Source organism: Camellia sinensis, chromosome 14 (genome assembly GCF_055761805.1).
Source record: "Camellia sinensis isolate YWXY chromosome 14, ASM5576180v1, whole genome shotgun sequence".
Classification (NCBI taxonomy): domain Eukaryota; kingdom Viridiplantae; phylum Streptophyta; class Magnoliopsida; order Ericales; family Theaceae; genus Camellia; species Camellia sinensis.
This window is the reverse complement of record NC_138974.1, coordinates 62457286-62529374: the sequence shown is the minus strand read 5'-3', so window position 1 is coordinate 62529374 and position 72089 is coordinate 62457286. Positions and strand designations below refer to the sequence as shown.

The 72089-nt window shown below is 36.3% G+C and overlaps 4 protein-coding genes and 1 long non-coding RNA gene across 12 annotated transcripts; 3 read left to right on the top strand and 2 right to left on the bottom strand.

Moving 5' to 3' along the window:
- The first annotated feature begins 1221 nt into the window (after nt 1-1221).
- Nucleotides 1222-2768, top strand: LOC145807472 (uncharacterized). Its single transcript, XM_082905759.1, has 2 exons — nt 1222-1879; nt 1960-2768. Exons 1-2 carry the CDS (start codon nt 1445-1447, stop codon nt 2695-2697), a joined length of 1173 nt encoding a protein of 390 aa, XP_082761885.1. The 5' UTR covers nt 1222-1444; the 3' UTR covers nt 2698-2768.
- Nucleotides 2769-15581: 12813 nt separating this feature from the next.
- LOC114287215 (kinesin-like protein KIN-7L) lies at nt 15582-25733 on the top strand. Of its 8 annotated transcripts, none has more exons than XM_082905820.1 (10): nt 15582-16287; nt 16562-16722; nt 16980-17037; nt 17132-17211; nt 17347-17367; nt 17954-18056; nt 18166-18246; nt 19205-19358; nt 20481-21432; nt 21815-25733. In XM_082905820.1, the coding sequence occupies exons 4-8, from the start codon at nt 17195-17197 to the stop codon at nt 19283-19285; spliced, it is 303 nt and encodes a 100-aa protein (XP_082761946.1). In that variant the 5' UTR covers nt 15582-16287; nt 16562-16722; nt 16980-17037; nt 17132-17194; the 3' UTR covers nt 19286-19358; nt 20481-21432; nt 21815-25733. The 8 variants fall into 8 exon arrangements, with proteins under 8 accessions (XP_082761946.1, XP_028086299.2, XP_028086296.2 ...); XM_028230498.2 differs by having other exon boundaries at nt 17326-17367; nt 20487-21432; XM_028230495.2 differs by having other exon boundaries at nt 15584-16287; nt 17326-17367; nt 20481-20578.
- An 8358-nt stretch (nt 25734-34091) lies between these two features.
- Nucleotides 34092-35086, bottom strand: LOC145807989 (uncharacterized). Its single transcript, XR_014351448.1, has 3 exons — nt 34946-35086; nt 34418-34527; nt 34092-34161 (listed from the first exon to the last, which is right to left on the bottom strand). It is a non-coding gene; the product is annotated as an uncharacterized LOC145807989 (long non-coding RNA).
- Nucleotides 35087-54567: 19481 nt separating this feature from the next.
- LOC114287214 (U-box domain-containing protein 44) lies at nt 54568-62098 on the bottom strand. Its single transcript, XM_028230494.2, has 5 exons — nt 61165-62098; nt 60272-61060; nt 57444-57750; nt 56096-56560; nt 54568-55880 (listed from the first exon to the last, which is right to left on the bottom strand). Exons 1-5 carry the CDS (start codon nt 61600-61602, stop codon nt 54763-54765), a joined length of 3117 nt encoding a protein of 1038 aa, XP_028086295.1. The 5' UTR covers nt 61603-62098; the 3' UTR covers nt 54568-54762.
- A 4474-nt stretch (nt 62099-66572) lies between these two features.
- Nucleotides 66573-67196, top strand: LOC145807029 (uncharacterized). The gene is made up of 2 exons (XM_082904932.1): nt 66573-66779; nt 66870-67196. The coding sequence occupies exons 1-2, from the start codon at nt 66573-66575 to the stop codon at nt 67194-67196; spliced, it is 534 nt and encodes a 177-aa protein (XP_082761058.1).
- The last annotated feature ends 4893 nt before the right edge of the window (nt 67197-72089 follow it).

Below are 72089 nucleotides of genomic sequence, written 5' to 3'. Positions count from 1 at the left end.
CTTAGATCCAAAATCACCTAGCAACCGGACTAGGATACTGTTTGTGTTATGTATGTAGATAGATTCAGAAAATAACCGAACTAGAACTTGTAGGAATATCAGTAGTTTTTTTTGTTTTGAACCACTCTGGCCGAGATAAGATCACCGAACAAGCTTGCACATACCGAACTAGGTACTTCGGTGTATAATCCGAGCTAAGCTTTTGGGGCCCAGTCGGTTTTCTGCGTTCTTAAACCGAACTCGGAAAGCCGCCCCTAGAGGCTTAACCGAAGTAATTCTTATTCACACTACAACCGATTTAGGCCTTGGGGCTAAACCAGCTTTCTTTGTTTTTTAGACCGAACTCGGAAAGCTGCCCCTAGACGATAACCCGGTCTAATCTGCTCAACACCGAGCTAACAAACCTTCTGATGAACCGAGGTAGAACCAGCCCACTAAGCCGAAGTAGGATTTGCATATCTTGCTTATGATTTGTAGCGCGGTCCAACGATCTGTGCTTAACCCCTTTGTTTTCTACTTTGCAGACTTAGGTTGCCCAGGCACTCCTGCGTGTGCTCAACCGAGCTACTGAGCCTAGTTTTTGTACCGAAATAATTTATTCATAAATTATACAACAAATGGGTAAGTATAGATATTTAGTCGAAACCCCTGGTGGCATGGCCGAATTTAGGCAAGATTACCAGATTCCTGACGATGTCCATCTGGCGTTGGCCGAAAAAGATGCTACCCCCTGGAACAATGAAGGCTTCGTGCCTTTTACCCTTCAATCCATAATAGAAACCGGACTACGGTTTCCTGTCCAACCGCTAATCTGCGAATTTCTCAGACAGACTAGGTTATGTCCCACCCAACTATCCACCAATACATATCGTATTATAATGGGGATAGCCGCTTTAAACCACCAAACCGGACTGAATCTTGGTCTGGCCGAGATCTTTCATCAATACTCTATTGGCTCAAAGAATGCTGGGTGGGTCTACTACCTTAGAATTCGTCGCCGTCGAGAGAAGATAATTAAACACACTCCGGATAAAGATCTAAATGATGATGATTTCCTTTGGGTCTCTGGGAACTTTGAGGATTTTCAGGCTCAAATTCCTGGCCGACCTATAAATTGGAAAATGGGAGAGCCTGGTAATTTTACTTCGGTCTTCTGCTTTGTAAGTTATCTCGGTTGTTTAGTCTGTTAGCCGAACTAACACTTCCCTTTTTTGCAGATTTCGCCCATCTCCATTCCTTGTATAGCTATCCTAACCTCGGAGTCTTGCGAGCCGCATTTCGGGTTAAAGAAAGAGATTGGGCCAAGCTTCTAAATTTCGAACCGACCTACCGTTACAGCGGTCGACGGAAAGCAAAGGTAACCGATTTTCTTCTCGAGGAGGACCCAGAACCGGATCCAACTTTGCCCGAGATAAGACTTGTCCCGCTAACAGCTGAAGAAGAAATGGCAAAGAAAAGCAGAGTTAGGGCCCTCCTGACCGCAACAACCAGGGCCGAAGTAACACCAACTACTGAGGTTCAGCCCGCCGTCGTGGCCCTTCCTTCACAACGGCCTTCTTCATCTCGCCCTTCAAAACGCGCCCGATCTACGTCAGCCGAACAGCAACTCGTTGATGAAGTCGAATCCGTCCCCCAAAGTCCTCATCCTGCCTCTCAACCAGAGCAAACTGACCGAGCTCGATCTCCGAAGTGGGCTCCGCCTTTGATCTTCAATGACCGAAACATCAAAGCCACTGATTCGGTCGTGGCTGAAAAAGACCACCAACTGGCCTTTAACCTGGCCAAAAGTGTGTGCCTCCCCAAGGACATGGAGCACCACTTGAAGCAGCTGAACACCGAAATGAAATCAATTCGGTCTGCTTCCAAGTCCATGATCTTGGTAAGTAGCTCTGTCTGTTTTTTCCTGTCTAAATTTTTCCAACTTTTACTTCGGCTGAGATGAGATTTTTGTTTTGCCAGGCCTTGCAAAAGAACAATGTCACTTATAGGAAAGTCCAAGAACTCCGCAAAACCACAAGGCAGGCAATGGCGGAAGCCGAAGCAAAGTCGGCCGAACTACTACAAGCCGAAAAGAGAATGGCCGAGCTAGAAGCGGAGAACGGCCGTCTTGCCGATCTAGTTAATTCGGCGGAAGCGGAGAAGCAGAAAGCTGCCATCGTTATGAAGGACAAGTATTTGCGGGAGTTGTTGAAGCTTGAGAGGAGAAAGGACGCCGAAATAAGCGAACTGAAAAAGAACATGGAGGCGGTCGACAAGGGGGGGTACAAGCGAGGTTTCAAGGAGGCAGAGGAGGCCTACGTCAAGCAATGCGATGCCGCCAAGGAGCTTTTCTTCAAGTGCGGCTGGAGGGCGGCTGTGGAGAAGCTCGGTCATGATCAACAGACCGAGGTCTTCAACCCTCCAGAGTACTTTATACCGAAGTCCCTTGCGGGGTATGCGGATGCCATGCAGCAGCAATTCCTTGAAGGTTCAGATACTGACGAAGATTCTGCTTCTGAGGGTACTCCGGTTGAAAACGTGGATCAGATAGATCGGCCGGAGTCCAGAGTGGAAGATCTAACTATTGAACAGCCAAATGAAACTGTGGCTCCGATCGATGCCACTATTGTGACTGAAGGAGTGCTGCCACCAGAGACCGGTCTTCCAGTTGTCACTGATGCTGCCTTTGATGCTGAGATTGAAGATCTTTTCGCTTGACTTTGTATTCCCCTCTCTTTTTTTTTTTTCCCTTTGTAACCGAACTAAGCCCCCTTGTAATGACTTCTCTTGCAATGAAAATTTTACTTCTCTTATTCCGGTTATTGTGTGTATGCTTGCATTTGTAATGTCTTCTATTACTCCAAGTGTTATTTCGGTTTTTGGTTGGTTAAACTATACTTACCAGCCAACCACTCTTTAGCCGATATAATTACTTCGGCTGAGGAGTACTAAGTGTTGGTTTAATCCAGCCAACCACTCTTCAGCCTCACACTTACTTCGGCTGAAGAGTAACAAGAGTTGGTTTTTTCCAGCCAACCACTCCTTAGTCATGCACTTACTTCGGCTAAGGAGTACAAAGTGTTGGTTTATTCCAGCCAACCACTCTTCAGCCTCACACTTACTTCGGCTGAAGAGTAACAAGAGTTGGTTTATTCCAGCCAACCACTCTTCAGCCTCACACTTACTTCGGCTGAAGAGTAACAAGAGTTGGTTTATTCCAGCCAACCACTCTTCAGCCTTGCACTTACTTCGGCTGAAGAGTAACAAGTGTTGGTTTATTCCAGCCAACCACTCTTCAGCCTCACACTTACTTCGGCTGAAGAGTAACAAGAGTTGGTTTATTCCAGCCAACCACTCTTCAGCCTTGCACTTACTTCGGCTGAAGAGTAACAAGTGTTGGTTTATTCCAGCCAACCACTCTTCAGCCTCACACTTACTTCGGCTGAAGAGTAACAAGAGTTGGTTTATTCCAGCCAACCACTCTTCAGCCTTGCACTTACTTCGGCTGAAGAGTAACAAGTGTTGGTTTATTCCAGCCAACCACTCTTCAGCCTCACACTTACTTCGGCTGAAGAGTAACAAGAGTTGGTTTATTCCAGCCAACCACTCTTCAGCTTTACACTTACTTCAGCTGAAGAGTAACAAGAGTTGGTTTATTCCAGCCAACCACTCTTCAGCCTTACACTTACTTCGGCTGAAGAGTAACAAGTGTTGGTTTATTCCAGCCAACTATTGAAGTTAGTTTTTTCAGCTAACTTCTAGTATTTGGTTATTCCGACCAAATGTCCTGCAGCCTGGATCCTTATCCTGGGCTTAGGAAGGGTGTTGGTTTAATCCAGCCAACCTCTAAGTTTGTTTTTCCGGCTAACTTAGAATGGAATGCTTGTAATATACTTAGTCTTGAAAGCTAACTTTTACAAAGAGTAATCTGTGCTAAAAAGAATCTCATTTTATTGAAGGAAGAGAAAATTACATAATGTTCGAAAGAGAAAAGCTAAAAGTAAAATATCTTGAGATTGGCCGTATTCCATGGCCTAGGGATTGCCTTGCCATCCTTGTCTTCTAGGTGGTATGCCCCTTTGCCGGCTAACCCAACCACCTTATAAGGACCTTCCCAATTTGGGCCTAACTTGCCGTCTCCTGGGACCAAGGTGTTTCCCATTACTTTGCGCAATACCCAATCGCCAATTTTGAATTGTCTTGGATGAACCTTTTTGCTGTATTTTTTGATTAACTCTCGTTGGTATGCGGCGATGTGGACCAACGCTCTTTCTCTTCTTTCTTCTGCAAGGTTGAGTTCTAAGGCTATGGCTTCTCCATTTAAGTCTGGATCAAAATTTTCGCTTCGAATTGTGGGAAGGCCAACTTCTAGTGGGATCACTGCTTCCATGCCATAGGCTAAGGAAAATGGTGTTTCTCCAGTTGATCGCCGAGGTGTGGTGCGGTAAGCCCATAAAACATGAGGAAGTTCATCCGCCCACTTGCCTTTTGCTTTCTCTAGCCTTTTCTTTAGTCCATCCAAGACGACTTTATTTGATGTTTCAGCCTGCCCATTTGCTTGAGGATACGCCGGTGTGGAATTGTAGAACTCTATCTTGTATTCTTCACAAAAGTTTCTGAAGATTCTGCCGTCGAACTGAGTTCCATTGTCTGAGATCAGTGCTTTTGGTATGCCAAACCGAGTGATAATATTTTGCCAAACGAACTTCTTCACATCTTTTTCTTTGATTGATGTCAATGCTTCTGCTTCCACCCATTTTGTGAAGTAGTCTGTTGCTGCGAGAAAGAATTTTCTGCCTCCGGGTGCTGTTGGAAGTGGTCCTACTATGTCTAAGCCCCACATTGCGAAAGGCCATGGGCTAGTTAAAGGTAGGAGTTCTCTTGCTGGTTGATGTATTTGGTGCGCGAATTTCTGGCATTTTTCACACTTCTTCACATATTTCTCTGAGTCTGCTTGCATATATGGCCACCAATATCCTTGTGAAATAGCCCTGTAAGCGAGCGACCTTCCCCCTTGATGACTTCCACATACCCCTTCATGTATTTCGAACAGGAATGCTTCTACTTTGCTGGGATGAACGCACTTGAGGTAAGGCCCAGAGAACGACTTCTTATATAATGCCAAAGATGGAGATAGCCAAAACCGCTGCGATTTCGCCCTTATTCTGTTGGCTTCTTTTTTCTCTTCTGGTAGGATGCCGTCTTTTAGGAACAGGATGATGGGATCCATCCAAGAGGGCCCTAATTCTGTGCAATACACTTCTTCTGCTTCGGGGTCTTCTATGCTTGGTTTTGGTAAGAAGTCGACGAGTAATGGATGAGGGATTGATGTATCTGCCATTGAGGCAAGGCCTGCTAGCTCGTCCGCTCGGCTGTTTTCCTCCCTGCCAATTTGTTCTATCCTTACCACATCAAACTTCTTGATCTCCGTTCTGACTAGCTCTTGGTATTTGGCCATTCTGTCATCCTTTGCTTCGTATTCGCCAGAAATTTGGTTTACCACCAGCAGTGAGTCACTGTACACCATTAGTTCGGTTGCTTTCATGAAGTGTGCCGACTTGAGTCCTGCGAGAAGCGCCTCATACTCTGCTTCGTTGTTGGATGCTGGGAAGCCAAGGTTGATTGCTTGCTCTATAACCAGGCCGTCTGGAGAGATGAGGACTACGCCAAGCCCTGCACCATGTCGGTTGGATGCTCCATCCACAAAGAGCTTCCACATCTCTCCAACGAATAGTTTCCAGCAAGTGGAAGGATCAGATGATGTCGTGAAGTCAAGAAGGGTGTTTTCTTCAAAGTCCAGGTTGGCTGTCTGCCCTTCGTCCTCTGTTTGAACTGCTGGTGAGCCTTTGTTTGGCTCCTCCTTGTTGTCCTTAGTATGGTTTGCCTTTGTGCTTGATGGACTACCTTCCACTAGGGGTTGCGCTATTCCGGCGTCAACTTCCGTCCCTAGTTCGGTTGAGTCAGTCAGGTCGACTGGGCAGATATGATGACTTCCAGGAGTAAACTCTGCGACGAAGTCTGCCAAAGATTGAGCTTTTATTGCGGTCTTGGGTTGGAACTTGATGTCGAATTGTCCCAACTCTACTGCCCATTTTAAAATTCGCCCACTGAAGTTCGCCCTTTCAAACAGAGCTTTTAATGGAAAGGCTGTGAGGACGACTATGGTGTGGGCGTGAAAGTAATGCGCCAACTTTCTGGATGCCATCATTAACGCTAATGCTAGCTTCTCTAAGGGCAAGTACCTTGTTTCGGCTCCCAACAATGTCTTGCTTACATAAAAGATGGGCAGGTGTTGTATTCCTTCTGCACGAACCAACACTGCGCTAACTGCGTGCTGAGAAACTGCCAGGTATAAAAAGAGTTCTTCACCAGGAACTGGAGTTACAAGTAGTGGTGGGGAAGACATGTACTCCTTCAAGCTTTCTAGAGCTCGGTCGCATTCTTCATCCCACTCAAACTTGGCTTTTAAAGCTTGGAAGAATGGTCGTAGTCTGTCTGACGACCTGCTTATGAACCGGTTTAGCGCAGCCGCCATACCAGTGAGATGCTGTACTTCTTTGACTGAGTTTGGTCTCTCCAACTCCTGGATTGCTTTGATCTGAGAGGGGTCTGCTTCTATACCTCGGTTGGTCACCAGGAAGCCCAAGAATTTGCCAGATCCAACTCCGAATGCACATTTGGATGCGTTGAGGCGCAACTTGTGTTTCTTCAGGATCTGGAACATCTCGCCCAAATCTTTCAGATGGTCATTCTTATCCTTGCTTTTGACCACCATGTCGTCGATGTAAGCCTCCATTGTTCTGCCTAACAATGGTTCAAACATCTTGGTGACCATCCTTTGGAATGTCGCCCCTGCGTTCTTTAGGCCAAAGGGCATGACCTTGTAGCAATATAACCCCCTTGGTGTTGTGAAGGATGTGACCTCCTGGTCTGGTTCATGCATGGCGATCTGGTGGTAGCCTCTGTATGCATCCAGGAAGCTGAGACGGTTATGCCCTGCCGTTAGGTCCACCAGTTGATCTATCCTTGGTAGAGGGAAGCTATCTTTTGGGCACGCCTTGTTGACCGTTTTGTAGTCGACGCAGACACGCCATTTACCATTCTTTTTTGGCACTACGACGGTGTTGGAGATCCATCTTGGGTAGTGCACTTCCCTTATCGCTCCTGCCTCCAGCAGGTTGCCTACCTCTTCTGCCACTATTTCGGCGTGGTGGAGTGCCGATCTGCGTGTGCGTTGAATGACTGGTCTGGCGGATGGGTGGACATTGAGTTGGTGACTGATGAAGTTTGGATCAATGCCTGGCATGTTGTAAGGTGTCCAGGCAAACACTTCGATATTGGAGGTCAAGAATTCCAAGACCTCTAATCTCTCAGCGCTGGACAATGATGAGCCAAGCAAGAAGAACTTATCCGGGTTCTTTTCATCTATTTTTACCTCCACCAAGTCTTCCACCGCTTTCTGATCAGCCTCTTTGCCGACGTCCGCGAATAGTTCATTACTCTCGGGTTCTTCCACCGAATGAACGTATCCTTTGGCAGCTCGGCTTCCGTTTGCTGTGGCGAAGCATTGTTTTGACATGATCTGATCGCCATAGACTTCTTCAATTATACCGGCGTCATTGGGGAACCGCATTACCTGATGGTATGATGACGCTACTGAACGCATGGCATGCAGCCATGTTCTGCCCAGGATGATGTTGTAGGTGGAGGGGACCTTCAATACCCAGAACTCCACCTGTTTTGATACACTTCCCGCTCTGACTGGAAGGATTATTTTGCCGACAGGCCACTCTGGCATGGAGTTGAATCCAATCAGGGGAGAAACTGCGGGTGCCAAGTCTTTATCTTGCAGCTTTAGTTGTTTAAATGTGTCGTAATACATGATCTCACATGAACTACCCTGGTCAATCAGAATCCGCTTGACGTCAAAATCCTTGACTCGGAGAGTGACAACCAGGGCATCATTATGGGGGCAGTAAATTCGTTCCAAGTCCTTATCCGAAAAGGACATGACGTTTGTTGCCTCTGTCCTTCCCTTCTTGATGGCGGGTTGGGCACTTAATACTTCCCTAAAGTGTTCAGCCTTCTTGATCGAACCTCTAAGCTCGCATACGCGCTCAGGTTCAAAAACTCCATGAATTACATTGATAATGCCTTGTGGTGGTGCATCGTTTGGCATTCTGTTGGGTTGGTCATTATGATCTTGGGGAGCCGGTTGCGCTCCTCCTTCAATGTATTCGTCTAAGTGGCCTGCTGCCACCAATTCTTCTAAATGCTGTCTTAGTGGCGTGCAATTCTCAGTTCGGTGCCCCTTTTCTTTGTGGAAGGTGCACCGTGATCTGTCGTCGTAATTCTTCTGAGCTTCCCCAAGCTTGGCTGGCCACTTGACAAAAGGCTTGTCTTTGATTTCGCTCAGAATCCGATATATTGGTTTTTTGAACACCGTTGTTATGGCAGTGCGGATTCTCAACCATCTTTTGTCTGGGTCTTCTCCGTTATCTCGTCTGCCACGTCCGTTCTTGTTACTTCGGTCAACCGTGTTGACCTTGGCAGGGGTTTTCTTTTCCGGTGCTGCGGTCGTGCTTGATCTTGCTTTAGCACGCGCGCCATCCTCTTCTACCCTGATGTGCTGATGCACTCTTTCCATTAGGGCCTCCATGGTGAGGGGTGGCGTCATGGTAATTGAATCCCTTAGTCGGTTCCCTACTGGTAGGCCTCTTTTATATTGCGCAATGGCTAGATTGGTGGGGCAGTCTCCAATCTGGTTGAATGTCTCCCAGTAGCGACTGTTGTAAGATCTGAGGGTTTCTTTCTCACCCATGTCGATGGAGAGTAACTGGTCTATCTCCACCGGTGTTTTAGTATTTTTCCGAAACCTTGTTACGAACGCTTCTGCCAATTGGGCCCAGGAGGCTATGCTGCCCTCTGCGAGCTTTTCGAACCAAGTCAAGCCTAAGTCGCCCAGACTTGATGGGAAGAGTATGCACATTAGGGCCTCGTTTCGCCTGTACACAGCCATGACTTGGCGAAAGTGGCTCAGGTGAGAATACGGATCCGTCTTCCCTTCATATGTATTGAACTTCGGCTGAAGGAAGCCTGATGGTAGGGGTGCGTTTTCGATCGCTGGGACAAACGGCGAAGTCTGTAGTCTTGCCAATGCCTTGTCCGTTGGTTCGTAGGCCGGTCGCGGTATGGGCATTCCAACCTCGACGCTTCCGTGCGTCCGAGGAGCCAACCGTTGTAAGGCCGAAACTCGGTGTGGATCCCTTGCCCTGGCATCCTCCTTGCATCGTGCTTTTTCTTCTAGCACGGTTCGTAAGTCGGATGACCTGGGTAGCTCGGTTTGTCTGGATCTGGTTTGGTGTGAATGTGAAGGCCAATACGTGCTTCCTTCAGTGTATGATCTTTCGGGTCTCGTCCTCTCAGACCTAGAGTGACGAGTCCTTGAGGACAAGGAGTGAGTGTCGCCTGTCTTGAGGCTTCTGTTCTCTCCTTGGGAGGGCGTAGTATTCCTACTACGGTTCTCTGAGTGGCGAGGGGGCGTCTTGTGCTTGCGCCCTTCTCCTGTCGCCACATCTTTAGTCTTCATCTGGCGTTTTAAAGCCTCCATGTCCGCCGCCATCCTTCGAATTAGTTCATCTTGTTCCTTCACGCGATCTTCCAGGGCTTGAGGATCAATCCTCCTCCTTTGCCTGTCAGGACTCTGAGAGTGACGAGGGCTGCTATTCCGCCTTCCCCTGCCACCCCTCCTGGAGTTATGTTGTTGGGGCTCCAGATCCGCCATAGGAGGGACAGAGGGTAATCCTTCGCGCCTTGCGCCCCCCTCTGGAGTTAGTCCGTCGACGGCGGACTGCGGCAAGTCTTCAATGTGTGCCATTGAATGAGAAAAGGAGAAGCTTAGTCAAGAGGTTTTTGTTCTTGTCTGTTCTTCCCACAGACGGCGCCAATTGTACGGGGAGGAAATAATTCTCCTCGTATAATCCTGTTGACCAAGTCCACGCTCCTCCGTACGACGTCGCTTTGTCACCTGAAAACACAAACGTGAGCTAGCCGGCGGGTGTGTGCCGGAAACCTCTCCGATGCCTAAGTCAGAAAACTTGACAAATAGACAAAGCTCTTAAGTTCTCAGAAAGATTGTGTTCAATTACCTCCTCCAAGGTGATGCTTGTGAGCTTTTATAAGTTTCCCGCGGCACAATCCTAGTAGGACTTGTATTTCTCCATGCAGAGTCCTCTTAGGATTCATACTCCAAAGGATAATGCTTATCCTTTTACACCCCTCCCCCACTGCTTAAACCAAGTGGGATGGTCTTCTCTTCGGCCGAACTATCTCATGACCGAAATAGCATTGGCTATGCCGAACCGTAGAATAGGCCATACTAACCGTAGTTCGGTTCTTCTTGCCACACAATATATTGGTTCTCTCATACACGAACCGTGGTGCATTTGAACCGCCCTACTAAGTAATAACATTCCAACCGATCTCGACCGGAACAACTTATAACCGGACTATCTTGGAGATCGGTTTAACTAGAAGCCACCCCGTACCGGAGTAGCTTTACATCCCTCAGCCGAAGTAACATTTACTTCTCTCAGCCGGAGTAACTACACTCCTCCTGGGCCGGAGTAACATTGCTCTCCTGGGCCGGAGTAACCTTCACGGCCTTCTTACTTAGTCCTTCGCGTTTTGGGCTTCAAAGCCCAACTTGCAGCTCGGCCCAATTTTTCCCAAAAATTACCCTCTCAGTAACATTTAATTTTTTACTAAACCAGCATAATACTTGCGTTATACACACGATTTTAAATAAATAATTAGTAATTAATTTTAAAATTAAAATTAAACAGTAAAAAAATAAAATTAATTAAATTGTAACTATTTTTATCACAATTTCACTTATGGTTTTTTTTCCCTCTACCATTAATGATATGTTTAAGTTTTAAATAACAATAACATGAATCATAATGTAATTAGCAAAAATTAAGCAAAAATTATGTTAAATTATAAATTGTACTTTTTAATTTTTATTTTTAAGAACAAAAACTACACCTATGATAAAATATAAATACATTATTATTTTCAAAGAGTTTCATAATTTTAATTTGCCATATATTAGATGATATCGTAAACTATATGAAACTCAATAATTATTATTATTATTTTTTACTAATTACATTTTTTAGTATGCCATATAATAATAATAATAATAATAATAATAATAATAATAATAATAATAATAATTTTTTTGTGAAACTCAATCTAACAAAATTTGTTTAAATCAAAAATTTAATAACAAAATAAAAATGACAAACAATGAATTACAGTGACTCCTATCCTCTTATCTTTCTTGAAATCAGCATTTGCCTATCAAATACAACTTTTAAATTTTTTCACAATCGCTAGTTTTAGCATTTCATATATTGGGCCATTTGCTCATTCTTCTCTTTCACTCACCTTTGCTTAACGAATCTTCATAGTGCGGGTGTAATTTTTTAAAATTATTTTATAAACCATAATACTCATGCTATGCGCGGGTTTAAATAAATAATTAAAAATTAATTTTAAAATTAAATAATAGCATAGAATTTATTTATAAGAAATAAATAAATTATGGTATAATGTATTTTTAAAAAAGTGCAATAAAATTACAAATCCTATTTTTATGATGAAATATAAATACATTTTGTTTTATAAGTTTTGCAAATTAGTTTATTTTATGTTAGAGGTAGCCCAATCACATAATAAATTATATTTGTCAATTTATTAACTACCCGTTATATATTTTGTAAAAATTTAAAAATATATATACTTTAGGCATAAAATTATAGTTTCTCCTATGCCATAATTCATGAATACAAAAGAATAAGAGTTGGCTTGAGAATTTATAGTTGAGTTAAAAACTAAAAATGACATAATCTATTTAACTCAACATTTATCTCAATTTGGCCAATGACCATAACCTAATCATTAGATAATTGTCTTAGACTATGCCTAAGTATAAACTACTTAACTCATTTATTTATTAAATTAGTGAATAGATATGGGCAATGATTGGTGGCCACAAATTCTGTGGCTCAAATGGCCCGCAAATGTCAAAATGACGTCGTTTTGAGTGCAAAACAACTCTGAAAATGCCAAAACGACGTCGTTTTGGCATTTTCGGGCCATTTGAGCCACAGAATTTGTGACCACCAAACATTTTCTATTATTTTATTATAATAAAATAATAAAAGCAAATTATACTAGCAATCTTTATAGTTTGGCGAACGTATCACTTTGGTCCTTGTATTTTCAACTGTGACACATTAGATCATGAATTTTGAATCTTATTTCCAAATAAGAACAATTGAAGACCATTGCTCAATTTCAATGGTAAAGTCATCAATTTGATAAAATATAAACTAATTTGACAAAAAAAATGACTACTCACTAAAGATAAAATTATGTAAAATTAATAAATTTTTTATGCATTTGTTTATTTATTTTACCAAATTAATTTTTATTATGTGTTTGGATGATGATCATGTAATGGGTGGTTGTTAGGCTTTTAATGTATAATCGATATATTTAATATGTGAAATGTTTTTAGTTTTGAATTTTTTGATTTAATAAATTGGTTTAATAATGATATCAAAGTTATCGTTATATTTGACTTTTAAAAAAATATAAACTAATTTAATGATAATAAAAATTATTACACTATTACATAATCATCATCCAAAAACATAATAAAAATTAATTTGGTAAGAAACATAAATAAATAAACGTGTAAAAAATTGATCAATTTTACACAATTTTGTTTTTGGTGGGTAGAAATAATTTTTAAAAATTTAAAAATATTTTTTTGACATTTATTTTTGTCAAATTAGTTTATATTTGATCAAACTGATGACTTTGCCCTTGAAATTGAGTAATGGTATCTTCAATTGTCCTTATTTGGAACAAGATTCAAAATTTAGAGTCAAATGTGTCACAAATAAAAAGTCAGGAACTAAAGTAATACAAGTCTCAAACTATAGGGACAATTAATATAATTTCTCCAAATAATAAATAAGTACATGTTTATACATAATTATTATAAAAAAAATTAAAATTTTGATAAAATTTTATATTTATATTAAAATTATTAAGGATTTATAATTGTGCTAAACACTGAGATAATCTAATTGACTTAACATTTATCTCAACTTGACAATAACTTAATTATTAGAGAATTATCTTAATCTCCTAAGTATGAACCACTTAACTCATTTATTTATTAAATTGATGAATAAATATATGTTAATATTTTTATAATAAAATATATAAGAGTTGGCTTGAGAATTTATAGTTGTGCTAGACACAAGCAACATAATTTAATTGACTCAACATTCATTTAATTTGGCCATGACCTAACCATTAGAGAATTGTCTTAGTTTATGCCTAAGTATGAACCACTTAACTCATTTATTTATTAAATTGGTGAATAAATATATGTTAGTATTTTTTATAATAAAATAATAAATATGTACATGTTTATGCATAATTATTACAAAAATTAAAACTTTGATAGAATTTTGTATTTATATTTAAAATTATTACATGAATAGTTAGTGTATTTATGTATGAAAATATTATTCAAGGTTAACCTAAAAATGAGCATTGTTGTGATGATACTTTGGAACTGATTTAAAATTTTGATCGATCAATTAATAGAAATAGTTGGTAATAATTAATTTAAATTTTATGTCTAAATTATATTATAATTTCTAAGGTTTTGAATATTATGAACTAATTTGAGAGATAGTATTGGTATTAAACATTAAAAGTAGTTTAGAAGTTAGACTAAGATCAATTTTTATGCCAACAATTAAATTCTTGAAAAATTATTTTCATTCATACGTATTTCACGATCACCTAACCCACACTTTTTTTTTTTTTAAATCAGTAAATATATTATGATTATTTTTATAACAAAAATAAGAAAAAGTATGTATATTTTTGGCATATTTTATTTATTTTTTGCAAAAAAATTATATATTTATATTAAAAATTCTTACAAAAATAATTAAGCATATCATGTATAAAAAATTTATATAATAATGGGTCAATCTAAAATATAGAGCTTGTTCTAGTTTTACCTTGGGCTCGGTTTAAAAATTGATTAGATAATTAGTGAAAATAATTAATAATAATCAATTTAAACTTATGTTTAATAATTTGTTAAGTTACGATGGGTATGAGCTAATACTGGATCAAATATTAAAAATAGTTTAGACACTGGATTTGGTTGATTTTTATGTTATACATCAATCTAATTTTTAGGTAACCGTTTTGGTTCATCCCAACCATCACATTGCCCATTTATTTATTTTTTAAAATGATAAAAATATTGTAAATTTTTTTTTATAAACAAAATTAAAAAAATATGAATATGTATTTGGCATATTTATTAATATTCTAATACTTCAATTAAGAAGTTATATATTTATTCTTAAAATATATCTAATATTAAATTACATTTAGTATAGAACTTGATCAAAGAAACGAAGTCCCAAAACAAACCATAATTTTCAATTTAAATTTTATTAAATTTTTATTTAATGCAAATTTTCACGTAAAATGTTTTAATAATTTAAAAATAATTAATTATTTGTGAAATGAAGTTATCATTATAAAAAACACCAAAAAAATGTCTTTTAGTAGTGTGAAAATTCATTAATTAAATAATTGAATTGATGAGACATAGATTTTTTTTTGAAAAAAAAAAATCAATGAATGTGGCTAATAGGAAGGGTGCTTACAATCATACACACTTAATTTCTTGTCACACTCATCACATATATTAAAAAATTTACAATTTAGGCATAAATATTAGCACATTTGAGTGTACTAAGCAAATCAAACAAGAAAAAAAAGTGTACAAAAGAAATTAAATGTGTGTAATTAAATCAAAATATTTTGAAGGTTCTAAATTTTTATCATGAATTTTAAAAATTTGAGAGTAGTTATATATGGTATGAATAATATAGTAATATAGTAAGAAGCAAATTTTATTTTTTTTAAAGAAAATAAAAATCAGTAGGAGAGAATTAAGTTGAAAAGATATAAAATACATATTGTTTTATCTTTCCTTTTGAAAACTATAAATTATGGAATTATTAATATTTTCAAATCTATAATTTTAATGAATTGGCCTATATCACTTTTTAAATTCATTTTTTAATTCAAAATGTCCAAAATTTATTGTGAGGTTTTGGAGCTCTCACAATACTCATCACGAAAATCTTCTTTTACTTATATAATATATATATATATATATATATACTATAATGTTTTTCAATACTTTATTATTTTTACCTTCATCAGTTCATTTTGCTTAATTTTTTTCTTATCAATTAAATTATATTCTCTTTCTCAGTAATTTAAATTCTTAAGTTGACCTTAGGTCACTACAAGAAAAGTTGCCTATAATGGCGCTTGAATCAAAGACGTTTTACAAAACGCCGTGCTATATCTCAATAGCCAACACGTTTTCAAGGCGTGGTGCCCTGTTAATGGTCTCAATGAGCCAAACCTGTTTTACTTAGCAGACACTTAACCCATTCGAATTACCATAGGTAACAAAATCTCTCATGAGCTGCTCTTCTCTCTTAATATCGATCTCTCACTCACTGTAGTTGTTCTTCATCGGACTCGAATTCGATCTTTCTCACTCTAGCTGTTCTTCATCTCTCTCTCTCTCTCTCTGTCTCTCTCTCTGTCTCTGTCTCTGTCTCTCTCACAAATCACATATCCGAAATCGAACAAGAAAGGCGATCTAATTTGATCGAAATCCAAACTCGATCTGATTTGATCTCTCTTGCATTTTGTTAGATCGGTTCTTGCTCTAGCTTTTCTTCATCGAACTCGAACTCGATCTGTCTCGCAGATTGTAGATCCGAAATCGAACAAGAAAGTTGATCTAATCTGATCAAAATCCGAACTCGATCTGATCTGATCTCTCTCTCGCATTTTGTTAAATCTGCTGATTAACAAAGTTTCAAGCAAGTCGTTTTTATTTTGTTTTTCATTAACAAGTGTTAATCGGTGTTTGATTTCTCTGTAGGTGCCGATGAAGTGTAGAGATTGGTTACATGAACTTTTTTTTTTGATGGATTTCCGGAGTTGTCCCTGACTGTTGGAAGACTTGCAGTTTTCTACAAACAGAGAGATTTGTACTTTTATCCAGCTTGGGCATATGCAATCCCAGCCACCATTCTGAAGGTTCCTATTTCATTGTTTTCAGCTCTAATTTGAACATCTCGTTGGATACAGTCCTGAGGCTGGGAGGTTAGTGTCACTTGACAACGCTTGCATTTTATTCTTCGTTATATATATATATATATATATATATATATATATTTTGTTTTTCTCCAAATATGTCTTTGATTTGAACAAGTTGTCACTGTTTTACCAATATTTAAATCAACTACTCAGATTAGTCATTTAGCAACCAGAAGCTTTACTGGTACTTTCAAATAAACATTCACACCATACACAAACACACCCTTCTGAAACTGAATAGGAATTTTGAATTAATTTCTATCATTGCCTTGTATCTTAGGTTCTTTCTCCAGTGCATTCTATTTTTAGCTCTACACTTAGCAGCTACATCCATGTTTCGTTTTGTGGCATCTGTCTTCTGCACTGCGGTTGCTTCTACAACAGCTGGTAGTTTGTTTGTATTGTTTGTCTTATTATTTAGTGGCTTCATCATCCCAAAATGTAAGATTTCAATAACTCTTCCAATCTGATTTTTGGATAATTATTTAGGAAGATGAACTTAAGCTAAGCTATCTTGTTATTGGAAGATTTCAATAACTCTTCCAATCTGATTCTTTCTCCAGTTCATTATATTATTTAGGCATTTTTCTTTTTAGCTACGTGAGTTTTTACTTCACATCACATACATACATATATACACACTCGTGTATTGTTGGTATATAACATTGTATTTAATTTATTTGTTTGTTGTGGTATAGACATGGAGATGGTGAGCCAACTGACAATTCTGCAAGGTTCTATAAATGGTTTTCAGATGTAAATTTTGATTAATTTCTAATTTTTATTGTTACTATGGTTCTTTTACCAAGTGAGATTTGGGTTTCATGGCGTGTTATATGACTGCCTATAGGGTAAAGGAGAGAGAAATGGCTTAATCTTTCGTGCGTAGTGTTTGGCCTTGGCAACAGGCAATATGAGCATTTCAACAAGGTCTGGATTTCATTTCATTTCATGTTTTGGTCTGTTCATGTTTTGGTCTGTTCACTGGATTTAATTTATTTGTTTGTTCTGGATTTCATTTCATTTCATGGCTTAATATCTCAGCTTCGACTTTCTCTTCTCAAGACTACACAGGGGCATCCTATGGTGAGAGTCCTATCTTTTGAGAGCATTTTTATACTTATGCAGTCTTTGTTTGGTTGCTGAGAAAATGTTGATGTAAAGAAACTAGGGTTGAATTTAAATTATTGCACTGCTTTGTTAGAAGGAAATATAGGAAAGGAAACTTATTAAAATATGATGTTAGGTTTCTCACGATTTTGGCTCCCAAATAGCCAAGATTCTAGCAGCCAACAAGTTTTGGCTGATTTGAAATTATTTTATTATTATTTTTTAAATCATGGAGTTTTTTTGCTTGTTGAAACAAAAAGAACATGAATTGTAGGAGTTAAGAGTTGAAATTTAATTTATTATTTTCCTAGAAATTTCCACTAATCGTATGGAGGGTCAGGTTTTGAGAGTTTAAGTTTGTCAGATTAGTTAGTAAGGGGTGGAGCTTGAAGAAGCGAAGCAAACTTATAGTAATCAAGCATTTACTAAGAGATGTGATTAATGATTCTTGGCAATGTGATTAACAAACTAAGTGATGGTGCAAAGCAAAGGTATTTGCCTCCTTAAGTTAATAATCCATCTCATAAAACAACTGTCTAAATGAATCAAAATATAAATGCAGGGGACACATTCCTTATCGGGATAGTAATCTCACTCGCATACTTCAACCTGCTCTTGGTGGCAATGCCAAAACTTCTATAATTTGCACTTTAGCACCAAAAGAGGTAGGTTATTAATATGTTATCGAGTTATATGTGTGTGTATATATATATATATATATCTTACATCAAGTTTAACATTATAGTATGGTTTTAATATGGCTACTTCATCCAGATTCACATAGAGGAAACGAAAGGAACCCTCCAGTTTGCTAGCAGAGCCAAGAGAATAACAAATTGTGTTCAAGTGAATGAGGTTTGTTAGTTATTTGGTTTAATAACACTTAATTCTTTTCCAACTTAGTAAGATTACAACATTTTACTTCAACGTATACTTTTGTTACTGTAGCTGCCATATTGTTTGTCCCTGACATACTTTTTAGTAGAATCTAGCTATAAAAGGTAATATATAATATGGATTCAATAGAAGTTAGTGTCTGAAGTGTTCCTAGAATTTTTTATTTTTGAGATGAGGGCATGTTGAATATTCTTAAATTTTTTTGTATATTGATTTCTTTCCAATGGTTTGTAATTTATCATGGGGAAGTTCATAAATTTTAAATGAGTTGAGCCAAACAGAAAACCTAAATGTGATGGTTTACATGATTCATGCTGTATCCAATTGAAAAGTAGCTTACAGTTGGTTGGATGGTTACCTCTTTCTTAAGTTTCCAGTTTCAATATTGACTTCATTTATGGTTTTGGTCATTGTAAAATAATGATTTGTTAAAAAAAAAAAAACTAGGAACTTTACACTTGAACTAGTTCAAATGGGCTAAACTAGAATGTCAAAAATGTTAACGTGGGTGGCATCAAACTAAAATGACTTTGAAAATATTAAGTATGGAACATTTTCCAATGTTTATAAATTAAAGGATCTTACTTATATCATACATTGCATTATAGCACCACTTCCTTGTGTATTTGCAGTTTAATCACCAAGTTGGTTACATAGATTTTTGAAAGCCAAAAAGTTAAACATTTATGGATTTGTTCATTGAGAGCTTGCCTTGATTGTGTAAATTATCGTGTTTTAACTTAACTGGTCCCTCTGGATTTGACATCATTTTGTTTGCAAATAGTTTTTAAATAATGATTAAGCATATTATCTAAAGTAATAATTATTATGTTAAAGTTGATTCCTTGCTCCTTTCAAATCTAATAGTATGGCTAATTGGAGTTGATTTTTTTTTTTTGTTTCTTTTTGTTTGTAGATTTTGACAGATGCTGCCTTACTGAAGCGACAAAAACTAGAGATAGAGGAAATCACACAAAGCACGAGATCAATGCATTAGGGAACAACAAATGAAAATTGACAATCTTAATAGTCTTGCCACCGTTTCGAATTTCGATAAAAAGTCTAGCCAGGTAAACTTTTACAGTGCAATGTCTTTAAAATGTTTATTGATGCTGTTTAATAAACCATCTTTATCCTCTTATCCTGTTCACTTTCATCAGAATAGATGAGTATGTAATATACTAAGAAAAAGTTCATAGATATCAGTTTACTTTTGATCAATTAGGCTTTATTTATCCTAACTACTTACCTGGGCAAAAGCAGCCATTTTTCCATTGGTTTTCTCTCTTAGTGAATGCTTGATTACGTTTCTTATTTGTTGTAAAATAAATAATTAAAGCCTTTATTATCACTTTATCAGTGAACTGGAGAGGCCTAATTATCCTTCCTCAATAGAGTGATAACAAGTCACTCCTGTATGATTATTCCAAATGCAATCTTTGCTTCCCATTGTATTGGTAACCTTTTGCTTAGCATAAACTCTGTTTGTTTCCATTTTTCAAAATTTACTTTTCAAAAAATTCTACTTTTTTATTTTTCATATTCTTTTGTTTTTATTGAATTTTATTAATAGTTTAAGTAATTTTTTTAACTTTTAGACACACCTAATATAAATACACTTAGAAAGTATAATATTTGTGAAAAAAAATCTTTAAAAAATTCTCTAAATACCAAAAATACAAAAAAATAAAAATAAAAATTTAGTATATTTTTCATATTTTTATGTATTTATTAATTTTTGAAAATATTTTTTCACAAATAATTTATTATTTAGATACATCTAAATAAGGTATATCTAAAAATGTAGAAAAATTGCTCAAATTTTAAAAAATATTCACTAAAAATAAAAAAAAATTATGAAAAATAAAAGAAATTCAATTTTTAAAAAACTGAAACCAAACACATGAGATTTTTTTTTTCTTTTTGGGCCTGAAATTAAAAATCAATTTGTTAGGATTCTAGCCCAATAGTGGTTTGGCCCAATTAGAACCAAGAAGGCTTAGCCTAATAGTGGTTAGGATTCTAGCCCAATAGTGGTTTGGCCCAAATAAAAAAAATTATGAAAAATATAAAAAAAAGGGTTGCTGCAACACATTGGTAAATGATATCCATTCTTTCAATCAACTTTAAACCTTGAGAAGTGTAGTTGACAATTCAAGTGCTGACTTTTGTTCAACTTTCTATGTCTGAAGTTGCAGGATTTGATGAGAGAAGATTTGAGAAATTTTTTTCAGAGTCCCTTTTGCTTTCTTGATCCTAAAATGGCTATAGTGCTCTTTCCCTCATTAAGGTAATGCTTTTGATAATTTTGTAGTTTGTTTTAATGCATACGGTTGGTCTTGTATTCTTGTATTTCATTTTGATACAGATTGGGCATCACCTAATTTGGCCAACATTTCCTCTCTCTCCCTCTCCAAAGTTTCATATTTTCCTGTATCCCAACTAGGAATTTCTCAGATACCTCTTTTCCCATTTTTGTAGCTTGGTTTAAAAACTATTGAGCACATTGGACATATAGAGATTAATATATGTAATGCAAGATGGTAGTTTTGGTTAATAAGAAGTCATACCCCGCTCTTGAAAATTGAAAATAGTGAGGAATCTTAATAAATTTTACTTGTAGGTCAAGGTGTGATGTGTGTTCTTTGTATTTTGTGCTTTGTATCCCATTCAACACTGCTAGGGCCCAATAACTAAATTTTGTGCATTTTTTCTATTTGTGCCTTGGAATTTATATGAGTAAGCTTGGGCTTCATTTGGCCTCACTGTCTACAGAGAGGGGAAAATACTTTCCTTTTATGTTATGCTGCATTCTGAAATGACACCTACGTTGCTATTTTTATTGATATGTGATATAAGTATTGCTGCCTGAATTATGAAAAAATCCGCCGAAGTAACATTTGTTTATCGATGTGATGTGGTAGGCTCGACGCATGACATTTTTATTCTAATCCATATTAGTGTGCTTTCTATTATATGCATGCTGCCAAGTCTAGTTCTAGTTTTGATGTATTTCGGAGATGGTTCTCTCTGTGGAATCTTGATTTGATGGGAGTAGTGGGCTGGCTTGCTCCTTGTCCAACCCTGATTCCTCTCTTAAGTTGGCCTAATTATACTTGACAAAAAAAGTTGACCTCGTGGGAGGCAGGTTGTTAAGCTCCCGGCAGAGCTTTACTGTTGACTCATTGCATGATTGTATTCTAATCGATTCTCAGTTACAAAAATAGTAGTTATGTATTGCCAGTTTTGTTTTTGGTTCATTGCGATGTGGTAGGGCTGGCTGGGATCGAACTAGCCTCTCCTTACTGATAACCCAGGTCCTTGCTTTTGGCACCTTCTACTATTGATTTTACTCGCAAAAGGTACACTATTTGTGTGGAAATAATAATATGACATGCAACATAGAATGCGCCCTTGTGAATATAGATACTGAAATCTCTGAATATAAATGTCCAGAGTGTAACTTACTAATATCTGGGTTAATAATATTTTTGGTGGCTTCTCTAATTCATTTTGCCTTTTATAGGAGTAATGGACTGCAAGTTCCACCCTAGGCAACCATGGTTATTCACTGTGGGTGCTGATTCAGTGATCAAACTGTATTGTCATTAAAAAAAGAAAAAGACGGTGAATTGCCCTGTCTGTGTTTCATATTATTATTGGTTGAAACACATTCTCACTTCAGCTAAAATAGATGATAGGGTCAATCAATCTCACCGGGGAGATTGGGCAGCTGAGGTGTGTTTCAGATATATGATTCAATTTTTGAAGGTGAAGATGACAAATCAATAGTCATTTCCCATATCAAAGTTTTTGACAGTTGCTTCTTTCATTTTGTTTAATTGAATTGGCTGAATTGTATTATGCCCCGACATATAATAGATTTTCTTTTAATTTTGCTTGTGTTCATATTATTACGTTGCTTTCTTTGTTGTGATAATTTGAGAAAAATTAAGTCATTACATTTTCCAACTGAGCAATGTGTTTGTGCTCTTTTTCGGCATGGAGTTGGTGGGTTAGCGGGAAAATAGCAACTGAACCACACCACTAATGGCCAATTGACTTGTCAACCGCAGACAACCCATCATTGTTTTATGTGTGATCTATCTTCATTTTAGATTGAGCGATGTTAGGTATAAAAAATAAAAATAAAAACCCTAAAATTCTGTACTGGGTATTAGATCAATCCATATTAGTGTGCTTTCTATTCCTTTTTAATTTTTTTTGGGCAAATTACACTTCTTGACCATTTTGATTTTAATTGATGTATTTAAAGTCTGAATTGTTGCTATTCTTAGGTATGCAATGCATTGTTTCTTATTTTTAATTTTGTTTTCAAGCTTCGTTTAATTATTTTAATAAACATCAATTATTAGTTCTTAATAATTGTTTGACAGGTATTTTTTTTGTTCAACCATATAAAATTAACAAAATTTAAAATTTTTAAAAAAAGGCTACGACGGCGTTTAAAAAACGTCACTATATCCCATCCCAACGGCTAAATTTTTAAAATGCATAAATTTTTATGACGGCGTTTTCAAAAACGTCGCTAAATGTCATAGTGACGTCATAGTCCAGTTAGTAGGACATTTTGCGGCATTTTTAAAAACGCCGCCTATACTAATATAACGACGTTTTCCAAACGTCATAAAGTTATAGCGACGGCCGCGTCATGAGCGTTTGGTACTAAACGTCACAAAAAGAATTAGCGACGTTTTTAGTACTTTTAGCGACGTTTGAAAATGGATTTTCCAGCAGTGGGTACTGTTTATATTCTCCACCATAAATCACTTACAGTGTGTTTGAATCAATCTTGAATTTGAGGAGGAAAAGGGAAAGAAAAGTTTCTATTTCATTTAATTTTTCTTTTTAATTTCTTTTCTTTCCATGGCAATGCTTGGCATATACTATTTGGGTTAAAATAGTTATAAAAAGAAAAAATAGGCTAAAAAGCTAATAAGACAAAATGTTACATGCAAATTATAATTACTATTATGTCACTTGTGCTATGCACGGGGATTGAATTTAAAAAAACTATTCATGATTATGTCAAATATATTTTAAATTGTTAGCATAAAATATACGTAATTTTAAAAGAAAATGTTGACATTGCATAATTAAAGTAATAAAAATAAGAATTTATTACATTTGTTTAGAATTCACTGAATAAATAAAACAAAAGTATAATTAAAATCTAAATTGTTGTGGGTCTTCCATCAACATTAATGCATTGTCAACATGATAGTTAGTATTAAAATTGATGAACAACACATATATTATGTATTTATAAAATGTTATATTTACATATTGTTGGCTTTTTGGCTTTCGAAGGTTATTTTTGTAATTGCGAGCGTGCCAGCAAGGATCAATTAGTCCTTACAGAGAATTAATTGTTAACCAATTATCAGACGATTGTATTTTAGTTCTTTCAGCCTCATTGAAAAGGACTTTTACTGGTGGCTTGATTTACGAGAATTAAACAAGATAACAATTAAATGAAGAACAATTGAAGCATCTCATTAAAATGAAAAACTTACAATGATCCAAACTCAGTCTCGTAGAGGTTTACAGCGACAATCTACTACCTGAAACTACTCCTATGAACGAAGTGCAGTGTAGGAATTTAAAGTACAGGAATGTAAAGAACAGGAAATATAAGACTGAAAATGTAAAACTGGAAAGGAAAATAAGTAGAATAAGACTGGTTTTTTGGATCTAAGTCTGGGGGCTTTTTCTGGGGCCTTCTCTGCTATTTATACTGCTTAAGGATGACAATCGAACTGCATTTCTAACCGTCGAACTGCTCCTCCATGATCGCTGATCATGCTGCCTCAAGATTAGCTCCATTACGCCATTACTTGCAGTTAGGCTTCCCTCCTAAATTTGAATTTGAAATGTGAGTAACTGTTGAAGCCACATCACCTTGCATCTCTTTGTTGATCCACTGTTACTCAGATCTCGTAATAACCAATACTAACTGCCACGTATACGATCAGGATCGAAGACTTGAATAGTCTTCCTGTATTATCTTTATTTTGCCACGGGTCGAATTGTAATTGGCTTGTACAAAATATGTAACCAACATTACCCCACGCACTAATATACCCAATACTTGGTGATATTAGTGAATCAAGGTCTTTTTCCCACGTCTTAAAACGTGCATGGGTTTTGCATTCTCCCAGAAATGCAACTGTCATTCATCATCTGGATTAAACTCTCATTCAATCTTTTGAACACCCCCATTACCTTAGTATTCGAACAGACTGATACATTTTTTTATGGCCGAATCAATTTTCCCTTCCATTGATCGAGCACACGAAGAGTCATATGATGATGCTGTTCTTCCTTGAAAGAACCTCCATGCATTAATTAGCCACCTTTACCCCCCTTTCTATATTCAGGTCATGGATGCCTTTGCAAATTATCAACCCTTGGACTTCGAACATATTGCCCTTAATCCTTCGATTTAGAAACTTACAAATATGGACATGGGAAGTATTTCTTCTGACTCACCCTTGGACTACGAACAAACTGCTCTCAATCCTTTGATTCAGAAAGTCGCAAATATGGACATGGGAAGTTCTTCTTCACAATCCTCTGCATGGGATAAGGCTGCAATTTCTTCCTCTCCTGGGGCTTCTGACTGGACAAGCTGGTCAAAACCTGAGGCCTATGATTTGAGGGAACGAATCAACCATCACTTTGTCGAGTTTACTGACCCTTTAGAGTTCCCTTCTTTTGCGCGAAGCTCGGTGGTCTATCCCTACGTGCCCATTGATCATCGACGCAGTTTTAAGGAGAATCTGCTTGTGGCATGGTATACATCCTCCATGCCTACAAAGATAGTGCACACCGCCCGACGCCTAGAAGAGGCACAAGGGTACAATTTATCATTCTTAGCCCAGAAGACGAAGATTTGTTCTTCTGACTGGCTCGATTATATTAATGCCCTTGTTCCTTTTGCCCTTGCTCCATCTCCTAGAATAGAAGCATCCACACCTTCCCTTCTGCCAAATCCTTGCTGGACAGAGAGACTGAGGCTTGCCCTCTTCGCAGATAAGATCTTTCCACCTTACAAGCCTCCATCTTCCCCTAATCCAGCTGAGCGGAAGCAAGCTCAATTTCTGCTCGCAGCTTTCTCTCACTTTCCCTTCAATGTTCTTGAGGACGAAGTCCCTCTCAAGAACCTTCGATGGGCTTGTGATATTCTGACTCGGGGTCATGTCCTCAATCCCCTCGCCCAAGCAGAGCTTCACATGTTTTTGGACCAACTTCCATTGCTTCTCCACTGGCATCGGACCTCTATGGCCACCACACAATCTTTAGACCAACTCTCATCCCTTCGAGTTCATGCCCAGTACGAAACAGAGAACTTCATTGAAGAATTCGATGATTTCAAGAATAAAGATTCTGTGTACTGGGATGACTTGGATATAGACGAAGTGGAACAAGGATTGAGAGAAACAACATTCGAAATAAAGGCTGAAGAGCTTTTTAATGAAGTGAGAGCACATCAACTCATGCAGCCAATGTTAGAAAAAATAGAGGATAGAATAAAGAAAGAACAGAAATTCATTGATCATAGTTGGACTAAATTTCATGATCTTGTTATTTATTCCATTCCATATTTTTATGAGCTTGAGTTTGTACCCAAATAGGGCCATTCGATGTAATTGCTTTTGCTTTAATACCACCAGGACCTTTTCTTTGTTTGGTATTGTTTGATCTTGTCCCTATTTGTCTTTAAAGCAAATTCAGGGCTTCGAACTGAACAATCTTATCCTTCGAATTTGGACTTGATCGTTTTAAATGAAACACTAAAAGAATCAACAATGAACCTTTTCAATTTATGGAATATAGTTAACAATTTTTTGCTGATTTTCATTTAGAATTAGTGCTTCAAATTTAACAATCTTACCCCTTAAAGCTTGTTTTAATCATAACCAACATGTGGTCATGGTTAGTATGATTAACCATTTTAAGTTGACCATTTTTTGCTTTGAAGAACAGTCCATGCTGTTTTTAGTCTAGAAAGAGAATCTTTCTTAAGTATATATAAACCAATTAATGGTTTTGATATTTCAAACAACAATTCCCATCCTTAAGGGATCTCAAGTTTTGCTTTGAAGGACATTACTTTCATTGAGAAACCTAAAACAAGTCTTTAATCCCTTCGAAGTAAACAAATATTTGAGCATTCTTACATCCATAGGTATGAAATGTACTTCGAAGCTGGCTTTTTAGTTTCGAAGCCGTTTATTATTTGACTTTGGCGCCAAAATCTGGTTTCGAAGCCAAATATTATACTTCGAAGCTAGCTTCAACATCTGGAATATGTTTTTCCCTCCAAAAGTATCAATATTGAAGGAAACTCTTCGTATTTGTACTTTTAGTACTTAACGAACGCGATATATCTTTTGGACACAAAGGTTTTTTTCAAAACCCTTTTTATTTTGTGCTCTGAAATCACTCGCTCGCTCAAAACACAAACCTTTTTCCTCTGTTAACTCCCTCTTCCTTGCCTCTTCCTTGCTGCTTGCTACCAATGGACTCTTTTTCTTTGAAAGTGCTTGCTGGTGATCGTATAAGTCCAACCATGGCTTTGAAAAGATGTATTGATGAAGAGATCGCCAAGTTAACATCTGATGAGTCAAGCGCCATAGACGCCCGCCTCTTCGTTCCTCGTCACAGCACCAAACAAGAATACGTTTTGGGTCCCATCTTTCGAGAAGCTCCTGCTCAACTTCCAGCTTTATACCCTCGTCTGGAGGACCATTTTCTTCTCTATGAAGGAGGGCTCGACTGGAGAAATTGGAGGGTGACCCGACCTCATCGCTGCTGGCCGACATTGAGAGCTGAATAGGAAGAATGGTATGACAGAGTTGTACCTGCGCGAGAAGACGACCTACAAGAGCTCTGTATTCTCGATGCCCTCTGTCTTTTCAGGTTTGTCATTCCTGAAGACCCTTTCTTGATTCATGTTGCTCTTTGTTTTTGGAACATGGCTTTCAATTTTTTCCAATTTCTATGTGGTATGATGGCTTCCACCGTTCTTGATATTTGCCATCTTTTAGGGCTTTCACCCATTGGCTCTCCTTTCACTCCCGGCTATCCAGACCTTCTTGTTAAATTCTTTCTTCCACCCTTAAACTCCTCTTATAGTGATTTTGTAAAGGCCGAAAATAAAAGGGTAGGTCCCATGAGAGATAGAGAACTTTTTTCCTTCATTTTGTACTGGTTGTGCAAATTTCTCTTTTGTACATCATCTCAGAGGATTATGCCTGAGTTCTCTCCACTTGTGAAGGCACTTGTTTTGAAAAAACGCATAGCCCTGGCTCCTTATCTCTTAGGCCATATTTATAGAGCATGTTCCCAATTTTGTGAAAAACCTCTTGATGTGAACCAAGGGGGTCCTCTTTGGGTGCTCCAACTCTGGCTCTTTGCTTACTTCACTGATTTGCATTCCAAATGCTTAAGATTCCTTATTCAGGACCCTAGCACTTATGGGGAAAAATATGCCAGAGTTGTTCTTTATCATGCTTCCTTTGCCTACTACTTCACATTTTTCCACTAACTTTCTATTTCTCCACCTGCTACCTTCTTCTGCCCCTTTGATGCCAACAAAGGACCTGCTTGGCTACGAACATTCTTAGCTAATAAAGAGTGCTCTACCTCACCCCACAAAGGCATGTGGGCTTTTATTTTGCTGCCGAGGGAGCTGTTCATTGCCACTTTAAACCCTCGAGCATATAAGTGTATAGCTGAGGTGTACTGTCCTTCTCAATTTGCCAGGCAATTTGGGTTAACTCAGGGGATTCCCATTCCACTCTGCAGTCTCTCGAATGTCCACCTTACAGCCAGAGACCTGAGAATACCCAAATCAAAACTGGAAGAAGCAACATTCAAACTGTTGAAAGAAATGAGCGAGTTCAAATTTGTCCCCTTCCTTCCTTCTGGCCTAAATCTGAAAAGATTTCAAAACTGGTGGACAGCCAATATGGAAGTGCGCCTATTCGTACACCCTTATGACTTACTGATAGGGTTAGGAGTGGCTTCGAAGGCCAAATCAACAATAGTTGAGAACATCCCCTCTCTTTCTACGGCTACCAAAACTGCTCCTGCAGCCTCATCCTCTCCTGCTAGAGTTACCAGAGCTGCTTCAAAGAGGGGTAAGTATTTTCAGGTTTCCCCTTAGACTCTTTTGTTTGTTTCCTTTACATTCATACCTCTTGGTGCAGGGTCTCCACAAGAAGAATCTCCTAAGTGGGCTGAAATCATAGTTACTCTCAAGGACAAACAAAAGTAGAAAAAGAAAAGGAAGCTGATACTCACTCCTGAGGAATCCGAATCCCAAATTGAAGAAGAAGAGATTGAGAAAGAACAGGAAGTACCATTACAGAGGAGAAAGAGGGAACATATGACTGTTTCTCTTTCGATTGAAGATCCCACTCATGAGATACCTGCCAGAGTAGTAGAAGAGGAACTTACTTTTGAGGGATCTGAATCTTAGATCGAAGAGAGAGAAATTGAGAAGGAACAGGCAAGACCAATACAGATAAAAAAGAGAAGGAAGATGACTGTCTCTGCTTCTGATTTGGTCGAAGACCCTATTCATAATGCAGCTGCCAAGGCAGTAGAACAGGAACATTCTAAGGCCTTAGTTGTCTTTAAGAGAGCTGAAAAGAGATGGCAGCAGCAATTCTTAAGAAATGAAGCAGCTACTGCTGATGCAATCCAAAGGGAAACTACAAGAAGGCAACATATTGCTGAGCACTATTCCCTTCGAAGCCCTCCTAGTGCTGCTATCACTTCTGAAACATGTAATTTCTTTCATGCTTCTACTGCTTCTCCCTTATCAAATTTTTGGTATTGAAACTTGACATTACTTTACATCTCTTCTTTTGCAGCAACAACTACTGAGCCTATTTTTCCAATAAGGACTCCCTCAGTTTCAGTTGAAGTTGGTCAGATGCAAAATGTGAGGACTATTCAGATAATACTCCCACTTCCTAGGCCTACATTCAATGTATCCTCCTTTAGGCCAAGCATTCCTGCATCTCTTTCATTTGGATTAAATCTGTATCTTCCTTACTTATCTTTGGATCTACCTCAATTCAGTTCTCTTTCAAGCCTTGCTCTTCCCCTTCCTCCTAAAGAAATTTTAACTGCCGCTTCATCTATGATGGTAGCTGATTCCCCTACAAAAGGTGCTGGCAGTTCTCCGACCCATGGTTTATTACCTTTACCTACTTCTAGCCCTTCTTCCCTTGACATATTGGTGGCTAGGGCCATAGAGACTACTGAAGATGCTCCACCCATTTCTCCTATCCCTATGCAGTCCTTTGTGCCTTCCACCACTGCTCTTTCTGCACCCCTGATGTCCTCGGATGAGGTAGATGTCTTCGAAGCAAGACTAGCCAGTCTCTTCGACATGCCCTCTATCTCTCCAATAATTAATGATGAAGCTGAGCCATTAGTTCTGGCTGATTCCTTGTTAGCAATTCTTGAGAGCTCCTCTTCCTTCAGTAATAAGCTTTCTGCACCCTTGATGGACTTAGACAGCTGTCTGGAGTTATTGGTATCCTTTTCAAGGATTCCTTTCGAGGCTTTGCAAAGGCCTATAATAAGAAATGGCTTCCTTCAGTGCTGCAAAGTTGTTGAGCGATCCAGTATAACTGTCTCAAGTCATCTATCTCAGGCAGCAGTTACTATTAACTTTTACATCAGCATTTGTCATACTGCCAAGGCTGCAGAGGAGAAATTGGTGAGAGATCAGAGCTTTGTTTCCATAGTACATGCTGAAGTCTCCGGGCTAAAGGAACAACATTCCTCTGTCTCCCATTTTCAAACCCAACTACTGGAGAGGAAAGCTCAACTTGAGGAAAAGCTATCTGCAGTGAACCAGGCCTTAATCCGAACTGACACTAAACTGCAGATCGCCAACCAAGGACTGGTAGATCGAAAGCAAGAAATGACCATAGCCATTTAGTTGTTTTCTTCATTTAATAATAAGAAGTCTGTTGTAAAATAACAATTAAGGCATTGTAATGATTTCTGGGCCAATTTATGGCAAAATGTATTTAACTCTTTATGAAAAAACAAATTCTGATTTATCATTTGAGTACTCTTGTGTTCTTTTGCTTGACATTTATTCTATTCCTTGTGTTTCCCAAATAGTTAAAAAATAAGGCTTCAAATATCTGCCATTAATCTTTTTGGGATGTATGTATCCATTCAAATTTCTCAAATGGTATGCTCCAAAGGTAGGACTCTATGAATTTGATATGGTCCTTCCCAGTTAGGTGACCATTTACCAAACTTATGGCTTTTAATTCCTATTGGGAGTATTGTCTTCCATACCAAATCACCTTCATCGAAGCCAATGTGTTTGACTTTCTTATTGTAATTTTTGGCTGCTTTCTTCTTTTGAAAGAGAATGCTATTCAATGCCAGAATTCTGGCTTCATCTATGCCTTTTAATTCCAAGCACATACTCTGATGGTATTGCTCAGGATCTAGCTGGTCTTGGCATCTTACCCTCAAAGACTTAACATTAATTTCCACAAGCAACACTGCATCATGCCCATACACCAAGGCATAAGGAGTAACTCCTGTGCTTGACCTTGGGAAAGTTCTATAAGCCCACAATACATCCAACAATAAGTTATGCCAATCCCTGGGATTGTCTTCCACAACTTTTTGTATTCCTTTTTTCAAGGACTTGTTGGATGATTCAACTTGACCATTGGCTTGTGCATAATAAGGGGTGGAATTCACAAGGCTAATTCCAAACTCTGCTACAAAAGACTTTACCATTTTCCCGTCAAACACAGTCCCATTATCAACAGTTATAGTCTGTGGGATACCAAATCTGTGGATTAAATCTTTAATGAGTCCAATAACCTCAATTTGGTCTACAGCCTTGTATGGCTTAGCTTCGACCCATTTAATGAAGTAATCAGTGGCCACTAAATTGAAACAATGATGCTTCGAAGAGGGTGGGTGTATTTTCCCCATTATATCCATGGCCCATCCTCTAAATGGCCAAGGCTTTACTACTGCATGTAGATCATTTATGGGCACATGCCTTATTGTGCCATGCTTTTGGCATGCCTGGCAACCCTTTGCGTATTCTATGCAGTTTTTAAGGATAATTGGCCAATAGTGGGAATGCCTTCGAAGCAACCATCTCATTTTCACACTAGGCTGATGAGCACCACAGATGCCTTCATGAACCTCAGCCATAGCTGTTAATGTTTCTTTTGGGTCTAAACATTTCAGCAATAAACCATCTCCCCCTCTTTTGTAGAGAGCGTTGCTATATATGATGTATTGCATAGATTGCAATTTAATTTTACTGCTGGCCTTCGAGGATGGGCCAGCCAAGTACTGCATTATTGGATGCCTCTAATCTTGTTCCTGTAAGTCATTATGTTTGACTTCCAAGACCACATTCCTTTTATTTAAGGGTGGTATAGATTTCTGGTATGTTGTTTGGCTTATGTCCCTCTGAGTATTATCCCTCCTCTTGAAATTCGAAACTTTTTGAGCCACATCATTAGCTCTATTATTCAAGAATCTTGGGATATGAGTTACATTTGCTATTTGAAATTGAGAAAGCAAATGTAATGTAACAACATAGTATGGCAACATGCTTATACTGTGACATTTGAAAATCCCTTTTACTTGGTTAACCACCAATTGAGAATCTCTAAATATGTCAACTGTATGAACTTGTAGTCTAATAAGAATTTCCAACCCTACTATTAAGGCTTCATATTCAGCTTGATTATTAGAGCAAGTAATTTCATCCACTCTGAAACCATGTGTGGTTTCTATTCCTTGTGGTGACTTAATCACTATACCAATTCCAGTTAGGCCATTGGCTTTCAATCCATCAAACCACATTTGCCATGGCTCAACACTAGCCATACCAAGTTCCATTATCTCTTGGCTTTCTGTTTGAGATGGATGGTCTGCCAAAAAATTGGTTAAAACTTGTCCTTTTACTGCCTTTTGGGGAACATATTCTAAATGAAATTCTGATAAGACTAAAATCCATTTGCCAATTCTTTCCCTCAACATAGGTCTAGATAACATATACTTAACTAAATCTGTGGTTGCAATTACCAAGACAGTTGTAGGCAAAAGATAGTATCTTAATTTCGTTGTAGCAAAATACAATGCAAGGCACAGTTTTTCTACAGCTGAGTATTTACATTCACAAGAATTTAAAAACCTACTAAGGTAATAAACAGCTTGCTCCTTGCCTTCTTCATTGTCTTGGGCTAAGAAAGCTCCCAATGAATCCTCTGCTACAGCTATGTATAACTTCAAGGGCTTCTCACCCTTTGGTGGCATTAGCATTGGAGGATTGGCCAAGTAGGCTTTGATTCCTTCAAAAGCAATTTGATGCTCTGCTGTCCACACAAATTCCTTTTCATCTCTTAACATGATAGGGGTCTGGCTTCAATGATGGCTTTGGCATTATTCTGGTCAATCTGTATTCCTTTCTTGTGTACTACATAGCCCAAGAAATTTCTAGATGATACGCCAAAAGCACACTTAAGAGGATTAAGTTTCAACTTGAACTTTCTCATTCTTTCGAAAGCTGCTTCTAAGTGAAACAGATGCTCCTCCATGGATTGGGATTTAACTACAATATCATCAATATAACACTCTAAATACCCTCCAATGAGGTCGTGAAAGATAGTGTTCATAGCTCTTTGATATGTAGCCTTAGCATTCTTCAGACCAAATGGCATTTTAACCCATTCGAAAGTGCCAATATTCCCAAGACATCTGAATGCTGTTTTGTGAACATCCTCCTCTGCAATGCAGATTTGGTTATAACCAGAGTGCCCATCCATCATTGATAAAATTTGATGCTCTGCTGAACTATCTACCAGCAAATCTACTATAGGCATAGGATACTCATCTTTTGGAGTTGCTAGATCTAAGTTTCTAAAATCAATGCATACCCTCATTTTACCATTCTTTTTAACTACAGGCACAATATTAGATAGCCATTCAACATACCTGGCTGTCCTAATAAAGCCTACCTTGAGTAGTCTAAGAATTTCCTCCTTAACTTTCTAAATCACTTCTGGACTCATTCTTCTTGGTTTTTCTTGTATGGCTTGAAATTAGGCTTCATAGGGAGCCTATGTTCCACTAATGACCTATCCAATCCTCGTAGTTCATTATAAGACCATGCAAAACAATCTTTATATCTCCTCAGAATAACCAACAATTGGTTCCTGTCAAGAGCATTCAACCAAACACTTATATAAATGGGCTGTTGTACAGAATATTCCCCTAAATTTATTTCTTCTAAGGGGTCTTGTATCTGAGAACTTACTGAAGTTCCCTCTTTGATTCCTTATGGCTTCGAAGCAATTTCTTTGCTGTGTTCTGTTCCCAGATTCTTTGATTCAACGTTTTTACCCTCCTCCACATAGACAAAGTCTGTCCACAAGGCTTCTTCTTCCTGTATTTCCTGGACTTTTGTTTCAATGTCCAATGCACAGTATTTATCAAGGGCCAAAACTTTGGCCTGTTGCTGCTCCTGTTTGCAGCCAATTATCATGGCCTCTTTCTCTTACTCTTGCACTTTCTGGACTATTGATTTTACATCCAATATTGAGAGCTTAATTAGAGCCAAGGACCTGGCCCCTTGTGTTTCACCTCTTTGCCTACAACCAGGCATCATTGTCATCTTTAACGACAACCTTTTCATCAGCACTCTCCTGGACCAAGTGCTTCAGGTGTATCACTTCCTCATCAGTCATCACTTCGGCTGATGTCACGACCCAAACCCGGCCCTATGGGTTTAGCACCGTAACCGGCCAGTAATCCGAGATTACCGAAGGCCTGCAAAACAGTAATACAGTAATACAGAGTACAGGGCCTGGCGGAAGCCAAAACAGTAAATAGACAATGCCCAATGAGCTGTGACAGTCTGTATGCAAAAAGACTTCTCATACATTTATACATAAACAGTACAGAACAGTATACACAATATTTACAATCATTCAAACTAGGGACTCAATCCCTGCATAACAGTACAGTAAACATTCAGTCTATACAGAACAGTAAGACAGTACAGAAGGGGGGAATCGTAAAACACCCCTAAGCCTTAACACGATAGGCTCGGAACCTCGCAGTGAGGCACATAGGCTGGCTTGACAAAACTGGAGTAACTCTGACGCTCCTAGCCGCGGTCTGGTGCCTGAACACCTACATATATATATGAGCAGTGAGCTAAAGCCCAGTGAATAACATAATGCGTAAAGGGGTTAAGAATGAATGTCCTTACAGTAATGAAAACAGTTCATTAAATCAGTATTTCAGTCGTTCAGTCAGTACAGTCGTATGTGGTACATCCATTAGCATAACAGTACAGTAAACAGTAGGTCTTAAAAGACCGACAGTAGTGATGGCCATCAATCAGTAAACAGTAGTGGTTCCAACAAGGGAACCGGCAGAGATCTCTGTAACAGTAACAGTAAACAGTAGGTGCTAAGGATGCCACAATACAGTTCAGAATATAGGACATACATTCATTCAATTAACAGTATTCAATTCAGAAACAGTACAGTTCAGTTGTTCAGAAAATAATCATTTTTGAACATATCTTTACACAATCGTTACTCACAGAGTTTGGGCTACAGTATGCTAGAGCGTGCCTCCCCAGTCGCCAACCCTACACAGTTAACAGATTGAACACACTAAGCTACACAGCTGGGAAAGATAATAACTTAATCCCTAATTTGCCTCGGTGTGTTCTATATCTATATCCTCAGTAAGATGCCTTAAACTAGGCCTAAGAATGCCTAGAATGGGATGAGGATGCAAAGATGCACTTTTAAAAGCATTTTCAGAATTTTCAAAAAACAGAGTCCCGCTCGAGCTTAGGTTTCCCCGCTCGAGCGGACATGCAACAAAGGTACACGCTCGAGCGTCAACTTTCCCGCTCGAGCGTGCTGTAAAAGTACTAGATGGGTGAAATCTCCGCTCGACGGAGGCTCGAAGCCCGCTTGATCGTGAGACACATGCCTCCGCTCGAGCGCCCAATCCTCCGCTCGAGCAGACTGTAAAACAGTGCAGAGAAAAATACTGGATGCTCGGATTCCACGCTCGAGCGCCACTTCCACGCTCGAGCGAGAGTGCAAAATCTGGAAAACCCAGATTGCACCTCCAAGCTCAAACCAAGTTTCAAAGCACTCAAAACCGATCCTCTTGGGCCCATTTTCTGGAAAACATTTATAAACACATAGAATAACATGGTTCAAAGCTCAATTTGAGAAATCAAAGCCCAAGGGTGTTTAATTCAAACTCAATTTCAAACCATTTTTCAAGAACAGGATGAACATGCAAACATGCATGAATTCAAATCATTTTGAAGCTTCAATTTGATGCTCTAAGGAGCCAATTGATCCAAAAACAAGATGAAAACATGCACCATTACAAAATTATGGACATGCATGTACCATTTGCCATGAAATCAACTCACAACTCAATAATTCGAACATGCATGCATGGATTATGCTCTATATCAACATGTATGAATTAAAACATAACTTAACTCTACAATTTAACATGGACCATGCAAGAATTAGCTCAAACACAAGAATGAGAAGATGAAATCCTTACCTAAGTCTTTGAATTAGAAGACCAGGAGCTCAAATATGTAATCTACACTTCAATTACTAAGCAATTCTTCAAGTTCCCAAGCAATTCAAGATGAACAATTCAATCTCTCACTCTCTCCCCCTCTTGGTCGACTATGGCAAGGAGAAAGGCTGAGCAATGTTTTGATCTAAGTGTATAAGTGTATACAAGGCTCAAATGTGTGTGAGATAGTGGCCACTAAGTGTGGCAAAAGTGTAAATAAGTCAAACTCTGGCAATTCATTGATATTTAATCTAATTTAATCATACCTAATCAATTTTCAGATAAATACACCATAAAATCACATAAATCATGATGATCGGGAAACATTAATCAATTCCCGGTTCGGCCGCCGATAAGGCCTTCAATTAACAGTTTAAACATAAAACATGAACATATCAAATAAACAATCAAACAGATAGAATACAAATTAACATACATACTCAGTCAATTCAGTTCCAGTTTTCAGTCAGTTAGTTCAGTACTTTAATCAGTTTAATTATCAGTCATAATCAATTCAGTTATCAATCATAATCAGTTCAGTTTGACGGTAATCAATGTTTATTGGTAAGCAGTGATGAGGGTTATTACAGCTGAGCCATCATATTTCCTCAGTATACTGAGTGGTGTCACTCCCTCAATATACAACTTGGCCTCTGCGAAGTCTGCGCAGGCTATGAAAGGTTGAGGATCTGCATCAATTTCTTCTCTCTCTCTATTGCCCAAGGCCATCATTATTTTCTGATGCAGAGAGGAAGGCACACATTTGTTAGTGTGGATCCAATCTCTACCAAGTAAAGCATTGTACTTAGCATTACTGTCGATCACGAAGAATGCCGTCATGCAGTCCCTGGTTCCCACACTTAGGTTGATGAGTAGAATTCCCTGAGCCATCTGTCTGTCTCCAATGAAACCAGCAATGGTTGTACTGGTTGGGATTAACCTAGGATTCCTTTTTCTTTATTTCTTCAAGGAAGATTTCGGTAGTAAGTTCACCGCTGCCCCATTATCCACCAAGACTCGGTTCAATTGTATCCCATCGAAGAAAGCCTTGATATACAAAGGCTTGACATGCTGTGTCATAGAATTCGAAGGATACTCAAAAGGATATGAGAGGTTAATACTCACCACTTCTTCGCTCTTATATTCAGTTTCCATTGGAGTAATCATTTCGAAATTATCTTGCACCATACTCACTTGTGAGTCTTCGCTAGAGACTGGAATTGGGTCAATTTCTTGCCCCTCTTGATTCTCATCTCCAGCTTGGAATTCATGCGGTAGTATGTGTACCATGTTCACTGACACTGAGCCAAATTGGATGGCTAGCTGTGTCTGTTTCTTCTTTTGGCCACCTTGTTCAGTTACTCCAGAAACATCCTCCATGTTGCTTTCTGGCACTTCATCCTTTGAATGGTCTGTCACGACTGGCTTTTCAACCAGAAATGTTTGTTCAGCCATGAAGGCTTCGAACATTTCTTCCTCAACCATTTCTTTCTTTTGGCCTAAGCCAACTTCTTTCTCCGTCTCGCTGTTACTCTCCATCAATGCCTTCTCCAATCCTGCTAAACTGGACTTCTCTCTGGCTTTTAGTTCAGAGTGAACTTTGGCCAACTGTTCTCTGCTGCAACCCATTTTGCCTTGTAGAGTTGGTTTTGGAGTATGGTCTGACTTTGCATTCTTCTTTCCTTCTTTCTGTACCAATGAAGAACTCTCTTCATTCTCTTTCAGGTCTTGCTGATACTGATTATACCTACGCTGAATTTTCCTCCTTTGTGATTTAGAAATTACGGGGACCATATTTGGTTCCTTTGTTTTTGGGTGTTTAAGTAATACACAATTGTTTGGAGCCACCAAAGGAGGTTTGACCATCCTACCTTGGTTTCCAATTACTTCTTTTTGGGTAAACACTTCCCTAGGTTTGTTCTGCATCACAAACCAATCTGGAACTCCAGGTACCCACGAACTTACTGACCCAGCTGTTGAACTGTTTCTTTCTTCCTTCGAAGTCACCCTCGAAGCTGGCTGTGAAGGCCACTGTTTGGCCCTGACTTCATGCTTTGGGCCTAACTCAGGCCTTTGATGAAGGTGTCCACTTTCTGTCCTGCGTGAGGCTGGTCTAGGGGGCCAATCTCTAGCTCTAATCCCACAAACTGAGCCCCTCTCTGACCTCCTATCGGAATGACTGTTCTCCACTTTGTAATAGTTAGGTGACCTGGACTCATGTAAAGGCCTCTTGTCCTTGGAATGCATTCTAACAACTGTTGGTTCAACCCTCAATGGCTGCTGCCTAACACCAGATGGATATGGCCTTTTATTGTAAGCATTGGTTGGTTTAGGACGTCTCTGCACATCCTTGTAATATTGCTTCCCATCAATTGGAAGTCCTTTCAACCACTTGTAGCTTAGTCTGCACCTAGGACACATCCTTTGCATTACAGCTGCCTCTAAGGAATCGTCATCCAGTGCTTCTTCATCAGAGTCTTCCCTCCGGTGTGAGAAACCTTGTCCAGTAGCTGGTAGATTTCCAGTGTCTTTCTTGATAGTTGTCTGGTTGGCCACATGTATCTGCGCATTGACTTCTTCTAATTCTTTCAAAGACAGGTTCTGAAAGTCCGGCATAATGACATTGGCTGCCACCTCTCCAATTTCTGGAAATGGATTACTGTTGATCCCCATGGCCTTTTCAGCTTTGGCTGGGAATTTCAAACTTCCTTTCCGAATTTGTTTTTGGATCCTGTCTCGAAAAACAATACAGTTCTTAGTCGAGTGAGACCAAGAATTATGCCATTTACAATATACTTTTCCTTTAAGTTCATCAAGAGATGGAATTTTAATGCCTTTTGGTAATTTAGGGAAGTTGGTCGCAAGTAAATGATCAAAAATGTCATCTGCCTTAGTTAAATCGAAAGAGTATTTCTTGTGGAGGTCTTTCTTTTTAAACTGCTGGTCAATTGTTGTATCCTTATGAATCAATGCTTCACAGATCACAGGTTCTTTCTCCACAATCTCTGCTGCATCGATCTCATAATTAGGATCTCTATAATATGTCTTGTACGACGCATTATTTTGATCTTGTTCCTCCTCTAGTAATGCTTCGTATCTAGACACCTTATAAGTGAGTTCTACTAAGTCTCTGAACTCAGTCGAGTCAAACTTCTTTTGAAGCCTAAACTCTAAGCCATTTTGAGCCAATCTCACAAATTATGACTCTGGCAGGATGACTCTACATTTATTTCGAGCCCTTTTAAATATGACAATAACTGAGTAGCCTTCTTGTCAGGCCTTTGACTCAATCTTGCCAAGTCTGCCATGGAAACCTCTGGCTCCGATTGGAAGAATTGGGCATGAAATGCCTCTTCCATTTGTTGTCAAGTTTGGATAGAGCCAGGTGTAAGGTTAATATACCATACAAATGCTCCCCCAGTTAGGGAATTTGGGAATAACCTTAACTTCATATAGTCATTATTAGTAAATTCACCGCATTGAGCAGCAAACCTAGTAACATGCTCCACTGTTGATTGGTTTCCATTCCCATAAAAAAGGGCAAAATCTGGTATCCTGAAACCTCTTGGGTATTCATGTACCCTGTCCACCAATTCTAGGTATGGTTTCCTGTACACTGGAGTCTGGACCCCCCGAGCCATTGGTCTACATATCTCTCTAACAATGTCAGCAATTTGGTCCCTTGGGACCATATTTTGTGCCTGCTGAACCACTACTGGAGGGACAAACACAGGATTTGGCGGGCAAACTTGTGTATGTGGTCCTCTTGGACCATAAGGTGGTCTATTTGGGACTGATTGTCCTTGCGGTGCAGGTTGCTGTTGGGGGTGTGGGTAACCCCTATGAGCCTGTCCTGCGAAAGGACCTGCGAAAGGTGCTGGAACTGGTGTTGTGTCTCTTCCATTTGTAGAAAAACCTTCCAACCCCCCGGGTATAAATTCGAATAAGGGATTAGTGAAAACCCTTGTGCCAGGTATGGCTTCGAACATGGGATTTGGAACCATTATTATGCCATTTTCTTGTACTGGGCCAGATCCACCAAATTGCATGGCTTTACTGTTAAGTATTGAGGCATTTTGACCTGCTATAGGCCTCGGAATAGGCTCGTACCAAGACTGAGGTGATGGTCTTTCATAGTTCTGATTACTAGTTTGACCATTAGAATGTCTATTAACTTGCATAGGCTGTTTATCTCTAGCCAATCTTTGCTGAGCGACATTTAAAACTTCCTCTATGTGTCTTGCGTTTGTTGTTTGGTGATTATTCATTCGATCCAAAAAGGATGTTTCCTACCTTTCCATCGTGTTTATTAACTGCTGTCCCATGGCATCTACTAGGCCACCCCATGGATTTATTGGCTGAGTAGATGGAACAGTGGATGGTCCAATTCCTTGGTCTCGTCCAATATTACGAACATGTGGTACTTGTTCTGAAGTGCTGGTCTATTCGACCATAGGTTCTAATAAAATGAGAGTTTCCACAGGATGTGTTATCACATTATCCTCTGGATTAGGTATCTCTACCTCTCCTTCCACGCCTTCTTCCAAGCGTTCATTTTCTCTTTGTCTCCTATGTCTAGCCATTTCAATTAGTCCCACTGGGCGTGCCAAAAATATATGTTGGCTTTTTGGCTTTCGAAGGTTATTTTTGTAATTGTGAGCGTGCCAGCAAGGATCAATTAGTCCTTACAGAGAATTAATTGCCAACCAATTATTAGACGATTGTATTTTAGTTCTTTCAGCCTCAATAAAGATGACTTTTACTGGTGGCTTGATTTAGGAGAATTAAACAAGATAACAATTAAATGAAGAACAATTGAAGCATCTCATTAAAATGAAAAACTTACAATGATCCAAACTCAATATCGTAGAGGCTTACAGCGACAATCTACTACCTGAAACTACTCCTATGAACGAAGTGCAGTGTAGGAATTTAAAGTACAGGAATGTAAAGAACAGGAAATGTAAGACTGGAAATGTAAAACTGGAAAGGAAAATAAGTAGAAGAAGACTGGTTTTTTGGATCTGAGTCTGGAGGCTTTTTCTAGGGTCTTCTCTGTTATTTATACTGCTCAAGGATGACCATCGAACTGTATTTCTAACCGTCAAACTGCTTCTCTATGATCGCTGATCATGTTGCCTCAAGATTAGCTCCATTACGCCATTACTTGCAATTAGGCTTCCCTCCTAAATTTGAATTTGAAATGTGAGTAACTGTTGAAGCCACATCACCTTGCATCTCTTTGTTGATCCACTGCTACTCAGATCTCGTAATAACCAATACTAACTGCCACGTGTACGATCAGGATTGAAGACTTGAATATTCTTCCTATATTATCCTTATTTTGCCACGCGTCGAATTGTAATTAGCTTGTACAAAATATGTAGCCAACACACACACACACACACACACACACACACACACACATATATATATATATATATATTTACTTTCTAAAAATTTGAAAATCTTTAATCATTCTAACTCCATTATATTGTAAAAATTTGAAATTATAACATTGTGTTTGAAAATGCAGGAATAAGTTATTTATAATAAATTATATAGTTTTGCACATTTTATCTCATATTCTTCAAATATGATGGTTGACATCGCAAGATAAACTCTGCCCATTTATCTTGAACAATGAGACTTATTGAACCAGTATTGTCTTTGACTACAATGTTAACATTGTATCTAATAAAAAATAATTAAAAAAACTTGTTAAAAGAAAATATTGTATTTAATAAAAAAATTAAAACGCTTGTTAAGTTTGAATTATTATTGTACATAGCAATTATTTATCTAAAGAAAATTACCTCGTTATAATATCAATATCATCATGCATGCAGTGACGACAAATAATGTGACCATAATGATATTCAACTTTTTAATAGCAACTTTTGCACAAATCAATCCAAAGGTTGTCAACATCAATTTGTTCGATGTATCCAAGTATTTGAAAATATGAAAACTACAAAATATTTGAAAAACATAAATGAATATATATATATATATATATATATATATATATATTCATTACTTGGGATGATAACAATTCTTACCTTTGGCATGTGTAAAATTACGTGTTCGAATTCTTTTGGCATTTGATATTACCAATGACTGTGAAATTGAAAATCTATTTTTTTGATTCCAAGATATCAACTTTTGTGATATAGGATTCACAGCAAGCCTAAATAGACATCAATATATAATTGCGAGAATTATATTGTCATATGTAATTGATTAATATTATACAATCATAACATACCACACTCGAATATGATTTGTACAACAGAATGAATGATTAGTATATAACTTGTTGTATTTGCATGTAGCGAGACATGGACCTAGAAGTTGAGAAAAGATAATTTATCAATATCAATATTTGTCTAGGCATCTATATATTATAAAAGTCAATGAAAAATAATCTTACCATAATAATCTTTAACTGTTAATCTAGTGGCAAATAAAATATTATCATTTTCCAGAGTATGATATAGTTGTATGCCATCAGTTGTTGCAAACACATCCCATAGAATTAGTCTTACTAATGTGAAACTGTTTTTATAATTAAAAAAAAAAGGTGAAATCATTCGTAGAGTATTTCAAATTTGCTAAAGACACATAAATACGTTATGGTATCATACCTTGTATCAAGTATTAAGATCTCTCTTTGTAATTATCATGATTTGTGATACATTGACGTTCAATTACACTAACAACCAAGCTAATCACATCTACATAATTTAGCATTGACATATTTATTATTTTGATAGTTTAAATTTTTTCTATTAGTAATAAACTATGTAAGTATATAATCTAGATAAGTATTATTTAGTAAAAATAATGTACCTATTAATTGAACATCTTGATGAAGAAATTGACCAATGTCTGATAATTTTTACAATTTTTAAAGACCCAATTACAATTTGTTGCAAGATAACATATAATCTAATCATAAAAAAATATAGAAATTGTCAAAACTCAAACAAAGTAACGAAGTCAATTGGTAATTAAAAAATACAATTATTATTATTTTTTTTCAAAAAACGTCGTGAGTTAAAAACCCAATCTCGAATTAAGTTAATTGATAGTTAAAAAGCACAACAATTTTTTTTTCAAAAAATAAAATGAGTTAAAAAATTCAATTACAAAATACAATTAAATCATCATCATCAATAGTAGGTGTTTTATGTAAACCTAATCAATACAATCCAATCATAATCACAAAATACAATCTAATCACCATTAATAGTGGGTATTTTTTGTGAACCTAATAAATACAATCTAATTTTTTTTCAAAAAAAATAAATTAAAAATACAATCACTGTGTGATTGTATTCAAAAAGCATGAATACAATCTTTTTTTTTTCTTTTTTTTTCAAAAAACACAGATTAAATGAAATGTAGAAACACACAATCATTAAAAAAAAGTTATCAAAATGGAGTGCAAAAAAAAAAAACACAATCACAAATTAAGCTAATTAAAAAAAAAAAAAGCAATGAAGTCAATTGATAATTAAAAAATACAATTATTTTTTTTTTCAAAAATCATAGTGAGTTAAAAACCCAATAAAAATTAAGCTAATTAATTGTTAAAAAGCACAACCATTTTTTTTAAAAAAATAATACAATGAGTTAAAAAATCTAATTACAAAATATAATCTAATTATCATCATAAATAGTGCGTAGTTTATGTGAGTCTAATGAATACAATCTAATTTTTTTTCCCCAAAAAACATAGATTAAAAATACAATCACCGTATCGAAAAATAAATTAAGTCCAATCACAATCACAAAATACAATCCAATCATCATCAATCAAACAGAGTGTAAAAGTACAATCACTGTATTGAAAAACAATGAAATCAATTGGTAATTAAAAAATAAAATTATTTTTTTAAAAAAAAAAACATACAAATTAAGTTAATTGATAGTTAAAAAGCACAACTTTTTTTTTTAATAAAAAAAAATTCAATGACTACTTTATGTGAATCTAATTAATACAATCTATTTTTTTTTTTTCAAAAAACATAGACTAAAAATACAACCACCATGTACTTGTATTCAAAAAACATGAATATAATCTTCTTCTTTTTTTCAAAAAACACATATTAAATGGAGTGTAAAAAAACATAATCATTTGAAAAAATTGTCACGACCCAACCCTAGGGGTTTAGGGCTGGAATCATAACTCACTACTTTATTCTAATCGTGGCAAATTAAATGGCGCAGGCAGAGACAAAAGAAAATAAAAATGATTAAACAGAAAATTTACTTCATTTTACTATTTTAATAAGAGAAAATACATTTATAGAGTTTTTATTATTTTATTATTCAGTGACCGGCCCTGAGTAAAAACAAAATGGAGAAAAAAATAAAATAAATAAAAGGAATAAAAAAAGAAAAGAAAAACAAAATAATGGTTCAACATCAAATTCTCGTGCGGGTTCTACTACGCGAGATTATGGGTCTCCCTTACAACTTGTCACCTGAAAGGGTAACAGCTATAAACACACAGCAGAGTGAGAAATATTATGCCAAGAGTATAAGGAATACAAAATAACCATGGATAGTTAGTCAAGCTAAAACATTTACATAACTTAATTTGAATAGACAAATTATTCAAAGTGGCAGAAACTGAAATACGGAAATTATGTAAATAAATAACCATAATCATGGCACAGAACAGAACAGAACAGAGGTCACATGAGTGACAGTCAAAACAGAGGTCAATAGATTCATGATCAACAGAAGACCACAAAGTTAAGTCCCCCAAGATATGAGACTCTCGTGGTGGTACTCACAAAACATAATTATTTTTAAGGTTATTGCTGAATACTTTTTAAAATTTAAACAAACATATCCATAGGTTTCATTTTAAACTAATAGAGTTCAGAAAATAACTCACGCAATTAAAATATTAATATAATTTATAAAACATAACTTATATAAAATAAATTATGATAAATTAAAATATACCTAAAATATATTATGATCACTCAAAATATAATATAACTCATCGTAATATTAATCCTTACTATTTTACTCCTATTTTTTTTCCGACTATTCACGCCAATTCTCTTGCTACTCTTTCTTTTTGCCCCATTTTCTTTTCCTTTGCTTTTGTTCTCCCAACCTGAAGCATATCCTCCCTATATATGGGAGGCAACCCATGATTAGCCACGCACATGGGTTCTCTTGGGTGTGCCACGTGTTTATGCCCAACCATGCTTAGATAGGCTAAATCCTAAGCCAAATCTTACTTAGATACGTTATTATCCAATGAGTGCCAATTTTTGCTTAATTTTTTTATTTAATTTTATTTTGGCTCGAAATCATAATAATCCAATTAAATTGTATCACATACAATTATAAAATTAATTATTTTATTTTACTACTACCATTATTATTATTATTGTTATTATTACTTTTATAATTTATTTATTTATTTATCTTTTGGTGTCATTTTATTTTTGTCTAATTCTTCAAATTATTTTATTTATTAATTTTATATTAGCACATACAACCACCATTATGTTTATATACATATGTGTGTGTTATTTAATTAAACAATTAGGGTGTCACAAAAATAAAATCACCATATAATCAAAATAAAGTGTAAAAAAACACAATCACATTTTCCACATAAAAAAAGGCAATGAAGTTACTTGATAATTGAAAAATACAATATTTTTTTTATTAGAAAGCACAGTGAGTTAAAAACCCAATCACAAATTAAGCACGACTATTTTTTTTTTTTTTTGAAAAATACAGTGAGTTGAAAAACCTAATTACAAAAAATAATCAAATCATTATCATCAATAGTGCGTAGTATATGTGAATCTAATGAATACAATCTAATTTTTTTTTCTAAAAAACATAAATTAAAAATAAAATATTGAAAAATAAACAAAATTTTAATCACAATCACAAAATACAATCTAATCATCATCAATAATTAATATTTTATGTGAACCTAATGAATACAATCATTCTTAATCAATTTAAAAATATAATCACTATATTAAAAAATAAATTATTTACTCATAGACTTTGAAATATTTTTCTTCCAAAATTCTGTCCCAACGCTACTGCCGCTGTGATAGGAAGGCTCAAAGATTTTGTCTTACTTTATATGAACTCTCTCTTTTCTCTCTCTCTCTCTCTCTTTCGCGCGCGCACCCAATTTTTTCTTTAGGTTGCTGTGTGCTGTGTAATAATGGACCCAAATTTTTTCTTTAGGTTGTTGTGTGATGTGATAGGGTTTAGGTTAGTAGGTAGTAATGGGTAATAGGGTTTAGGGTAATACAATTTTTTTTATTAGTCATAAAATTAAGAAATTAGGATTGAAATAATCGAGCTCCCACAAGGTTGTGGGTTAAAAAGACCCTTTTTCTTTAGGTTGCTGTGTGCTATGGTAGAGTTTAGGTTAGTAGGTAGTAATGGGTAATAATGAGTAATAGGGTATAGAGTAAGACGGAAATTTAATGGGTAATAGGGTTTAGGGTAATACGGATATATATATATATATATATATATATATATATATAATCAAAAAATTAAGAAATTAAGATTGGAATAATGGAGCTCTCACAAGATTTGTAGGTTAAAAAGACCCATCAAAAAATTAAGAAATTAGGATTAGAATAATGGAACTCTCACAAGATTTGTAGGTTAAAAAAACCATTTTTCTTATATAATAGATTTTATTTTTTCTCCCACAAAAGTAAAAAAAGCCAAACAAATCTATCTCAAATGAGTCTTTTTAGGCCCAGGCTAAAAGGCTAAAAAGCCAACACACATCCCAAAAGAATGCTATATATTTCTATATAAATCTAATATTCAAATAAAGTATTAGTAGAAACATTAAGAAAACAAACAAAATTGTCAAAAATAGAGAAGTAAAAATAAATAAATAAAAACCTTAAATTTGATGATTTTTTTTTTTTTTTATAAAGATAAAAGGAATTGGATTTCCTCCAGTCCAAAGGATATTATCTGGGTTCGTAGATCTCGTCACGAGTCTTATTTTGATAATTTAAATTATTTATTTTAGGAAAAATTAGTCTAAGGTCCCTCTTCCATTTTTAGTAATGAAAGAGATCTACAATATTATTTTATAATGTCTAAGATCCCTCACTCTCGCTCTCTCTTACTTCTTTCTTCTCTGTTCTCATTCTCGACCTCTACACACTCGTTCTCGACCGTTGTGTCTTTTCATTCACCGTTGCATATCTCTCTCTCTCTCTCTCTCTCTCTCTCTCCACTTTCGTCACTGTAGTGCCACCGACTAACCACCATCACCGCCATCCTTTTCGTGAGTTTGAGCTCTGGTCTTCTCCTTCCCTTATACTCACAGGAATCAAACCTGAAAGCATAAACGAGCCGTAGAGGTTGATCTTCGCTGACTCTGCGCTGGTCTTGCCTGTAGTTCTAACACCATTGACAATGTCAAGACTAAGATCCAAGATAAGAAGGCTATCCCACTAGACTAGCAGAGGTTGATCTTCGCTAGCAAGTGATTCGAAGACGGCCAGTCGAAGCAAAACGAGCCAATCGCAGAGGTTGTCATTGTGTCGTCAAAGTCGGTTTCATTGTCGTCGAAGTTGCCACCGATGTAGATCGGCTCAGATTTCTGTCTCCCAATGCCAGAAAATGACGTCAACACAGCGGAATGTGTTTTGGACCGAACCACCAAAGACCACCGTAAAGTGATCCAACTAGCTTGGGAGAAGCTGGTCCGGTGGTTTCGTTCTTGACGAGGTTTTTTTGAGCTGTGTCCATTTCATGGGTTTGTGCTGTTGGGTTTTCTGGTTCAAGTTCATTCTGTTCTGTACCTTCAACGAAGTTGTTTTCAGTGAGCAAGGTGGTATTGCCATTGTTCTCTTTGTTATTTCCTTTTTTTATTGCATTTCTGGTCACTTAATAGACATGAAAGTATCAGCATTTGGTACTTGAATTGGGTACCTATTTGAACTAAAGCTTCTCTAATTTCTGTGGTCTTGTCTCTTATTAGTTATATTTTTATATGGGTTTAACTCCATTTTTACCATCATCAATTCCCTCTGTTGCATAAACATGTATGATAACCATTGAATTATGCTTTCATCAGCCTCACACAATTTTTTCTAGACAGAGCACACAAATTTTCTATAACACAATTTTCTCTGGATAGAGCCACACAAAGTCACACAAATTTTCTCTAACACAATTTTTTCTGGATAGAGCCCCCACAAAATCACACAAATTTTCTTTGGATAGAGCCACACAAAACCACACAAATTTTCTCTGGATAGAACCACACAAAGCCACATAAATTGTCTCTAACACAAATTTCTCTGGATAAAGCCATACAAAGTCGCACAAATTTTTTCTACACAATTTTCTCTAGATTTCTTTGGTACTTAGAGAAAATTGGTCAAAATGGTGGTTGTTCAATTTTCTCTGGTTAATTGTTGTCTAAATGGCTTACAGTCTGGTTTGATAAAAAACACAGAGAAATTATTTGGAAAGTCCAGAGAAATGAACAGGATTTCTCTAAGAATTTCTCTGTGAAGTTGAATTTTCTCTGGATTAATTTGAGAGACTTTAGACCTTAGACATTATTAAATTTCTCTGGAGAGAAAGGCTAGAGAAATTTCAAAATTTCTCTGGAGAGTGGGAAGTATAAGGAAGGCAGAGAAAAAAATTTCTCTGGAGACCTTGCCATAAGGAGGATTATTGACCTTAAAAATTGTTTCAAGATTGTTGTTGTTACCTGTATACACTATTGAATCTCCAAACATTATCACCGCCAGTATTGTCACATTCTCTGGCAACCTTATCACAGCTTCTCCAATGTCTAAAAGGAGAATAAAGACGCAGAACAAAGTTAAAGAAGAATAAGAAGAAGAAGAAGAAGAAGAAGAAGATTTTTGGAAGAGGAGCAACAACATTGTTTGGGAAACTTTTCAAAAGACCTATAGTTGATACCTGAACTAACTGATAATTCAGTGTTTCAAAAGTATTAATCAAAGCAGAAGACTTTTTTGTATTCAAATTATACAAGACAATAGTTATTTTGGATCATGAAGCATTGGATTCAATAGAATTGTTATTTTGAACTATCATAATTATGTTATAACAGTTGGATACTTCAACGGAGATGTCATTGAAGTTGTTAAATTTTGCCATTGCTATCAAAGGTTTGATGTATTTTATAGAGGTCAGTGATTGAAAAGATGAGATGATGAGTTTTGGCATTTTGCACTATAAATGGCATGCAAAAAATTAGAAAAGAGCCAAAGAAATTTGTGAAGTCAGGGAATTTTCCTAGATAGCCACACAAATTTTCTCTCTACAATTTTTTCTGAATTTCTTTGGTACTCAGAGAAATTTCGATTTTTTCTAGTTTGAATCCAGAGAATTTCTCTGGGACTGAAATTTCTCTGGATCGATGTTGAGAGACTTTAGATATCATGAAAATATTTGATATCTTTTATGCTATAAAATCTTAATATCAGGGACCTTAAAAAAAATCCCCCTTTATTTTATCGGATATTTCGTGTATATTATCTATATAAAAAAATTAAATCAATTCGATAATCATAATCTATTTAATTTATTGTATTTGTCATAAAAAAAAGAAAAAAAAGAAAGAAAAAGAGAATGATCTATTTTTTAAAAACACATTTGTCTATTTTCTTGATGAAAATTTATTATATAGTACCTTTGTCCACAACCAATTACTAATTGTTATGTTTCTCCATTGTTTCCCATTACCTACACAAATCAATAAATTTTATTTTTCAATTGCATTCAATTTGGATAACCATGCGACGGTCTCTAGAGCACCAACCTCTTTTTGAAAAGGAAAAAAAATTATTAACTTTATTTAGATTATATTATTTTTCTTTTTTATTTTAATACATTTTTCCATAATGAATCAATAAATCAAAACAAATCGAGGCCTTTTTTGGTTCATGTGCCAATCTGGCAGCCAATACCAATATAATAAATCCCTAAAATGCCAGTCTCCCAAATTCATTACATTCAACTAAAAGAAAAAAATTGAGAACTCTAATAGTTTTAATTGACATGTAAGTCTTATGTGATATGATGTTTTGGCTTTAGTTGTTTTTTTTTTTTTTTTAATTTTTCACATCATTAGTGTTCTTTTAGAGCTCCTAAATTAGAGAAATGTATCATTTTTGCAACTAAAATTAGAAATTACACTGTTAACTGACCACCCACACTCTAGGGGATTACCTAGAACATCTTCAATAGGTGTGTAAACTAGAATCTTCCGTGTTAAATATATGGGTAGTTTGATGTGTTAATTGCCAACAGTAGAGACCTATATTTTACATCTATTAATGCATTATATTTTATATCTATAAATGTATTTATTATAATGTGATAAAGATGGCAAATTATATGTGATTAAAAAGATGACAAATTATACATAATTAAATAATAAAAAATTGATACTTATCAAATTACATCAGATCATTATAAATTGAATTATAAATTTTTTTTAAACATTTTTCAATGATCAAAATTCAATTAATATATCTTTTTTGCACCTTTACGTGTTGTTTGGTTTTTGAGTTGAGGCTAAAAAATTAGTAAAGAACAAAAAAAAGTCAAAAAATAACAAAAGGATAAAAATCACAAAAAGACACAAAAAAAAAATAATATCATTCCAAAGTTAAAAAGTCAAAAAAACTAAACAAAAATATCAAACTGCTAAAAAAATCTCAAATTAAAAAAATTAAAAAAACTAATTAAAAAAAGTCATTGTCAAACTAATAAGGGTGTTGAGCGACTTTTTTTTTTTTTTGATCAGAAGAAATATGCCATTAGAAAGTCAATCGGCACTAATAAGAGTCCAAACAACCCAAAACTTACACCAAATAAAGTGAAAATAAGGCAGTAAGTATCAAGAAAGAAAACTATGAAAAAATTTAGACGTACGTCTCGTACTCGTGCTCGTACTGCAAAGCAGAGCCGATCATAAAAATTCGGCAACAGAGTATGTCTGAAAAAATCATAGATCCCAACCACAACGAGGATAAGCTTCACAAATCGCACAGATGGACTCTAGAGAGACCAAAACAAACCCAAAACCAACACAAACAAAGGAAAAAAAAAAAAAACAAAACAGACCCAAACAAATCAAACAAACAAAGCAAACATGAAACTGGCAGGATGTTAGCAACGTTGGTTGTGGTAGGCAGTTGTTATCATCAAGAGATACCAATAACTAGATTCCCTTTCTCTTAGGGCATCTTTAATGATTGTTGTTGTAATATCATTGTTATTATTATAATTTGACAATGAATAGTATTATTTTATTAAATTATAATAATAGTATTCTAATGGTCACTTGTTATTTTGACAATTCTTAACTAATTTTTCCTTTAAATTTGTAGGTGTTATTTAGATATAGGTCTTTTTGTGATTTTATTTTTATTTATTTTTTTCTCTTTTGTGACCTTTTTTAACTATTTGTAAAAAAATTATTTACATATATTATTTTCAACTAGACAAATAAAATAAATTGAAAAATTAGAAAAAAAATATATATATATAATTCACCTCACCAAAAAATTAGATATGACAGTTTGAAGATAGGTGTTGTTTGTATTTTTTATTTTATTTTATTTTAAATATTTTTTTGAAGCAAACAGAGCACAACAACTCTTTTCAATTCCAAAACAAATTCCCACCTTCCACCTATCCTCAACCAACGGTTGAGATTATATCTCTAGAATCATCTTTTCAATTCCAAGACAAGCAACGGCTGTCTTCACTGGTTCTCTCTCTGACTCTCACTTTCACTCTCCTCTTCTCTCACATTCCTCTATAGACGAAGCTTCTCTCTGTCTTTCTCTTTCTCTGTGTCTCTCTCTTCACTCTCCTGCTCACTCTAACTCTCACTTTCCTCTTCTATTTTCATCCTCCATCATGGAACTGTCTCTGTGTCTTTGTATCTCTGTGTTTGAGCTCAACAATCAGCACTACCAATCTGTCTCCGAACTGTTTACAGTCGCCGATCTGTCTCTTTCTCTCTGTCCTCAAACCTCTCTGACCTCTCTCTCTCCTCAAACCAGTATACTCGCTGATCTCTGTGTGTGTGTCTCTCTCTGTGTATCTCTGTCTCCGATCTGTCTACTGTCCGATCCATCTCTCTGTCTCTGTCCTCAAACCTCTTCGAGCTCTCTCTCTCTCTCTCTCTCTCTCTGTGTTCTCAAACCAGTACACTCTCCGATCTGTCTCTCTCTCTTTGTCCTAAAACCGATCACCAATCTATGATCTCCACAACTAGTCCAGTCAGCTGAAGATGATGCTCAATTCCAGTCAAGTCCTCAAACCCATTCTAGGTATTTATTGGTTAAATTTGTTTATGAAATTGATTTTGAGATTTGTGTGATTCTGAAATTCTACAATTCATTCTGATATCTGTTCATATTTATTTTGAAATCCTGAAATTTGTTCAGAAATTGATTATGAAATTGTGAGATTTATTGTGAAATTATGAAATTTGGCTGTATATTTCAAATTTTGGTTTGATTCTGAAAATTACTTGGTTTTCTACTGTTTCAATTCTGTTTTTTCCACTGAATTTGGAGCCACAAATTTGTTCATAATTGCTAATGTAGCATGTTTGGCAGCTGCTATTTTACTTGCTGAATTTGAGAACAGAAATGGCATTTGCCATCTTTGCCAAGTAGAATAGCAGGCCATTAGAGACCCACTTTTTGTCACTCTTGCCAAATTATAACTTTGGCAAGTAGTTTGATAGCTCCATTGGAGATAGTCTTAAACAATTTAGTTTTTGGCTAAATAAGTTAAATTCAAATTGTGTTTTTTATTTCACTAAAATAGTAACATTCAATTTTTCTCTGAACTCAAAAAAAAAAGGAAAAAAAAAAAAAAACCCTTTTAGAGATTCTTATAAAAATATTGAAAAAGGCCAATTTACCCTTAATAAGAGATATTCTATTTGTAAACTCTTATTTATCTCATCACACACTATTACTCAATTTACATTATACATGATTTTGATTTTGATTTTGATTTAATTTTAATTTTTTTTTTAACCTTGTTCTTAATTTATTACACTTTAATTCTCGTAATACCCTCATTTTTAACATTTTACCTCTAACCCTAACTATAAAGACCGCATTCACTAACGCCAATTTCATTATTATTAGGGCTAGTGTGTCTCCTCCTCCCCAAGCCCCTCTTCCAACTCCTTTCCTCCACCGTCACCCTCTTTCTAGCCCTTGTTCTTAATGGCCTTCCTTCTCAAACGCTAACTCTACAAATCCACTACCACCATAACCACATCTCAATCCATCTAATCCCCTACCACAGTCGTAGGGTTCTTAGATAAAGAAGAAAGTGATATTAAAATAAGTATCAATTTAGGAATCAATCGGAAGCGACTCATAAAAATTGAAAACTAATTAAATATTTGTGTTATATTCACATTTTGTTCATTTGATAAAAATATCAAGATAAATTCAAGAGATTTTTAAAAAAATGGAGAATTTTGTTCAAATCATGTCTCCAAGAAGCAATATGCAATGCAATTCAGTATTAGGCCTGTTTGGTAGAACTTATAAACTGTTTATTTCAGCTTTTAGCTTAATTTAAGTTAAAATATTGTGTTTGGTGCAGCTTTAAGTTAACCAGCTTATAACTTAAATCAAGCTATTTCTCAGCTTATCTCAAAAGCTGGTTAGGGGGTGCTTAAATTTTTTACTTAAGCGCACAGCTGGTGTGGGGGGCTAAAATTACTTAAATGCCCTCGTCAATACCCAAATATTAATATTGATTAATATTAATATTAATTAAAAAATAAAAAAATGTATATTTCTAAAGAAAAAGAAAAAAATCAATATTAATTGGTATTAATTATTAATAAATTCATATTGTATATTTTTATATTAATCAAAAAATAAAAAATTGTATATTTCTGAAGAAAAAAAAAATCAATATTAATTGGTATTAATTATTAATAAATTAATATTGCATACTTTTGTAATGAATTAATTATTAATTGATACTAATTAATAACAATTGTTGATTATTAATATTAATTGATACTAATAAAAATTAAATATTAATATTAATTTATACTAATTAATAATTTTAGTATTAATTGAGACTAATTAAGCCATTAATTGATACTAATTAATAATTTTGGTATTAATTGATACTAATTAATTTATGATGAAAAATAATTGTGACAATAATACTTCCATTATATTTTTAGCAAATATATCAATTTTTATATTAATTAATACTAATTATATTAACTTTTATTAATGAAATATTTTTTTTAAAATTAAAACTGAAAAAAATGACAAAATAATCATTTTTATATCGTTTAAGGGCAGAAAGGATAATTATACAGTAAAAAATTATTTTACAACTTATTAACCAAACACTACTAACAACTTATTGCTTAAATCCATAATTCCACAGCTACACCAAACAGGTTAACAACTTATGTTCACAACCACAAGTCATAATTTGTTAAGCTATAATCTATAATTATTTTTCCACAGCTCTACCAAACGGGACCATTGAATTGTTGAACACAGATTCTGCCAAACTCAACAAACAATTGCTGTCTAAGATAATATACAATATTTCCAATATTCCTATGTGACAGACAAATGTTATTTCTCTGACTATAATACAAGGTTATGCTGTTCTTGAGAGCTACAAGATCGTGTGATTTTCTGATACAACATCTATAAAGGGTAAATACAATTTTGTTTCTCAGCCAACAACTGCTAACTATCTTCGCCCCCGATTCTGACTCGATGGCTTTCCACTAACCCCTGAAATCTGCTTCAAGTTGGTAAGAGCTTCTTGAGCATACCTCTTTGTTACTGCACTTCCATGCTTAAGTGCTTCCACCAAAGCCCTTACCAAAGCCTGGTTCAGCGCATACGGTTGGGTAAGGCCTTCTACTCTCAACATTCTCTCCACCATCCAAATTGCCTTCTCTTGAAGCTCCCCGGGTCGAGCTTCTGTGAAAAGCTTTATCCCAGCATCGACTACACCTAGCTGATCGAGCTCCTCAACTGCTCGCTTCAAACCATTGGAAGTATCTACTACAAGCAGGGTGGAAAGTGCTTCAACTGCAGCGATTTGAACATTGGTGACCTCATCTGAGAGAAGATCAGACAAGGGTTTGATGCAATGGCTCTTCAACAAGCAAAATTGATTGTCTTCTTCACATGGGAAATTGTGTATCGGGCACATGGAAATTGATGGAGAGGCCCTCCCACACATGAACACCAACAACGAGCAGAACCCGTGTGGAGGTTGTGGTTCCGAGTCCCCATTAGCAAAAAGTACCATTCCAGATTCTGATAGGTATTTCAAACCAAGGGTGGCTAGATGTTTCACTCTTGGCTTTGAACTAAGGATAAGAGTATCACGGAAGATGGTCATGAGGCGATGCTCCTTAACGAGATTGACAATTTGTGGATCAGGGCTCCTTGTAAAGTGAAGTAAAAGACCTAGAAGCCCTTCGACCATGCTCGATATGGGTCTGGAAACTCTACCATTGGAGGAACTGCAATGGTCTTTGAGAGCAGCGACATTCCATCTTACAAAACTAGTTCCCAGGACTGTTTTTATGTCATCTTCTGAAAGGGGAAGATTCGCGAGTGTGCAGGCAGCATCGGATCTCTCACCATCTGTAGATTGATTGTCTGATAGTTTATCTTTAAACAAATAAATTTTGTTACAAGTTTTAAGCTCGCTGGCAAGATCTTCACCGAACCTTTCAGAAAGGACTCTTGCAAGCTTCAAAGCATAGATTCTGTGTTCACCTTCCGGGTGTTCAAGAAATGTTATTATGGTTTTGAATCCATCTCCAGATTTTATATGAGCTGTAACTGATTCTGCAGGGAAAATACGTATAGATTCAGTAAGAATGCTGTAATGGATGTACAACAGAGCTCAATAGTTAGTGGTCATAATAAAGATAGAAGCAACTTCTAAGTATCAATGTTAAAGGACAGAAAAAGTTCACATCCAAAAGGTTTGGTTTTCTATTCACCAAGCCGTACATATTTTGCATGTAAATATTACTAAATTCAACCCAATTTTTATTTACCTGCTGCCTGGGGAGAGGTTGCCATTCCATACAGAATCTGGAGAATAGCCAACTGACATTGAGGACATGCAAGAGATAAGAGACCCAAAAGACTACGGACAATTGATTCCGACTGCATTGAATTCCCTTGCTTGTCCACAGATGCTAATTCCCAGTGTCCAGGTTTTGATACTATTTTTGCAATTGTTGATGCAGCCAAGGCTTTGACCTCTGGTGGTGCGTCTTGATTTTCAAAAAGAATATCTGTAAGGGCTGGAAGCACAGCTGAATCAACGAGGATGGTTGCATTGTCATCCAAGGATGACAGATTATACAAAGCTTGCAAGCTTGGAGCACTTCCTTCTCGCTTAGATAGCAGTTTAACTAGTATTGTAGAACTTTGCCGAGCAATTTGTTCTTTACTGCTATTTGTCAAGGTCATCCTTCCCACCAATGATGCCATCTCAATTTTAACATCATCAGGACCTGTTTCCCAGAGAGATCACAGACAATCAATATATAATTGAACCATTGATATATGCAGAGAAAGAAGTTCTAATAATTAAAACTTCCTCCTATTAACACACCAACAGCTTAGCAACTTTTAATCTTGGAAATAAAGAGTTTCATAATTTAGTCTTAATTTTTATAGCTTTTGTCTCTTTGGATGGCCAAAGAACAAAATAAAAGCAGAAAATAAAAAAATCATCTTAACAAAAAATAACCATTAATATATATATATAAAAGATTTAATTCACACTTTTGACCAGAAATCCTCAGCTCAACCAAAAGTTTCAATCCTACAGATACATGAGTAATCACCATTCACATCCAACTTCTCCCATATTGAGTCTTTTTTTTTTTCTTTTCTTTTTTGAAAGCTATTACAAGACTTTAAGCACTTGGAAAGTCCAGAATTTACAGCATGGGCCAAGAACTGTGACTTTTCTGCCCTTCTATCAGAGGGAAAATGAAACAAGTCCGACATAGCTTTTTTTAATATCATTCCACCATAGCATCGGAAAAGGTTTCAGGCTCCTAGTCATTTGCTAAAGTGACATGAAAGCTATACATTTGAGTTAGCAGAAAGAAAAACCAACGAGCTTGATATGCAGTATCATGTATGCATGTCAAAACAAAACACTTGGAAGTCCAGAACGAAAAATGATCAGGAAAATTAAGCATTATCTACACATCAACCAGAATTGCCAATTATTTTTTGAGATGAATGCAAACGATTGATTTATTTATCATTCCTTCTCCCTTTTTTTCTTTTCTTATTATCTTTTTTTTTACTACAATTGATAATTTCAAATACTTCAACAGTTGATTATAAGTAGAAGTAATAAGCAATTGGTATAAAACATACCTTCACATAGACGACTGAGCAAAGGCTCAAATCTTCCTGCTGCTGCTAAATGCTGAACATTATCCTCCACTGTCTCCATCCTCTTTAAAACTTCTTCAGCCAAATTAGACAGAGCAGGACACTCTAGATTTCCTGCCATGCTTGAAAGCAGAACTAATGCCCCTTTCTCTGAAGCAATATTTGCACAATAAGCTTTATCTTTTGAAAATTCCAGCAATAACCGGACAGCGTACTCTCTCTCTTTCTCTGAGCTCCCAATAAGGCTATGTATAGCAGATCTAGTGATACCCTCTTCAAGCATTATTTTCTGGGGAAACATAACATGTTTTAGAAGACACTTTAGCAGTCTTATAGGAGCCAGCCACATACAACTTTCCAACAATATAGTGAAGGCAAAAATATATATATATTTCTAACGGGGCATTAGCATATAATCCTTGACAGAGTGCAATGGCAAAAAAGATTCACGTAGTCGACCCAACCTGATTGGGACACAAGCTTGGTTTGATTTGATTTTCTAATAGGGCTTTTTAAAGAAAAAAAAATTAAAAAATATTTCACCTTTGGACAACAAAGCAAACACTCACTATGGAAGTACGTCTCTCTGTGGTCTAATGGATTACAAGATTGACTTATAATCCGCCAACACATGGGCTGAGGAGACTCTGCTTATCCAGAAATCATCAAGAGTTGAATTCCCAATTTACTCTTTGGACCATAAACCAAAAACCCAAGCTAGTTAATGGGGAAACAAACTTCGGTGAAAACACTTGCAATAGATTTAGGTTAGATTTGCACTTACCATAGGACAAAACGATTTTGTGTCCATGCATTGAATATTGGGAATTTTGTAAGGTAGTTGAGTGCAGTTCATTGGTGCGATATCATTCAAAATGAAGAACTCTTCTTGGTTGATACAAAGTCATCACTTTGTTACAAGTATAGGCATAATCTTGCATATGCATTTGCATTAGCTTTCGAATACAGTTTTTCTCTTAGGCGCATCAAACCAAATTGTTTTTGTACCTTACACTTTCATGGTTTTTCAATGGAAAAAAATGGCTTTCAAAATCAAGGGTTTTAAGGTCCTCTTGAGAGCTCGCCTGATAGGCTACTGGGGCATGCAAGTTTATAAACCTGCAGAGATACCATAAGCTCTGCTCACTTTGCGCTCAACAGAGAGCTCAAGCAAGGGTCCAGTCTGCAAAGATTTTTATCTGCTCTGTGGCCCGCTTGAGTGGGCACATGGAATTTTGCCCAAATTGTTTTCTGATTGGTTTCTAGTTCCCAAAACTTTCAAAGAAAATGTTCTATTTTTCAATTAGGCTAATCCACAAGATTATTAGCCTTATGGAGTGCTCCAGAGCTTTTTGAGAGTTTATTCTTCTTATTCAAGGATATCCATCAATCTAGATTAGAATAAAATATTTTCATGAGATTTTCGCCATACATGTTCTAGATTCAATTCTTTGCATAAAAATCCTCACATGCATTGTATTATCTCATAAACCCTCAGCCGTTGGTAATAGAGTCGTTGAAAAAACAAAGATTGGAGCAAGGAGCATCGTGGAGAGCTGTTGAATCAAGAGAGGCTGATTGGATCCGAGTCACATGGAGTGGAAAACAAGCTTGCGGAGCGTTGTGAAAGGCTTTTAGAGTTAGATGAACTGCGTCTAAAGTCTCTGCAACTCTGATTTAATTGGGAATTTTTGGGATTGTGATTTTTGCCATTGGGGAGAGGTCACCTTAAGTTTTCCGAATAAAATTTAGGAGTAATTTATTTATTTTTTTCGATCGGCGAAAGTCAGTTGTTAGTTGTTAAATTAGTATCTAAAATGCGTGAGTTCTTGTTATTTATTTTTACGTGGATTGGTGATGAACGCTATGGAACAGTGAATTTGGACTTAATAGCTACATGGTAAGTTAAAATTGGTAAAGATCACTAGACTAGAAAGTTTTCTAGACAGCAAGCAATGAAACACTCTTCAGGGTCAACTTAGACCTCATGTAGATGTTGCACAGACCACTCATTATACTCTATAAAAGGCTAAACACAAGTCAAATGCATCCTAAACCTCATCCGATCCTTGTTGAGCAGCTTTTTCTCTCCTTGTCATCCCTCATGACTGTTATTCATTCTCCATATGCTCTATTCACTCTCCCAGTTATCTATTTATCCCTTGTCTCTGCACTAGCAGTCTAGCAGGTACATAAAACACCACTTAAGGCCCAAAGAAACCTGAGCTTTGGACTAATAACTCTTGGACTGAGTTTTTTTTGTCGACAACCAATCAGCAGGACGGGCATGATTGATGGCACCAATTTAAACCATAATATTCTACTACTAACAATCGTTTCTGACATCAATTATTTACAGCACATCAAAACCATCTTACTAAATTTTCTCAACAATTCTTCTGGCACCACAAAAAGCATGGCAAGTTTATCAACAGTATCTTCCCCTAACATACAGAGGACACCCACATCATAAGTCTGATAGATCTCTTATTTCATACACCACTTTTTAATGAAAATGGAATATAAACTTTGCAACACAAAGAGGACTTGCTGACTTTAGAAGAACACTTAACAAGCTTGAGTTCTTATGGATATCCAGAGATAAAGAAGGTCCAAAACATGTTTAGTCATCTAGGTGGGATCAAAAATAGAATTACTGTGATATCATGTAAACAAAGAAATTCCAGAAACACTAGTCCAAAAAAAAAATTAAATTTCCATAAGCAACATAAAATTATGTACCAAATTTAGATAATAAAAAACAATAATGGCTAATGTTTAAGAGTATTCCAACTTCTATTCCAACTCACCTTACTTTCTTCATCCTTGGACATGCTATGCAGAGCCATAAGAGCTTTGCTTCTGAATTGTGATCCAATACTCTTTGAACAGTTCTTGAGCACTTTAACCATGAGAACAACTATCCCAGCATTCCTCACTCTGTATCTGCTAGAGGGATGCTCTTCTGAAATCCTATACATGTTATCCAAAACTTGTTCCACGCAATCCACCGAAGGTGACTCCTCACTAAGACACTGTACAGCCGACTTAATCTGAATCTCAACATTCCTATTAATCCACTCTTCAATGGCTCCAGCCAACCCAATGTTTGGTTTCAGCTCCAAAGAGTTGAGAACCTGTCCGGTTACAGGACAAGTCGGATCACGACAATCGTCTATACAGCGCTCGAACCAGTACTCAATGGCGGTCCTTTCGTAAGTCTGAGACGATTCCAAAACTACCGGATTCTTCATCACCTCCTTAGTCAATGGGCAAAGGAAGTTTTTGAATGGGGCAATTTGAGTATCGTCATCGAAATCTAGATTGAAACTGTGAGACAAAATGTTGGGCTCCATAGACCAATTGTCCATAATTTTCTCCAGAGACATCAAAATTCGCCTCTCTGAAACTGAATTGGAGCGGGTTAGATCGTTCTTCAAGAGCTTAACCTGTTCCGATAACTCCGCATGATCATTGGAGTCAATTCCGAGAGCTCGCGCCAAATCCATGATTATAGCACTTTGTACAGCTTTGCTGGTTTGCCTTCCTTGTCCTTCTTTCTGTAATGTACAGTACACTCTCTCTTCATTCTCTGTCACCTACACCATCACAGAGTATCACACACACACACACATATACATACATATATATAGGGGGGGGGGGGGGGAGAGAGAGAGAGAGAGAGAGAGAGAGAGAGAGATACTCTAAATTGAGCTTGCTTCATGTCTCTGGAAAGATCGGAGACCTTCTTGCGAAGATCGGGGATCTCGGGAAGAGCAGAATCGAGCAAAGACAGCCATCCTCCAATTGCGACAGTGTGGTCCTGGAGAGAAGAAGACAAAGACTGACAGTTGATGAGGACGAAGATCTTGCTCTTGTTCCGATACACCGACAGAATCTCGGCCGCCTTTGTCAGATCTGCGGAGGTCCCCTTGAGCGAGGTCTGGACCGACGGAGGCAGATTTTCCGGCGAGGAAGAAGACCGGAGCAACTGGTTCAAGACCGACCGGAGTCGTTTCGCGTAGCCGGAGAACCGCCTAGGGTTTTCCCAGCAGTAGGAGTGGTCGTCGTCGGTGGCGCAGATTTCGGATAATGAGGCTTGGATTGAGTCCACCGCCGATAAGGTCAACGACGACGTCATTTCACTTATCCGGGGAAGAACTCGGCGGCAGGCATGAGTTGAATTCGGATACGGTACGGTTTCGAGCGAATTCCGACTCTTGAGTTCGTCCCGTTCTCTCTCTCTCTAGAGATGGATGGATGGATGGATCGATCGATCGACCACCGCGTTCGGAAGAGTCTTGACCAGAGCGCAGACTTCTTCTTCGCTTATTAAACTAAGAACCCGACCCAACACGAGGGTATCCAAACCCGATTCAACATTCCGGGTCGACCCGATTTAGATGCTATAAAATCCTCACCACGAGATGAGATGGATCGAGTACAGTTTCTTCTGTTAGGTTTGCCGCTCTTCCTTCTCTGCACCGACGTGATGTGATTAGCCTCTTCCGTTCCCCGCCGCCACCTCACCACCAAACGGTTCCTCCGAAACCCTAGAACTAGAATTCACTCCAACAGAGGTATACATACATATATGTGTCACATTGTATGTATGAAAAAAGTGAAAATGTTACATTAATATCTGTTATATTAATATCTCATATTATATTTGTTACATTAATAAATAAATATAATTATTCACTAAAATATTATCAAAATAAAAAATAAGAATACGAAAACAAACTTTTCACTAATAAGACTTAATAAATAAATAAATAAAATTTGAGACTAAGGCCTCATTTGGAAACAGACTATTTTAGTAATTTTTTGACTTTTTACGAAAAGATATGCAGAAAAGTAGAGAGGTGATGTGACTAGTTTAGTTGGCTTTTTGATTTTTTTGACTAAAATAGCCACTCCCCAAACGAGGCCTAATTAAAATAGTTATTTGTGAGATAAGATTTCTTACTTTCTTTGTCTCAAAATATTAGTTCCTTATTTCATTTTTCATTGTTCTAAATTATTAGTTCCTTTTCAAAAATCAAGTAAAAAAAATAATACAAATTCCTATTTTACCCTTCTTTTAAATACATTAATAACATAAAAAGTATAATTATGATATTGATATTCTCTAAAAAATATACTATCAAAAAATAATTTTAAATAATTAATTTTTTTAAAATTAATAATTATATTATAAAAAAAAAGGTTAAATTCTGCAAAATGAATAATTATTTTGGAACGGAAGAAGAAGTAAATATCTTAAAATAAAAAGTAATGAAACCTTAAGTTAAAAGTCAACCTTTCACGCGTTGAATTTATGAAAAATTTGCAGCGATCGGATGATATGGAGGAGGAATAGGGTTGGGCGATGTAGTCAAGATTGACCTTTGTCCTTGTTCCTCGTACAGGTAATTTAATTTGCTTGTTTATGTCAAAATCGAGCTTTTTTCGGTTGATTTCAAAAGCTTGCTCTGTTGTTGTAGCTCGCTCTAATAAGTTAGTAAAAAATTAATTTTTGATTTTTTTAATTAAAAAAATTAATTTTTTTACTTAAGTTATTATTTAAAAAATTAATTTTTTTAACTAAAAAAATTAAAAATTAACTTTTTATCAATTTTTCAAAATATCACTATGTATAGTTTTCTGCCACTGTGTTTCAATTGATTTTGTCAGTCTGAGTTTAATTGAGTGGGTTTGATTTCAGTCTTTAAAATTTAATTTTTTAGAAATTAAGTTTTTTTTTATTTTTTATATTTTTAGTGAATATTTTAAAATTTTAAATAATTTTTTTTTATTTTTTTTAGATGCACTTTACGTAGATGTATCTAAATAGTAAAATATTTATGAAAAAATATTTTAAAAATTAATAAATATACAAAAATACAAATATATTGAATTTTCATATTTTTTTTGTATTTTTGGTATTTAGTAAATTTTTTTAAAAAAAATTCACAAATATTATACTTTTTAAATGTATTTCTGTTAAGTGTGTCTAAAAATTAAAAAAATTACTTAAATTATTTATAAATCCTATTAGGGAGACTTATGTAATGTAAAGTCCTGTGAAATTTCTTATAGAGTTTGAAATCTTATTTAAATTAGAAAGTGTTCCACAAGGTCCTATAAATTGTGTTTAAATGGTATTAGTGTACTATTATACCCTTTATATATGTTTCCATGTTATAAGTTATTAACCGTATTGTTTTCAAATTGTTTAGTGTCATGATCTACGCCATGATTGCAGAGGCTGGGGGGTTTTCAAAATGTTACTGGTTTGGATGGTTTGGTTGTTTGATCTTGCCGATCTGGACTCAGATTGTTTGAGGGAAAGAGATAACGTTGTCTGCTTCTTCAATTGGTGAGTGTTGCTCTATGTTTTTCCCAATTGTTTTGTTTTCAATGTCCTTATATATCATATGGATTTCGCAATCCGGTATAGCCATCCATTGGCACACTTTGTAATGGTAATCACGCATCAACTTTTGTGATAACGTTATTGTATTGTCATGTTTACATGCATGTCATATTACGTTTCGCAAAAGTACATTACGTTCGTTTATTAAATTAGAAAGTGAGAATGTGAGAATGTTGCTGGGTTGTGCGAAATGGTACAGCCATACATTGACACAATTCCGTTAGCCACGAAGGTCGTTACGTTTAGGATGTAATGTTAAACCACACCTGCCATGTTTGTCATTTTTTGTCTGTGTTACGTTCGTTTGTATTTAGTTTGTGTTTTGCAATTGTTGTACTTTTTGAAAACATATGTGTCACATTACAGATCACAAACTTATTGGGTTTCTATTTTTTCCATTTCAATGTCACAATATTGCTTGTTTGTGGAAAGTATTGGGATGTATGTGAATGTAACTCACATATATATAGATATGAGCATGGTTTTTGTATTGTGTTGTCCCATTGTTGTATTTACTATGGACATATGTGTCACATTACGTTTTGCAAACTCTATGGTTTCTATTTTTTTCCAATTGAATGTGACAATGTTGTTGGTTGATGGAAATTATTGGAATGTATTTTAATGTTACTCTTACTTTTCATTATATATTATTCAATTTGGATTGTTATTGTTCGGATGTAAAATTTCTTATGATTGATTGTGATTGAATGTGGGTTGAACCACGTTGATGTTACTGCGCTCACATTTGATTACATATCACATATCTTCCATGCCTTGTTTTTTTGATTTTTTGTAGAATGTCGTGACATGGTTAATATTTCATTTATTTTGTTGCACAGGATATGGACATCATGCTATTTTGCGCTTTCAGTTCATCCACTGTTGCTATCAGCGATGTTAATGGATTGACATTCAAACAATTGGTAGAAAATTTATGTGATAGGTGCGTGGATGTGATACCATCATCGATTTCCATATCTTATAAATTATCGTGTCACGAGAACCAATTCATGATGAGTAATGATGTGGACATGGAAAACATGTTTTCCATTGCAAGGTCCATTGGCGTTACCCATATCAACGTTGCGATTGACTCGCAAAATGAGGTGGATGATTTGATTCGAGGTAATCAATTTGGTGGGACTATATCCGCAAATCAAATGGATTCTAACATTGAATAATTACCGGGTCCCGAAACTAATGTAGATTTGTTGTCCAATTATTGTCGCCACAGTGAGAAAACGTTGATGACAGTTGATTGGTCACACGACATTAGTCACGTAGGCTAATGTTTCGAAGGGGGTGTTGTTGCTTTCTGTTTGGTTCTGTCTAAATATGCTATTGAGTATGGGTTTGACTTCAAATTCGTGAAAAACGATTCAGTGTAGGTCACGGCTGTGTGCACGTTGCGAAAGTAAAAAGGGTGTACATGGTTGATACATGTAAGGGTTCAAACATGCAATGGATACTTTTACTTGAAGAGGTTGAGCAACTTGCATAATTGTGGTGCTGTTGTTCGCACTGGGAAAAATAGTAAACTTAACTCTGAATTGGTTTGCAATGTTATTGGTGATCAGTTACGTGATAAGCCATTTACACGTCCCACTGACGTCGTGTTTGACCTAAAACAAGAGTACGGATTGAATGTTAGTTACCACATAGTCTAGTTAGGTGTGGAAAAGGCAAGAGGCGAAGTGTATGGTGACTATCATGTTTCATTCGATGAACTAAGGTGGTACGCGGATGTAGTTATGCAGTACAACCTTGGGAGTTATGTCAACTTGGATTTCGAGCAGTCAACCGGCCGATTTAAGCGGTTCTTCATATCATTCAAATTTTGCATTGACGGATTCAACCATATCCGCCCATTATTGTTTCTTGATGGCACTTTTTTGAAAGGGAGATTTAAAGGCAATTTGCTTGCAGCGACGGGGAAGAATGGTAACAAAAGTACGTGTCTTACGATGATTACTTCAAAATTCCATATAGTAACGCATCACATTGCGACTAAACATTTTTTATTAGTCCACTATAGCAGTGGGTGATCTCCAATGGCAAGATTGTTTCCAATTTAATGTTATTTTCATATCATTGTGCATGATGCAATTTGAATTGTGAATAATTATTAATGTGAACGTAAACTTTGTTAAAAATATTACACATCTAATGTAAAATTTGTCAAATCTGTCAGGTTTATTCCCATTAGCTTTTGCTATTGTTGACTCCAAAACGACTACAAATTGGACTTGGTTTTTACAGCATCTGACAAACGTTGTCAGTAGTGCTTGCACATTAACTTTTGTATCTGATCGTAATGCTGGGTTGCTTGAATCCTTGCTTACTATATTCCCATCTGCATACCATGCGTATTGCTTACAACATCTCCAAGCAAATTTGAAGGACAAATTACGATGGGTTGACAACCGTGTCCGTTTTGGTTTAACGGCCAAGTTGCGTAAATGTGCATATGCTCTAACTGAGGCTTCGTTTCAGCACCATTTGACCAAGCTAAAAAGATTAGAATGATCTGGAATAAATAATTTCTTCAAAGATATGCCACCGAACCATTGGGCCAACGCATATTTCAGGTTTGTATGATACTTACGTGTGCTAACATTGAAAGTACCCAATATGTGATAACATTTTCATTATGTTTTCATAATGTCAACAAGGGCAAACAGTATGGGGAGATGACCTCGAACGCTGCAGAATCGTTTAATAAATGGATACTTGATGCCCGTAACTACCTAATCACAAGGTTGGTTGATACAATCAGAAATCAGATAATGACTATGAGGGCTAAGTGTAAATTATTAGCTACTAATTGGAATGGGTTACTTTGTCCAAAAATGGAAAGCTGTATTAGGGAGACGTACTCCAATGGTTGCACATGGATTGTTAGCCAGGAAAATGAAGATATATACGAGGTCCATTCATTTCCAATGGTGTTGGTAGACATTGGTAAGCGTTCATGTTCATGTTTTTAGTGGCAATTGAATGGATTCTCATGTGCACATACGGTGGTTGCAATACAGAATAGTGGAAGGGATTTTAGTACATGTGTTGAACAATTTTTCACCGTCGATCAGTACATAGCAGCTTATTCCATATACATTCAGCCAATACCAACAGTTGACAAACCCTCATTCTCGGAAGATGACTTCATCATATATCCACCGGTAGTTAAACGTCCTCCAGGGCGATTGAAGAAGAATCGGATACCATCGCAGAGAGAGAAACAAAGTCAGATCAGGTGCGGTCGATGTGGCTGCATGGGCAACCACAACCGAAAGACATGTAAAGAACCAATTTAGTAATAGACATTTAGCGGGAAAGTTTTATAATCAGTTTTGAATAGCAACATCGTATTATTGTAGTAGAATGTATCGAAACAAAATGATGACAAATTTTAATAAGTGAACACATTATTTATAAGTGATCATTCAGTTGGTTTTTTCTTTCACACTGCATTCATTCATATGTTAGGTTTACATGTTTATTTATTTGTTCATGCAATTGTTTGTTTCAAACCAGCAAAATACGTTTAGGTAGTGCGTTGCACGCTGGCCTTGTATGTGAGAAGACATAGTTTTTGAAGCCAAGTCACGTTAGTGTTATTCTCTCAATGTGACACAGGTTATCCTGCAACTAGTTCATCAATCTTAAATTACAGCATATTCTTGACAGCTTAAATTGACAAAGCACACCCCAACGTTAATGTACCAACGTACATACTTACTGAATGACAATTTCAAAATGTGAGGCATCTATAAACAAAGTGACATTTGGTAAATGAAAGCTGAACCACATCTATCTAACAAAACCCACCACTCTAAACATCCTATCACAAGTAGTAAACACTCCAATACATTCACCTTCATAATATTTAAAGTATACATGGAAAGTCAAATTTTGTTACAACAATCCATCATCGACACGTAACGTAAATGTCTAAAGCAATAATTTCAGCAACGTAGACAACAAATACCATGTTATCAATCCTCAATATTTTTGGTTACATTTTCAATCTCCCTATGACACGTACCAAACACTATCATACATTGACCATCACAATCTGCGTATTAGAGATAGACAACCAAGATCCCTTTTGACCTTCACATTCACATTCACCTATACATTCACAATCACATTAATATTTGCATTAACATTTATACAACCACATTAACATTTGCATTTTCCGACTCCCTAAGACAAGTACAAAACACTGTCATACATTCACAATCACAATTTGGGTATTATAAGTAGACAACCAAGATCCGTTTTGACATTCACATTTGTATTCACCTTCACATTTACTATCACAGTAACATACACATTCACATTTACACAACCACATTCACATTTGCATTTTCCCACTCTCTAAGACAAGTACCAAACACTGTCATACGTTCACAATCACAATCTGGGTATTAGAAATGAACAACCAACATCATTTCTGACATTGACATTCACATTCACCTTTACATTTTTAGTCACATTAACATTAACATTCACATTTACACAACCACATTCACATTTAGGTACCCAACATTCTTACTGCCTTTAACTTCCTACTGACATTACTGAATGACACATAAAGCCATATTACCAAAACCAAGTGCATACAAAAAATAATGAATGAACCATTATAACATATTCCCAAAACAAAATGTACGAATCCTCAATCCATATTGACAATGCAACCAAAAACATTAAAAACTTCCAAAATTTGTTTACCAGCAAACGTACTATATCATTCAAAAACTAATTAACTGTGAATTTATACCAAAAATATCAATGATGCACCCATCTACCACCATTGGAAAATTGTCAATTGGCAACAATAAATGACCTTTTCCGGTCATTCAGAAATTACTTCACCATACCGGCTCGCATCGTTTTGCAGCTTACCTCTTCCATTGACTTGTCTACATCTAGGTGACACACAAGTTATTTCATAATGAAGCATACTATAATTCCACAATCATTTCCATTACAAAAATTTAACACATTAGTAACAACGTCAAAACAGACCACGTGCAATGTATGGAAACATGAATGACATACATTGCAAAGAAACGTAACACACACTTATGAGTCTGCTTTTTGTTGCGGACAATAATCAACTACTAGAAGTTCTTTCACCAAGTCTTGTGTTTCAACTGTGCCAACCTTCAGTCTCTGGTTTAGGTAATCCTCAAAGTATTCATTCTACGTTATTGTCAAATTTATATTACCAAGTAATTAGTTTTGTTGTCCAAAACAAAATACAAAGATCACTGCAATTAACTAATTCACATTTACTAACCAGCAACCACGCTTCCCAGTAATGTTTATCTTCCCTCCCACGTCTTGATTTCATTGAGTTGTAATGCATCCAAAACCCCTCCTCCGTGTCATAAACCATTAGTGTCCAATGGTTATCTAAGTGGATTGGGAATTGAATATATCTGTCCTTGAGGGCATGAGGGCACACACGACCAAGTACCTGTCACGTACATCTTCACCCACATCTCTAATCGTAGGCTGCACACATTCATTTTTGTGTTCATTAGCACAAACAAAAAATGACTAAAATTAATTCATCAAAGGCCACGTCTTACCAAACATAACGTGCTGAAAATATATGATTTTTCCTCATCCGTGGATGCAAACGCCTTGATCTGTTGCTCGTATATTAGCATTTTTGCGTATGCATCAATCACCTACGTGCACAAATAAAACATCTATGATTTTGCTTCCCTCGTATACATTTACGTAAATTGCATACACATGTTAAGAAGCTTCAAAAGTTTGAAGAATAATTAGGGATACCATACTTACATTGCCTCGTAACGTCAGCCCCTTAACGATTGCCCGTATGTCATTGAAAGACACAGAATTAGAACCATTCTGCCCAGTTCAGACTTGCACACTGCCAGTTAAACAAGACATTTGTTGAACACTAAATTCATGTACAAATGCAAAACGGTAATAGTAAGTTGCGAAACCTACTTGTCCCCCCCTTTCTCGTACGCTTCTTTAAGCTTGTCTTTCTCTTGCGTTGACAACAACTTCCAGATCGGCAAACGATTAGTCAAGTCGAACCGAGAAAATGTCCTCACCGGCTTTGCAAGGTCATCAACCTCTATGATCTCATATTGTATTTTTTGTTTATCGGCACACTCACCCCCATTGACCACACCACTATCAGATGGTTTCATCAACCTCCCCAAAACCAATGGGTATTCATACTCTTGCAGTTTGTGCTCCTTCCTATTTTTATTTTTAATGTTTCTCACAAGCGAGTTTTGTAACGCAGTTGTTGTTCCAATATTTTGATTAATCCCAGGCATTATATCCATATAACACCCCACATGTCCAATGTCGTCGGTTCGGGTCACATGAGTATTTACCCCTTGTAACTCTGTCTTCTCATTCACATTAGATAGAGACGACATTGACAATGGCATAATGCCAAGTATGTTTGCCTCACAATGGTACATGTCCTGATTACTTTGCTTCATCTCATGTACACCAGCAGCTGTTTGGGTGTATTCATGCACTGCGTACTCCTCCAACTGTTTCACAAGCTTTGTGTTTTTATCGTTAAGCTAATCCATTAGTTGCTTCATCCTTTCAATGTCACATTCCTTCTGGTTATTGGTTAGTGTGATTTCATGTACTAACTTCCTACATTTTTCTTCGTATGATGCCCTCATTGTTGACAGTTGTGTCTCTAAAACAAATATGACATCAGATTTACAGCAGAGTTCTATCTCGAGCACACCAATTTTAACCAATGCTCTCTCTGGTATTCTTTAGACGTAGACACACACTGACCACAATGACTATTACTATTAGCACCACCTCTGTTGACATATCTTTCATTTTGTACATTTTGCTTTACGTTGTCTAGTCCATGGACACGAATACCATCAATTGAACCCAAAATGCTGCCATCTACAATTGTCCCAGTAGTCGAGCCCATGTTTGCACCAACCCCACTATGATACGAACATTCGGCATTTGCTCAAATTTTCTTAACGTCTTTCGCCTTCGTGATGCTGCGTTCAGAATGACTCATGTGCAGCTCTCCTACCACAACCTGCAAACAAAATAAAAAATAAAAATTACAAATAGTAATTGCCACATCTCATATTTACGCTAATAGTACACAAATTTATACTTCAACGTCATGCGGCTGGTTGATGTCCACTGCTCTTGTCTTTATGACCAACTTGCTAATATTCCATTTCATAAACCTCGGGAATCCATCTCCACGATCAACTTGTATCAAGTTGGTGTGCTCACATATCCAAAACTGTGTAACCATGGGTTAAAAACATAAGTTGTCAAATTTATTCGAAACAAATACACGTACCAAAGCTACCAAACAAAATCAAAATTATAATGTGGGAAAAACAAAAAACCAGAGCACTTACAAGCAGGACAATTACACATCCAGTAACTTTCTCAGGATTAGAGTAAAATCCCTTAATTGACTTCATCAAAGTTGTGCAGATTGCTCTAGCCCAATCATATGCTTTCATATTCTTTAGATCCTCAACAACCCGGATGAAGCCCCATCCCATGGCCTCACCCGAAGTGGCAAAGAATAACTTTCCACATAAGTATAAACACAGTAACTTTGCAACATCCTGATGGTCCTGACTAGTGTTCCCGAGTAATGCATCCATTAACAATTCCTTAATGGTCTTCAAGTTTATGCGTCCTATGTTGGGACACCTTCGTTGGATGAAGTCAGTCAGAAGTCTTGGCCCATGTGACACATCTAAACTCTTCTTCCCACCATGAATTCCAAATATTAGTTGCATATCGATGCTTGTCAACTCAATGTGTTTACTACCAATCATCAGACTTCTCTGGAACAAATGTTTGAATGATATTCATTACAATGTCATCGCATTTTTAGAATTCATGTTGGCTTAGATTAGTTTTTTGCATCGCATCCAACAGAAACCAAAATGGTGTTTTTTTTTTAAGATGATGCAAATGCTCATTTTTCAGATTTGACGCTACCACCAGCTTCACAATTCCAACGATGTTGGAACGGTAGCAGAATCTTGGTTATTTGGTCAGTGGTTATTGAGGCTCATATTTCAGCTTCTTTCCTTTTCGAACACTGCTTTGCCCTATTACGTTCACATTCTGTGACGGAATTAGACACCGTCGTCTTTTATCAGATGTAGTCCCTTCACAGATGT

Bases quoted from the DNA above. Each gene is read 5' to 3' on its own strand.
- LOC145807029 (XM_082904932.1), top strand. From the start codon at position 66,573: ATGACCTCGAACGCTGCAGAATCGTTTAATAAATGGATACTTGATGCC. The intron at 66,780-66,869 runs GTTAGCCAGGAA...TCATGTTTTTAG, and splicing joins CCAATGGTTGCACATGGATT to TGGCAATTGAATGGATTCTC.
- LOC145807472 (XM_082905759.1), top strand. From the start codon at position 1,445: ATGGCAAAGAAAAGCAGAGTTAGGGCCCTCCTGACCGCAACAACCAGG. The intron at 1,880-1,959 runs GTAAGTAGCTCT...TTGTTTTGCCAG, and splicing joins CTTCCAAGTCCATGATCTTG to GCCTTGCAAAAGAACAATGT.
- LOC114287215 (XM_028230498.2), top strand. The intron at 17,368-17,953 runs GTGAGAGTCCTA...ATATAAATGCAG, and splicing joins CTACACAGGGGCATCCTATG to GGGACACATTCCTTATCGGG. The intron at 18,247-19,204 runs GTTTGTTAGTTA...TTTTGTTTGTAG, and splicing joins ATTGTGTTCAAGTGAATGAG to ATTTTGACAGATGCTGCCTT.
- LOC114287214 (XM_028230494.2), bottom strand. From the start codon at position 61,602: ATGACGTCGTCGTTGACCTTATCGGCGGTGGACTCAATCCAAGCCTCA. The intron at 61,061-61,164 runs GTATCTCTCTCT...GTGATGGTGTAG, and splicing joins TGAAGCAAGCTCAATTTAGA to GTGACAGAGAATGAAGAGAG. The intron at 56,561-57,443 runs GTATGTTTTATA...TCTGGGAAACAG, and splicing joins GCTCAGTCGTCTATGTGAAG to GTCCTGATGATGTTAAAATT.